Source organism: Erythrolamprus reginae, chromosome 2, assembly GCF_031021105.1.
Source record: "Erythrolamprus reginae isolate rEryReg1 chromosome 2, rEryReg1.hap1, whole genome shotgun sequence".
Lineage (NCBI taxonomy): Eukaryota > Metazoa > Chordata > Lepidosauria > Squamata > Dipsadidae > Erythrolamprus > Erythrolamprus reginae.
Window position 1 is genome coordinate 139,380,217 of NC_091951.1, and position 69,275 is coordinate 139,449,491.

At 40.0% G+C, this 69,275-nt stretch overlaps 2 protein-coding genes across 8 annotated transcripts in view; both read right to left on the reverse strand.

Annotated features, from left to right (window-relative positions):
- Positions 1–19,026, reverse strand: part of AKAP8 (A-kinase anchoring protein 8) — a 31,736-nt gene extending 12,710 nt beyond the window's left edge. For 3 of the 5 annotated variants that reach the window (XR_011558057.1, XM_070739648.1, XM_070739650.1), the window contains exons 1-7: positions 18,336–18,494; positions 14,080–14,118; positions 12,937–12,969; positions 11,287–11,560; positions 8,770–9,286; positions 8,343–8,487; positions 7,957–7,995 (exon numbers count right to left, since the gene is read on the reverse strand). Coding sequence is in view for 3 of the 5 variants with exons in the window: in XM_070739648.1 (XP_070595749.1) it covers positions 7,957–7,995; positions 8,343–8,487; positions 8,770–9,286; positions 11,287–11,560; positions 12,937–12,969; positions 14,080–14,118; positions 18,336–18,411 (1,123 nt within the window). In the remaining 2 variants the exon portion in view is untranslated. Of the gene's footprint in view, positions 1–7,956; positions 7,996–8,342; positions 8,488–8,769; positions 9,287–11,286; positions 11,561–12,936; positions 12,970–14,079; positions 14,119–18,335; positions 18,495–18,918 lie in introns of those variants that run through there. The other 2 variants (XR_011558058.1, XM_070739649.1) reach the window with 1 other exon arrangement.
- Positions 19,027–27,015: 7,989 nt separating this feature from the next.
- Positions 27,016–60,125, reverse strand: AKAP8L (A-kinase anchoring protein 8 like). 3 transcript variants are annotated; one of them, XM_070739654.1, is made up of 13 exons: positions 59,975–60,125; positions 52,034–52,066; positions 47,716–47,773; positions 42,677–43,133; positions 41,853–41,970; positions 41,656–41,699; positions 37,831–37,885; positions 36,422–36,530; positions 35,489–35,630; positions 34,680–34,785; positions 32,072–32,202; positions 28,922–29,017; positions 27,016–28,166 (listed from the first exon to the last, which is right to left on the reverse strand). In XM_070739654.1, exons 1-13 carry the CDS (start codon positions 59,985–59,987, stop codon positions 27,825–27,827), a joined length of 1,704 nt encoding a protein of 567 aa, XP_070595755.1. In that variant the 5' UTR covers positions 59,988–60,125; the 3' UTR covers positions 27,016–27,824. The 3 variants fall into 3 exon arrangements, with proteins under 3 accessions (XP_070595755.1, XP_070595753.1, XP_070595754.1); XM_070739652.1 differs by having other exon boundaries at positions 47,533–47,773; XM_070739653.1 differs by having other exon boundaries at positions 41,656–41,696; positions 47,533–47,773; positions 59,975–60,114.
- Positions 60,126–69,275: the final 9,150 nt, after the last annotated feature.

Sequence of the window (69,275 nt, forward strand, 5' to 3'; positions counted from 1 at the left end):
TGCTCCTCTCCACTCCAATCTCCCTGCAGTCCCCCTACCTGAGCGCTGACTGACTGGAGCGCCTGCTGGCATGCCGGGGAAACCCCTCCACCCCTTCCTCCCACAGGCCCCACTCACTCTTCCCAGGCACCTGGCAGCGAGACCAGGGCAGCCATGCTGAGGGCAGTTCCTACAGATGCAGTTCAGCCAGCCCGGCCACAGCAGTGCTCCCTACCTGCATCTGAGCTTGGCATGCATGGGGCTGGCTGGGGCTTCTGTAGATGGCGGCAGCAGTTGGTGATCAAACCCGAGCTGACAGCCAAACATCTAGCCAGGCACAGCAACAGAAGCAGCTGGCAACAAAACCTCTCAAGCAGGGGTGGGGTGGGGGAAGAGTGTACGTAAGACACAGCGCCAGGACAAGGAGCCATTTGGCTGCATGCAAAGAATCTTTCTTCCCTTTCGCTCCAAGAGGCGCTGCTGAGGTGTCATGAGTCTCACAAAGACTCATTTCTGGTGCAGTTGAGAAGAGAGAAAGATTTTCTGCATGCAGTTGAAAGGTTCCTTGTCCTGGCGCTGTGTCTTACATGCATTCTTCCCGCCCCCTGACGAAAGAGAGAAGGGGGGGGGAGGAGGAAAGGCAGTTGCTTTGCCTCAGGCAGCCTGCGAGAGTTTCTTGCCCCTCCCGCTTTGCTCAAGAGCCGGAGGCAGGGGAGGATCATAGGGCACAACACCAAGGAACGCGATGGAGCTACAAGTGTCAGGTAGGACACGTGTCTCACAGTGGGGTGCAATTTGGGGGTTGCAAGTGAGGCTGGGCGGGGTGAGCCAGGAGACGTGCATCTTACCTGACACTTGTAGCTCCACAATGTTTCTCGGTGTTGTGTCCAAGGAAGGAAACCCCTTGTAAAAGAACACTTCTTGCGAGTTCAATCAAACTTCTTGAACTTGCAAGAAGCTTTCTTTTACAATCGGCTTCCTTCCCTGGACACAACACTGAGGAATGTGACGGAACTACTAGGGTCAGGTAAGATGCGTGTCTCAGTGGGGTGCAGTTTGTGGATGGCAGGTGAAGTGGAGGTGGGTTGCGAGATGCATCCTACCTGGGACTTGTAGCTCTGTTACATTCCTCGGAGAGAGAGAAAGAGCAAGGGGTGCACATACACCTCACAGGACTGGTTTAGAGTCTTGTTTTCCTAACAGTGGTCACCTGTTGCCTCTTGCTTGCTTCCTCTCTCTTTCCCGGCCAAAAGAGTGCTCACTGCAAAAAGAGCATCTCCTGACATTCCCACCCCCCTTCCCCAGAAAGTAGTTGAGGAAAGGGGAGGGTTATTTCAGCACATGTTCTGAAAAGCCTGATTGACCTTATTATGGAGATATATATTATTTTCTGGGAAACATGGTAGTATATTATTACATTATTAACCTTCTAGATTGAGGCTATGACTGTGGTTATAGATAAAAAGGCTATTACTATATTCTAATCAACTAAAATGAAATCTTGATTGAGCAGAGTAATTGAGGGAAAATGAAATTTGTTATTTGGGAATCTCATTGAATTAAACAGAGGGCATTGTGGAGATTTGTATCATTTGTGGATGTTATTATACCAATGACACAAGACACAACAGACATTTGTTTTACTGAATCCAGTTTGTTATATCACGAGCTGATAAATCTGTGCAAGAATTATACAACTTGTATAATTATTATTTTAAAAATCTGCATTCTAAGCAGGAAAGCATGGATACTAGAATGCTATCCCCAAATAAATAATACTACTTCAGTCCAAAGTTAACTTATGTTTCCAAGTGAAAAGAAACATAGGTCTTTCAATTGCATCTATATATCTTACCATACTTTTTCCTTTGAGAGTTTCATTGCCTCCTTTATACTCCTTTAAAAAAATAAGGAAGAAATAACACATTAATTCTACAGTTATAGAGGAATTTATATAAAGTGTGTTAACAATGATTTCTTATATTGAATGAAAAATATATGCCAGAAGTACTACTTCTGAAAATTGAACTTTAAAGGCAGAATTTGTAAACAATTTTCTACAAGGTTGACAAATAGACTGATTTTATCGACTCAAATATAAACAAGTATTGATTCAAATATAAACATATTTCAACTAGAAATTAAATCCTGCATGGTTATTTGAACTATAGCCACTTCTATTTGAAGATGCAATCATTCAGCAAGCATAAATTGTACAAATTCAGTAACAAGATAAGCAGCCCATATTTAAAAATTATGGAAAGCGCAATTGGACTTCTGGGCAGCAGGTAATTCAAAAATAATGGAATGGGCATTGGTCTTACCTGATACTCTCCTTCTGGTTGGGTGGATAGAATCCAGGAATGGGCTGACATCGTCTGCTAGCTGACTGGACTGAGTCTGTCAAAGCTGTGAGGACATGCCTCCTTTACCAATGGCCTCCAGCCTTTGGTGAAGGCAGTGTCCATCCCTGGACTCGGGACCCCACACCAAGGTGGGGCTGGATTCTCTGTCCACCCAATAAGAAGGAGCATATCAGATAAGACCAACGCCTTTTCTCCACTGTGCAGGAGAGAGAATCCAGGACATACCAAAACTGGCTTATCCTACGGGTGGGCTCTATTCGGGACCAGAGTCCAGTGTGGACCCTCTGGAGGACTCACCTGCCAAAGGCTGCTTCAGCTGAAGCGAAGGCATCCAGTTTTTAATATCTAATGAAAGGGAAAGAGAGGACCAAGAAGCTCCTTGATAAACCTCCTCAAGAGAGGCCTGAGTAGCCCCCGCTGCTTTCGTGGCTGTGCTCCTCGTGGAATGGGACGTCATGTCACCCGTTGAAGCAATGGAAGGGCCTGGAGTGCATAAGCCTTGGTGATGCACTCTTGAATCCACTGGCCCATTGTTGATGATGTGATCTTTTTGCCCAGTGTAGAGGGCTGGATGGACACAAAGAAGGATTCTGTTCCCTCCTGACATCCAAGGTATGCCACTTCTTTTCCAGAGTGTGGGTAAGGCCTGGTTGGCAGTATAAGTTCCTAGTCCTCTGGAACTAGGAATTCACCTTGGGGACAAAGGAGGGGTTCAACCACAAAGCCACACTACCCAAGTGGAAAATACATACATAGTCCTTCTGAGAGAGAGGGCTGCAAGTTCTGAAATCCATCTGGCTGGCATAACAGCCACTTTACATGCAAGGAAGTGCAGGCCAACCAATCATAATGGCTCAAAGCCCCTCCCCCCACTCCCCGATGAGAGAGTGCAAAACCTTGGAAAGGTCTCCGGTAAGGTACCTGTACATCACTGGGATTCTCAAGTTGGTTGCTCCCCTTATGAACCTGCACACAGTGGGATGCTGAGCGAGAGACTGCAATATCCTGTATACCAATATGGAGGACAGTGTCGCCACCTGTCTACTGATGGTATTGGGGGATAACCCTTTATCAAGTATATCCAGGAGGAACCCCAGGATCTGAACTACAGACATATCTATGGGATCAATATCTGTCCTGGCACACCAGCCGCAAAAGGCCTCCCATGTGGCACTGTAGATGCGATTGATGGACGACCTCCTGGAGACTTGTATTGTCTGAATGATCCTGGAGGAAAAATTCTTCCCTCTCAGAACGCTCCATTCAAGCACTAGGCAGTCAATTGGAGCCCCTGTGGTTCTGGATGGACCAAGGCCCCCTGACTGAGAAAGATCTTGTTCTGAGGGATCCTTCAAAGCTGAGCTACCAGCACATTGACCAGATCTGCAAACCATGGCCTTCTGAGCCAGTGGGATGCTATGAACAGGATCTCTGCTTTCTCTGCCAGCATTTTCCTGATCACCCTCGGGATTAGGGGAAGAGTAGAAAAGGCTTACAGTAACCCCGGCGGCCACTGACTGTGGAGTGCATCGACCCCCTCCATCCCCGATGCAGCAAACCTGGTATAGAACCTGGGTGGCTGGCTGTTGTCTTGGGTGTCAAACAGGTCCACAACCAGAAGGCAGAATCAGTCCATCATCTCACTATCTCCAGGATCCAGAAGCCTGATGTAATCTCCTCCCTTGATCTGCAAAGAGGGTTAGGCGACCCCTGATAGGAGTGTTGGACCTGTAATCACTTGGGACGATGAAAGGGCCGACTTCCTCCACTCTGAAAAGACTGCCTGGCCTGGAATCATCTGCTCCTGCCCAATGAATCTTGCTGTTGTCGTTGTTTTGGGATGTAGTTCCCTTGAGGACCTGCATGGGAGACCCACACCTGCACCCGTTGTCTGAAAGGAAGTGTGGCACAAATAAGGTGAAAGGCGATAATCACCTTGTCTAGAGAAGGTTGGCATGATTTTTCCCTTGTCTCTTGACTCCACCAAGATGGGATCCAGAGAATTCCCAGGTTTTCCCCTTTGAAAGGGGCCTAAGCCAGTTTCCACTTATGATGGGTATCCGCCTGCCATTGGTGCAGCCAGTACAATCAGCAAGCCACTACCGAAGCAGCTACGGCCTTGGAGGCAACCTGGCTTGTGTTAAGCATAGCATCTGCAGAGAACTGCACTGCTGCCACAAGTTTATTAATATCCTGGCGGGTCCTTATGTCCCCTGTCGGGCTCATCTCTTGCATCTGGCAAAACCAGAGCAAGGAGGTCCTATTGAAAAATGAGGCAGCCGTGGATACTTTGACTGCCCAGGCCTCTTTAAAGTGTTTGGTCCACGCTTTTATCCTCTGCCTTCAAACCCTGCTCGGGGTCGCTAAGTATGGTGGAAGACGTTTGCAAGGCCACCATCACTGCTGGCATCTGGAGCATCCAAGCAAGCTCTGGGCCCACATTATAAAACTTCCGGTCAGAAGCTGATGGATGGGGGCCTTCCCAAGAGAGTCCCACTGGGTGTGGGGATGATCTCTGCCTCTGTGGCTGGCTCAGAGAACAGTGGATCAGTGGGATCTGCTGGGCCCTTAGGTGGGTCTGGATTTGCAGAATGTGTCCCATGATGGGCTGAATTTTTGACTTTAAAGAGGAGTGATTGAACAGGGCAGATTGGAATAGCCCTGTGAAAACCAGCTGGTCCTGTGTCAGTCCCTCATCATCAGAAAGATCCAGTTCCTTTTGCCCTCTATCCTCCGTGAGGGGATTGGCTCTGCTGGGAGGGAGCAGGGGAATAGTGTCCTGGGAAGGATGGAAAGTCCTCTGGGAGATGAGGTGCCTGGCTTTGGTCTGGATCTTGAGAGAATCCAGAGGCCACAGAAGGTGCTCACTTGGACTACTGCATTCCTGCAGCTATGCCTTGCCTGATGGCTTCTGCAATGACAAATTGCATGTTGGCAGGAATTTCTGGTTCTGGCACCACCCTTGGGCAAAAGCCTGCTGCTGATGGGGTAAAGGTCACTTTAGACACAGCTCTGGCCCTGTCACAGGGCTGCTCACAAAATCCTGCAGCTGTAGTCAGGTCTGACATCAAGTCCCAGTAACCTACACTGTTGACAGGCAATTGAGACTCCTGCAGGGAAAACTGCTCTCCAGCTCCTCTGGAGACAAGTCTTGTGAGTTCAGCCTAGTAGTATGGCTTACCATGCCTTGCAATTCTGACAGTTGATTATTGCCATGGCAGGATTTGACAGGTCATCCTTGGGGAGGTGCTTGTAGACTTCTCTTGTCACAGAGTTTGTCAAGGGCTTTCTCCCACCTACGTGCATCACTTTGCTGCCTTGGAGCTCTTACGAGTGACCACAGCCTTTCTGTCTGCCTTTGATGTGCTCTTCAATGGTGAGGGAGTAGGCTCTGCGCTGCCTCCAGCAGCCGTGTCCACCATATTGTGTGCACCCCAACAGGCAAACTCGCTAATTACTTTGCTGCCAGTGACCATGGCTTAAGTGAGTGTGCCCAGGAGGGCAGGAACTCAAATCACTCCTGAAATTTCCCCAGGTCTCTGTGAGAATGGGGAGGGGCCTCAAAAGGGGCTGTAAGCAATTGCTCCATTTTCCAGGAGCCTGTGAGCCCGTTCATACCTTCTTTGAAGGCTGTGATCAATCTTCCTGCTGGGTCAGCTCCTCAAGTTAAGGAGTACCAAAGCTCCTGTGAGTTTTGAACTCCTGGCATTAGCAACATGGAGCCAGGCTCATTCACGCTACCTCAGGATCGATTTTCCCACTGGGTCAGCTTGTAAAGTTAAGGAACCTGAAAGCTTCTATGACAGTTTTGAGCTCCTAGCTTAGCGGCATGGAGCCAGGCTCATTCATGCTACTCCTCAATCGCAAATACCTTACACATCCACTGAAATTGGCCTTCAGAGTTTGAGCCAAAGCTCTTACTGCTGGAAGAAGCCTGACAGCTCCACTGGTCAGATCAAGAGCCAGTCGGTTGTAAGACAATCTCACTGCTCTATCCTGAAAGAATCCAAGAATCTCCCCCCTTGATCTGCAAGGAAACTAGAAATACTATTACGAACAAATAGAGGAATTTTTGACACATTTGTGCTAGTTGTTGGACCGAATCAAAAGCTGGGCCTGTTGGTAAAAGAGGCATGTCCTCAAAACTCTGACAGGCACAGTTCAAACAGTTAGCAGACAATGTCAACCCATTCCTGGATTCTCTTTCACCACAGTGGAGAAGGAAGGAATTTCAGGATTTACATGTGCTCTTTTCAGCATGCTTTGCAGATAATCATAATTAGAAATGACAATGTGGACATGAGATAAAAAAACTCTTTTCAGATAGATAAATGAACTATACTGACAGTGCTGGTTATATGTAGATGACAGTAGGCAACCATGAAATTATCTTCACTCTTACATTTTTTTTCTCAGGAGTCAATAATGCTTACAATGATTTAGCTTTTAGCTGCTAGACCATTCTTTGTTGACCGAATGAGAGGATGGAAGACAAAGTATTTTTCTGAAAATGAATTGATGACTGGATTTATATCCTGCCTTTACTTTGTATCATTTCAGGTACTGTAGATAATGATGCTGCCTCAAGCAGCTGATCCAACTGTTCTTGCACTGGCCCAGAGCAACATGGTTCAACTTCTTAAGACATTTCATCTCTAGAGACAGAATGATTTTGCACAGGACCAATAGCATTCTCAGAATGCACAAGAATTACAATTTATTTATTTATTTATTTATTAGATTTGTATGCCGCCCGTCTCTGGATTCGCAGCAAGCATAATTATAATCATGTTGGAACATAAAAGTTGTAGCCTCAACACATCTGGGAGTTGTGCTTGATCTTACAAGCTTTGAAATTAGAATTCCAGAATAAGAATGAAGAAATTATCCTGTGTGCTATGAAGAGCAAATGTCCTTTTTTTAGTCTGTACTGAATTACAGGTAGCCCTTATTACTGACAGTAACAAGGGCCAGGTATTCCATTACTAAGTGACACATTGTAAAGAACAATGTCATGTAGCCGCACCAACACCGGATGGCAGTTCTGTGTGACCCACCTGCCATCATTAGGTGAATCATGCCCCAATCACGTATGGTCACATTAACACCATTTGCAACCTCTTGCTGGATTCCTCACTGAATTTGTTTGCAAAGGCTGGTGGTGAAGTTTGCAAATAGTGACGACATGATTGTGGAACACTGACATTATTACCAGCCATTTGCCATATCCATGAATTACAATCACATCACTGTAGGGACAGTGCAACAATCACAATGAGGACCAATTGTAAAAAACAAAACCTCATTCAATGCTGGAATCACTTTGAACAATCGCTGAACAAGTGGTTAAATGAGAACTATCTGTATGTTTTTGGGACATTAAATCTCTAAGGAACAAAATCTTTAAAGAAAGAAAAGGAAAATTGCACTGTTATAATTGTAATGTTTTCAAAACTGCATATGGCCCATGATGAACATACTGTATATTATTCATACTTGTTTTATGAATAGAATGACTTATACAATATTTATAATAGTTTTAGCTTCAAAGACATGTCAGAAAACAACAATTTACAATATTTTTTCTCTTATTTGGGAAAGATACTTACACCTTTATCTCCTTCATCTGCTGACTTAGTTTCACCATCATCTGTGAATACACAAGATATAAAACCACTGTAAACGCAGTGTCTCTGTTCTTCACCAGTCCAAACAACAATATCAGTTTAAAGTAATAGTACCATTATTTCTCATTCATTGATTAACAATTACACAAGATCTCTTTTCTGAACTATTTTTCTTCTAGATATGAAAAATTTAAATTATTAAAACATGACTAAATTATAAAAAAAGTGACAGTGATGTGAATTCCTGAGTTTCCGAGAAGGATTTCTACTGAATATAGGTGGTTGCCAAGGTACATTATAATAGAGTAGAAGCTAGGTATTAAGGTCAGCAAATAATGCATCCAGATCTCAAAATAAATAGAATGTTTACCATTGTCAGAGTCATCTCTTTCACTTTCTATCTTTGCCTGCTTGTTGTCAGGTTCCTCTCCACTTTGGGGTCGTTTCCGCTTGTATAACCCGCCTTCATTATCCGAACGCCCACCCAGACGACCACGAAAAGCTCTCCTCTTGGGCTAGGGACAAGTTGAACAAAACATTTTTGGCCCATTTATTGACACCAGCAGTGTATCGGAGAAGATTTTAAGAATGCTTCTTGCTATTCCTTGCTGACCCTATCAACACCATTTCTGCAGAAAAATTTTAAAAATTGCAAGGAAAGATAAAAAACAAGCTGGTATGCATCTGACAATGTAAAAATGATAAGACTATCACAACTTTCTCAGTTACTAAAGTAATCTCATTTATAATGATTAAAATAGTTATGAGAGTACCCAGTGTTAGCATGTTAAACTTACTCTGCCACGTGTTCTGCTGAATCCATAGGGCATGTTCCCAGGAATCCTTCCCATTCCTTGCATTCCCATCATGCCATAATCATAATCCCCATAGTTGCCATACTCTCCATAGTCGCCATAGTCTCCATAATCACCATAATCCCTATACTCAGGGACATGTGATCGAGAAAAGAGTGATGGAAGCCTGTTGGGTCCAGGTCCTCCCATATTCCTCCCGCCCATGTAATTCATTTCATTCCAGTGTGTAGACAGCCGTTCTGTACTTGAGGGCATGAAGTGGTCACGATTGAAAGTGTTTGGACGACCTCGATTTTGGACCCTCCCTCTAACAAAACCATAGTTGTTTCCTCTGTTACCAGGTTGATCTCTGCGGTTACCAGGCCCATCATAGTGACTTCCAAAAGTATCATTCCGATCTATTCCAACTTCATTATAGTCATAGCTGGTTCTGTATAGATCACGTTCAGGAACTGCGGCTCTGGAGTTGTATGATTCAAAAGACTCAAATCTGAAAGAGCTGTAAAGTAAAGAATCCAGTCAGTTGCTAGGAGAGATTTTAAAGAACTATCAATTCCCATGTTGTGAATGTCAGTTTAGTTGTAACAGTAGAATCTATTGAACAGTTGAATATCTGTCATGCATGCCGAAATCTACAGCTATCATTCCTTGACAGGTTGTGAAGTAGTTAGGCTAAGAATGAACTACACATGATCATCTAAGCAGTCAGAACTGATAATATAGGCAAACCAGATCCATCATCTGATGTAATGGATAGCAGTTTTATTTATTTATTTATTTTGATTTTTATGCCGCCCTTCTCCTTAGACTCAGGGCGGCTTACAACATGTTAGCAATAGCAATAGTATACCCTTTATAAGATTTATGAATACTCCATATTTTTATCAGGGGCTCATGGCTGTGAGAGTTTGAGGAGACTCTTTGATAGCCTCATACTGCAATGAATACATTTAATTTCGCAGCTGCAATTACAAAGACAGCCAGGAAAGTGATTGAAGCCTCAAGTGATTGAACCATTGTCAGTCAACAGGAATGCAGTCAACAGGAGTCCTAAGTTTATCAGGTACTTAGGAGCAGAGAGATTGGCAGCCCAAGGAAACAACAGCCAATTGCCAGCCATTAATATACCAATCAATCAATACAACTCATAGAGCAGCTCAAAGTACTAATCTAATAGAGAGACGTTCCCTGAAGATGTTATAGCACAAGTCTCAAAGCTTGGAAGAGTAAACCTCTGGTCCCGGTGACTGACTCAAACTAGATCTTGCTCAAGGACCATACAGAACAATCTATCCCCTCATTTCACCCCACAAGTATCCTGATAGGTTGGACTGAAGATAGTATGTGTCCAATGCACCTCCCCACACCTTTTCCACTATACAATATTGGAAGTTCCATTTCCCCTCCCCCCCCCAATGGATTGCTACCAGTTATCTGAAACATAAGAAAGGAAGGCCTATAACCAAGTAATCTGCTCAAATGGATTATTTCTGCTTTCCTACAGTTTTCTTACTTTAAAACAATATTGTATACTATATACTATTTATATTTAACTTTTTTTTTAAAAATGCCTGGGTAGCAACCTTAATGGGGACCACTATTCTAAAAGGCTGTAATGATTTATCTGGAAAAGCAGGCCACTACTTACTAGCAATGTTCCCTCTAATTTTTTCCCGGTGTGGGTGGAAAAGTATAGTGTCTGAGCAACAGTCCCTGGGCGGCATAGAAGTATGTATGTATGTATGTATGTATGTATGTATGTATGTATGTATGTATGTATAAATAAAAAAATAAATAAATAAAAAAATAAATAAAAAAAATCCCCCTTTTTATTAAAAGAAATTAATAATAAAACAAAACCAAAATCTATTACTATTATTATTATCTTCTCTTTTTCCATCCCTGTCTCCTCCCCCCTTGTGTATGTGTGTGTGTGTGTGAACTCTTGAACCATTTCCAATAAAAGGTTAGCTATTGGAAATGGTTCAAGAGTTCACACACACACACACACGGCTGGGTTTTTTTTTCTCTTATTATTTGGGTGCTTTTTACCATATGCTTTAAATCAAGAGTCATTTCTCTCTCTTTCTCTCTCCTCCTCTTGCTCTCTCTCTATTTTTCTCACTTTCTCTCTCCCTCTCTTGTTTTCTTTCTCTCTTTCTGTTGCTTTCTTTCTTTCTTTCTCTTTCTTTCAATTATTGCTTTCCATAGGACAATCTAGCCTTTCATCAAAATAAATGTTTTGGGTTTTTGGAGGGTGTGTGTGTGAGAGAGAAGGGGGGGGGAGGGAGAGAGACAGACAGAGACAAATCTTCATTCATAGCAATTGCCTGGACAAAATTTAGCTTCCTGGTTTCCAGCCTGATATCTTTAACCACTATATCAAAATGGCTCCCTTTGGACTAATTTATGCAGGCAAAACAACATTATTCCATCATTCTATTATTTTACTGCAAAATTCAAGTCTTAAAAATTGATTAAAAATAAAATTTAAATTACCTTCCCTGATCTTCCATGCCTTCTCCAGCATTGCCACTGTTTTCCTTTGATAGCATATCCAAACGCTGGTTTATTTTTGTTATGATGGAATCAGAGTTTTCTACCTCCATTGTTCCAGTATTGTAATTTACAACTGGCATACTAGTACCCATTGTCATGTCAGAAGCTTTAGAAGTATTCCAGGTAGTTGGGGGAACAGTAGCATCATAGTTATATGTGGGACCCGTGGTAGTATTACTGGCCTGAGCACCATAATAATCATAACCTTCATAACCTGGTTAAAAAAAGGGTAAGTATAGGTTGCACAATTAAAAAAACCCCAGAATTTAAAAGTTCACTCCTAAATTCATGGAAACCAACTCCACATCAAAAATCATACACACTTTCAAATACAACAGACAGAAATATTTATTAGCCTAATGCACTTTGTTGTTTTAAGACCAGGGTCTGTGTTAAACAATATACCCACAGATGTACATTATGAGGTAAAGTTAATACTTTTCAAAATATAACTATCACATAATTGTCATAAATGTTCATAAAAGAAAATGCATAGCTTCTTGGAAGGAATTCAAAAGTAATGTTTGAAAGTATTTTAAAAAAAGACTAGTGGAAGCTTGGAGCCAACTTCCAGTAGATATAGTGAGTCAATTATCAGTAAATGAATTTCAGCATGTTTGGAATAAATATATTTATTTTATTTATTTATTTATTGGATTTGTATGCCGCCCCTCTCCGCAGACTCGGGGCGGCTTATATATTTATCATTCAACAACAACAACAAAACAGTAATAATAAAATAAGTAAAAATAAATTATTAATAATTATTAATAATAAATTAATAAAAAGAAAACAAACATGAACAATTCGAAGGGAAGAATCAATGGATCACTGGATCTTTTTTCATCATCATTCTCCATGTTTATGCAACAAAATAATATTTATTTGGATCAGTATTTATGGTTCCATGTAAGTTTCAATGAGATGGTAAAGGACACCTTAAGGGCATAATGCACCTTTTGTTAAAGCCAGTATACACCTGATGGGTCTGAAACTTTCCTGGAACCCACTGCCACACCTTCTTTCCATATGCCTCCCGCTCCCCCTCCCCCATTCTGGAATGCTTTCCAAATGTTTTCTCTCATTATTCTGCACCAAAAATTGCAATTTTTGAGAAAGGTGCCTCCTTGTTGTAGTTCAGTGTTGGTGAACCTGTAACACACCAGCCATCGCCCATTGCTCTTCCATGCATGCAAGCCAGCTGGTCTTCATGTGCACATATGTGCCAGAAACCCGAGAGCAAGTGACCACTGCACATGCTAGAAACTGGAAGCTCAGTCTCCCTGTGTGTACCTCTGTTTATGTGCACCAAGAAACTGTTTTTCCGGTTTCCAATGCTCCCCCACGCATATGCATGCACTCCCATTTCGGCACTCAATGCCAAAAAGGTTCGCCAACACTCTTGTAATTCATTGATCTTACTTTACTATTAATACTTTGGGACACAGTTCAAAATCAGAAAGACATGGATTTATGTAGCTTATATAAGTAAAGTGGATATCACTTTATTTTTTTTAAAAAAGTGGGGAAATGCCTCAGATTCTCCTTCAGTGAAAGGTAAAACTTTGGAAAAGTAAGCAAAACACATACCTTGCCAACTTCCCATGTTCGTGGCATATGTACCTTAGTAAGACACAGAGACAAAGTTTATTTTTACCTTAAATACATTGTTTTTTATTTAACAAATGTAGCCACTCATATACTTAAAGAACAGAAATAAATATTTCAACCCAAATGTATAAATCAATTAAAAAGAAATGGATAAAATTTCATTATTAACACACTCAACCACAGCCATTCTAGGCCCAAACACCATCAACATTATTTTGACTTTAGAGCCTGGGGAATTATCAGTGGTTTCCTCTGAAAACCAGGTAGCTATCCAAGATAAACACACATAGAGAATCAGCATAAGCTCTATATGGTCTAAGGCAGGGGGCCACAACCTCTGGGCCATAGCCCAACAGAGTTGTGAACTGCTTGCAAACAGAAAATGAGTGTGCGCGCATACACACACACACACACACTCTACTTGCACAAGCAGCAGGTGACAATGTGCACATGTGCTCCAAATGCACAAGTGGCAGATGGGTGTGCACACTACTCGTGAAAATGAAGCAGTGTGTGCGCTTGCCGGCCACTTGCAGAACCATTCCCTTCCCACACTGCTGGTCTATAAAGCCATAAAGGTTGGGGAACTCTGGTCTAAGATGGCTGTTTTCTAATTTCAAGCAATGGCTAAAATCTTGGTGAAACTTTAGGAACTACCCCATATGCCTTCTGAAACCCCTTCAAACAACCTGAATAACTGGGCTTTCTTGTAGTGGGAGTAGCTTGGAAAAGTAACATTAGAATAAGTGTGAAGTTTTTCTTTTTTGTATCCTATGGCAAAAATTTAGCATTAATATTATATGTTAGACAAATCAGAAATTAACACTAGATTGATTAGAATTAGTGAAACAAGTTATTCCACAATTTCCTTATATAAAAGATATTAAATGATTCATGTGAAGAAGCAGCTGAATATTTTTATTTTATATAAAATCAAAGCTCTAATTTATATAAATTCTGATAGACGTTAGTATGATAGAAAACTGATATAAACTATATTTAATCTAATAAGACTGAAAAGAAATTACTCTCAATATATGCCTGTGAAAATATTCTCCTATTGAAAATTCATGCTATTAATATAATTCTAACTTATCAGTGTAGCTATATTTATTTTCTTACCATGACTGTTGGTGTTGTCAGCACCCCAAGAACTATAACCTGTAAAAGAAAAGTGTAATATATTAACAAATTTTAAAACTCTAAATATATTTCTAAAGATTTGCATCTTCTATCCATTCAAAGGTTTGTCTTCAATACATTTTGTGTATCTGATAGGAACAAAACCTTTGTGGAGTTGTGGGTTTTCCATTGCTACCAATAAAATAGGAGAGATATAAATCAGGCCAAATGCCAACGTTATACACACTAACTTACATTTTGTTCCATTCTCTGGAAATAATTCTGAAAGCAACATTATATATGATCTACAAAATCTTCTTATGCAAACTATTATTAACCAATCATGCTTCCCAAATGATTAGTAGGAATTAATGGTTATCTGAATTCAACTCTTTCAAATGTGTAAATTAAGAAATACTGAAGTATGAAAGATTTTGCTTCAAAAAATAATTTAGGTTCATATCATACAATACAGAGAAACAAATCCTTATCTGTGTTCTGCCGGGCTCTATGGTATGAGTCTCGCGAAAATTCAAGGGTACAAATTTCAGACACACACACACTTGAAAGTTCAAAAACAATGTTCTTTATCACAAAAATTCAAAAGAAACAAAGCACCCTTTTTGTATTGCAAAGAGCACTCCTCCCAAAACAACCTGGTAGTCTATACAATCCCCTTAATCAGTTCTTAAGTACTTAGCTAGCAGCTGTGAAGAAACTTCACAGCCCTCCTTCTTCCACGCAGTGAAACACACACACTTTGCTCTGCTTTGGTTTCAAAGTCGTGAAAAATCAATAAACAAAGTCCGGAAACAGCAAGGCACAGTCCTGAAGAACAACGATCAGATAATCTTCCACAACAGCCCAAACCAGCATGCTGCTATTTATATCAGCAGCTCTAATTACTGGAGCCCCACCCAAACACAGATGGCCTCTCTTATCTCCTGTAATATTTCCTCAATTGGTTTCTTCTATGCATAAGTCTGCGCCTGCGTGGGTCTAACACTTCCTCATTCGAATCAACCGAAGATAATGGAGATTGGCTTCCTGGGCTGTGTGCCAAACCCCCCTCTTCCAAGTCACCCCCACCTTCTTCTTCATCTGAGGAAACTGCACTACCTGACTCTGTCGGCAATAAAACAGGCTTATGACATGTTGATGTTTCCCCTGCATCCACCTCCACATTCCTTGGGGCAGGAGCTGGGCCAGAGCCCACCACAATCTGGAACCAAGTTTTTTTATGAAAAGAACAAAAATAACCCTTCTGAAAAGGAACAAAATAAAACATTTATTTTATACTAAATGAATATTTCAGGAAGGAAATATTTGAATATATAAAGCTAACATTAAATACTTTGTGGAGTTCTTGGTTGTTACCTGACTAAGTAATATTTGCAATGTGGGGTGTTCTCTCTGTTCATGTTCAATAGGTTCCCTACCAGCATTGGAAATTCTGTTGTTTTCTCCTTGGTAGTTCCTTCATTAGGCACTGTTTTCTTCCTGGTGTTAATCCCCACTTATCTGAATGTTGGTTGCTAGGAAGGATGGATGGGTTTTGTTTCCTTATTAGTTTTTTTATTTTCTTGTCCATACAAGAATACATTGACATTTTATTGTCAATACCCTAATCAAGGAACTATCAAAGAGAGAACCACATTGCCCCCAACACTGGTAAAACAGGATACTTTACTCATTAGCACTGATGATGTTACTTAATTGGGAAATCAAATGTTTGCAAGCAAAGAACCAAGGATTCCAGAGTTTAACCCTGAGCTAAAGATGTACTCTTCTATTGGATTATGTACTTTATATAACACAAATCAAGGTAATATGCTAAATAAAATTGCAACAAAATTGTGACACTGAAATCTTCTATTAAAAAAATAAATTTCTTCTGAGAAGTTACTGTAATATAATTGATTTCTATGTATACTGCTCAAAAAAATAAAGGGAACACTCACATAACACATCCTAGATATGAATGAATGAAATATTCTCATTGAATACTTTGTTCTGTACAAAGCTGAATGTGCACAACAGCGTGTGAAATTGATTGTGAATCAGTGTTGCTTCCTAAGTGGACAGTTTGATTTCACAGAAGTTTGATTTACTTGGAGTTATATTGTTGTTTAAGTGTTCCCTTTATTTTTTTGAGCAGGGTATATTCAAAATGCAAATAGTTTTAAACATAACTATAAATATTACTACTTTTATAGGTGTACTGTACTCTTTTAACATTTGGTTCTCATTAAAGTACTTCAGAACATTAAAATAGCAAGCAATCGTGTCCTATTCTCAGAAACTGCGGAGACAAATCCCTGCAGTTTTCTTGGTAAAGTATTTCACAAGTGGTTTGACACTGCCCCGTTCCTAGGGTTAAGAAAAAGGGACTAGCCAAAGAACACCTAGCGGGCTTTGCGCTCACAGTAGAACTAGAATTCACTGAGAGAGTGTGTATATGCACACAAATATAAAGGATAGGCAGCAACCCTATCATGGTCTTTTAAAACTAATTTTCAACAGAGTTCAATCATTCTTGCCTGCTTTTATATTTTAAATTCTTATATGCTGTTTTATATTTTAACATTTTATTATATACTATACCTCCTTAAGTACCTCTCTTGAGAGAGACAATTCAAAAATGTGAATTCCATCAAATATAGTGTGCATGCACATACATTTGCTACATTTTCCGATATAACTATTAGTTGTTACAAAATAACATCACTATGTTATTTTATGTTATGTAACAAAGAAATGCAAACAGCAGCAAGATTGAGAGTTCTGATATTTTTGCATTTTTAAACTCTTCCAGTCATTATGTAGTATTACATCGTATCTTGTAACAAAGAATGCCTGTGTTGTATATTGGATTTCAATATTCAGCTAACATCACCTCTGGCAAGAAGATTGTGGAAACTGTAGTACAAGTATTTGGCAAGGTGCCAGATACTTGCTGTTATCTTTGATACTAATCAGGGTTATTAGGGTGTAATGATTTCTACACTAGAACCCATTTTATCAGATGTTAAGATTCAACTTTACAGGGGGATTAACTTTAGCATTCAAACCTACAATGAGTACTGTACTAAAAATTTTATGTTATTCAGTTTCATAGGAAATATAATTGCTTCTATATTCATACTGCACCTATTTTATGTACAGTACTACCTTATCTACAAGATCTGAAAACACTTTTGGCAGAATGAAAGATGACTTAATAAAGCTGAAGTTTATCCTTTGATCTAAGCCTCTGGATACAATTAAAGTAAAGCAATAATGTACCTAGATATTCCTAAAGTACATTAAAAAGCTATTCCCTTAGTGTATTTTCCTCCTCCCTCCCTAAACCGTCATGATGTTTACAAATAAAACATTTTAATATACACCCTGACATTTTAAACCAAACAGGCAATATAGCAACAGCATTTAGACTTATATACAGCTTCATAGTGCTTTTATAGCCCTCTCTAAGCAGTTTACAGAATCAGTATATTACCCCCAACAATCATTTCACCCACCTCAGAAGGATGGAAAGCTGAGTCAACCTTCACAATATTCACTATGAACAATTTTCCAGTTTGACAAAATGCACAGTACCATAACATAGTACTATACAAGTTGAGTTCACTAGGCTACAATGCATCCAGCCAAATTTGAGACTCAGTGTCTGGTACCAGCAACGAAGTCAATATATCACTTGCTACATTTATAAATGTCACAGAGCCGTCAGACTCTGGGTTTCCCCACTGCTCAGATGAAACACTCAATTTATTTATTCATCCTTGAAGTGGCAAACCGTTACACATAAGCATAAAATGTATTGTTCCCCTTCATTCTATTCTGCCTGAATTCCAAAATTAAAAGCAAAAACGATTTTAAAATCCTTGCATTTATTCTTGGGGTGTGGAAAAATAACCTTCTAAACACTACTTTAGCACAGGCCTGAGACAAGATAAAGACATCTGGGCAGTTGATAAGAAAAACGATGTGGTCAGGTAAGTTTGTTCCTCCTGACAGTTAGACAGTGGAATGACTCGCCTCCAGAAGTTGTGAATGCTCCAATACTAGAAGCTTTAAAAAAGAGACCGGACAACTATTTGTCTGAAATGGAACTGCATCTCCTGCCTGAACAGGAGGGATTGGACTAAAAGACCTCTAAGGTCCCTTCCAGATGTTATTCTGTAATCTGAAATAGGTAAGAAAGCAGAGGATGGCCCGTGGACACGCTTCCTCGGCATGTTGGCAATCCATACCCCATTGCGAGAAGGGTTGTTGTGAGGGACATGAAGGGGGGACGTCCCTCGTAATCTGTCTCCGTCTGTCTGTCATTGTTTTTGTTTGGGGGGCTGGCTAGGGAAATACAACGCAGGCCAGGATGAGCTTTTCGACCGAACCGCTTCACTTCTTTTCCAGCCAGAAGCGCCGGCGTCGGCGAAGCGAAGCCCACGAGCCACTGTTTACAAACTGGAAGGCGTCGACCCCCGGCAGGTCGCGAGCAGAAGTCCCCCCCACGCCATTTTGTGTCGTCTTTAGAAATAGGGCTTCGGTCCTCCTGCTCGGTACAGTATAGGGAGGGGTAGGGGGTAAACTTGAACCCTCCGCCTCGCTGGCCAAATAGCACTCCAGTCACCAAGCGGGACATGAGTGAGAGACAAGCGGAAGGTCCAATCACCGCTGCCGGCGCCTCTCCGAGAAAGAAGGTACCGACACCGGGGGACCTCCGCGACTCACAAGTGCTACTACGTCATTGAGAAGAGACACCGCTTCTCTCAAAGCCCGAAGCTCTCCTTAACAGTCGCCGAAGCATCCGCCGGTTCCTTCCCAGACAGGACTCACCGTAACTTTGATCCATGGCTTTGCTCGCCGTCCTTCTCCTCACTACGAACACAAGCCGACTGCGCGAGCGCCATATGCCGCCACAGATTGGCTCATGCCACTATTCCTGAAGTGCGATTGGCCGGGGGTTTAAACTTAACGGTGTCTGTTGTTCCCGCCTCCCGGTAGAAAGGTCGTTCCCATTGGGCAGTTCGTTAAGTTTACCCGTCGCTGGACATCTACGTTCTACGCTTTCCGGTGCCCGGAGAACCTTCCTATTTGCAGATAAAACGGCTTGTGTAGCTAGAGATTTCCGGTTCCCGTTTCTCTCGATTATCTTCCAATAGGAGGGACGGCCGGTTTTTATAAGCGTTCTGAGCAGGAGTCTCCAACCTTGGCTACTTTAAGACCTGTGGACTTCAACTCCCAGAGTTCCTTTGCTGGCTGAGGAACTCTTTGCTCTTTGCAGACACTGCTTTGCTGGCTGAGGAACTCTGGGAGTTGAAGTCCACAAGTCTTAAAGTTGCCAATTTTGGGGACCCCTGCTTTAGAGTCGTGTCTTTTGCTTTGAGGGGGCGGAGGACAAGGCTGACATTTCTCTGCCTGAAATCCACGTGCCTCTTTGTACTGCTGGGAACTCTTACAAAAGGGCTTTCGTTATTTTGCCCGTTAGTGCTTTGCCTTTCCCTAATAGTTTTCTTGTTTGGTGGGACCAACTTGAAATATGGTTTCCCACCCCCACCCGTTTCTATTTACATGCTGGCCTGTAAACTACCTCGCTACATCTGAAAGGAATTCTGCAATGTTTTATGGTTCAGGATGTGGTGCAGAGAAAATAGGCTGAGGAAATGTCAGGCGAGTGAGCCCAGCCCTTTTCTAAGTAATTTTTCTACCTACCTCGACTGTTTTGACACTCCCCACTCACGTTGAAGTGTGGCAATGCCTGGATGCAGGTGCTAATTTTCTGAAACTACTGCATGACTGTTTCCAACCCCATTTAGATGGCTAGGGAAACATTTTATTAACTTTGTTATCCATGGAAGATGCCTTATATCGCATAGGACTATTGGTCAACCCTCCTCTAGTTTTGTTCAAACTGACTGGCATGGCAATGGCTGTCTAAGATTCCGGGCAGGTACCGGTAGTTCTTATGGGAGGCATCAATCTTTGTAAAAATACATATGCAGTATCTACAATACAAAATTCCAAAATAATCTTCTCTACATCAGTCACTAAAAGATAGTTTATCAACTGGTAGTGTAGCTAGTGATTTAATATCTTGAAGGACTGTCACAATATTGGTATAAAGCCCTACAAGGCTTAGGACCAGATTACCTACGGGACTGTGTTCTGCCTCATGCATCCCAGCAGCCAGTTAGGTCCCACAGAGTCAGCCTTCTCTAGGTCCCATCGGTCAATGTCGTCTAGCAGGACCTAGGGGAAGAGCCTTCTCTGTGGCAGCCCCAGCCCTTTGGAACAAACTCCCTCCAGAGTTACGTACCACACCTTCTCTCCTGGTCTTTCACAAAGCTTTGAAGACCTAGCTGGCGGGAATGGGGGACATGAGCATTGAGATTGGCTCCTGCCAATGCTGTGACTGGATTGGATGAAATGTGGATGATTGTGTTGGGACAGATGGGGTTTTAAGAAATTTTTTAGTTCTGTAGTATTTTTTAAATTAGATTTCTACACATTGTATTGTATTTATTATGTTGTATGCTGCCGTGAGTCGGTTGAGAAGGGCAGCATAGAAGTCAATAAATAAATAAATAAATAATAAATAAATAAGTTAATAAATAAATCTTGTTGGACAAGCTAAGGATTGGGAGGCACCATTCTGTTGGCCTTTCTGTGACCAATGCTAGTTATTTAGGGATGCCTTTTTTTCTCTCCTATTTAACATCTCAATGGAGCTGATGGGAGAGGGCATTTGGGGTTAAGTTTGGTAAGCTGATAATATCCCATTTATCTATTTCATGCCAGGTCAAGTGATGCTGTTCAGGTGCTGTAAAGGCTTGGATGAGAAGCTGGTTGTGACTTAAACTGAGCAAGACGGAGTGGTGGTTGTTTTTCTTGTCAAAGAGTAATGAGAGTTGACATCTCTGATTCTGGATGGGGCAACCTCACACAGATCTGGTGTGCAATTTTGGGAGTCCTCCTGGACTCATGGTTCCTACTGGAACAGCAGGTAGCAGCGTGACCAGGGAGGCTTTGCATAAATTCATTTTATGAACCAGTGTCCTTTCCTAATCCAGGGGCCTTGCTCGTGAACACTTACAACATAGGTTTAATGGTGGTCCCCCTCCCCCAGAATAAAATATTTTATAGAAGAGGTAGAATAGACTATTTTCCCTAAAGGAGAATAACAAAGGCAGAAAGTAGCCCCAGTCTCTCTGCTATAGGAAAACAGCTTCAAGCAGAAGCCTGAAGAGGTTAGGCATTATGAATGGGTATTTTTATTCATTCATAAAGCCAGGCCATTCTGTTCATAAACAAAGGGCAGACAGCAACTCCAAATAAGCTGCACAATAGTCAAGTAATGGAAACTGACAAGATGAGCTCAGACAAACAAAACACTTAGAATTTGTTTTTCCCCTTTTGAATGTACAGCCAATCATGACCCCATGGGAATCTGTCTATAGCCATTAAATATTAAAGGACATACTCTTCCACAGGAACAGACATCTCAATCACAAAATCTCCCAATTTATAAAAGCCTACCTACTCTCAATCCCAATTTGTCAGCCCCCCCAGAATCATGCTGTTGTCACTGTTGTTTCTAGCTACCTCCTTTCTAAATGTAGCCTTCCTCTGATTCATTTCTCCCGGCACCTTTCTCCCAGCTTGGAATAAGAACTGGACCAGATTTTACTTATAATAATAGCTCTGAAAGAGTACTACATTTGTATTAGTTTCTAAATAAAACACAAATTTTACTTGAAAGAATAACAGTCCTATGTTGCATTTATGATCAGTTTAAACAAGGTTTTTTGCTATTATTGGTTGTATCACCAATGAATGAATTACAGATTTTCAACTGCTTTTAACAAAAGCTTTTGTATGGGTTTTAATTATTCTTCTTATTATGCGCACGGTTACATTACCTATTAAAGGACTACCTGCAGATGCTGTCAGCCATATCCATTCACACATGCCTGGTTTTTTTGCCGTTTTCAGACCGTTTTCTGGCGCCAGCGATGACCAGCTGGCTGGAAACCAGAAGAGCAGCTGATGACAGTGCACGTGCCCTTAGAGAAGGCTTTGGGTGCCACCTCTGGCATGCATGCCATAGGTTCGCCATCATGGTTCTAGCACCTTGCCCTATAAATGTTGGTGGGGAATGGTCTTAAAGAGATTCTTTAATTGAGCTGTTTGCTGTTGGATTTTTTGGCAGTTTCTTGAGTGGGGTATTGTTTACTTGATAGTTGATCTGATGTTAACCTTGAAGTTAATCTATGCTGATCTGGATGCTGACTGCTGATGGAGAGGTGCTTGGGTCATTTTGTTCCCTTTTTGATTGGTTGATTGTCTCTAGGGAATTTCTAGAAGCCTGACACTGACAAATCAACCACCAATAGACACATAGACATTAACATCTATAGACTATGCAAAAGAGACTATCACCCAGCCCCCAAAGGGTGTTACAGCAAACTGCAGTCTTTACTAGCCTTGATGATGTTATTTAGTTTGGGTAATGAAACCTCTGGAAGAAAACAAGCAAGGTCAAGAGCACCAATAACATCTCAAATTGAGATGACATTAAGTGGGAAGGGAAATAAAGTCAGAAGCAGCCACCAAATGTTTTTCTTAACTTGTCCTAGGTTAAGGCAATAGGGATAGCCTTTGCCAAGATAATTATTGAAGCAGAACAGAGATTGATGACAAGGGGAGCACAAATTGTTGGCAATAAAGGAACTTGTTGCACTATTAAAGCTGTAATGATAAAAAAAATGCTCATAGACTGAAGGAAAGCACTTTATGGTTGTCTGGATGTGCCCTTTATCTTTTTAAACAATAATGAAATCTGAACAAGTGGTCCTATAAACATTTGCCAATTTGAAAAGCAAAGCAGGATTAACCCTGGTTAATATTTGAATGGAGGAATGTTTGATTCTAGGGCACACTGGACTGAGAAGGCATAAAAACATCTTAGAAGGTAGTAGTATCAAGTCACCTATATAATGCTGCCAAGAAAACTGCCAAAATGCAGTCACTATGAGTGAAGTTTAACTTGATTTAAAATGTATATACAGAGAGAACACTGTCATTCATGAAAAATACAATTTTAAAAACAATTGATGTGCAAATGTAGTATTTCATACAGGAATAGTCAATAACATTCAAGCAGAAGAGAAACATTTACTGCAGCAGTGATAGAAGATGAGATGAAATTATTCTGCTATGTAACTACAATGTAAGAATATTTATCTTGTTTGTAAAGAAAAGCATTGATGCTGGCATACTTCTCCTATGCAGAGATAAAAATTATAGTATCGGTTATATGGAAGTAGGAATAAATACAGTACATTTATACAATAAATAATTTTTAAACACTTGGAACTAGAGACAAAAACCTTGGTTATCTGGCCTAGGAGAATACCAGAGCTTCTAGAGAATTGCTGCTCCAACAATCAGGTATGCCTCTATAAAATTTATGCCTATCAATCTATTCCTACAAAAGTAGAACAGCCAAATCTTTCTTCTCACCCTGCAATGTCTTGCTGCTCTACCATGACTTACATTTTGGTCTCCTCTTAAAGAGTTTTTTTAGACCAATTCCAGAGATATATGACCTTTTCCACCTCTTTTTTTCAAAAGATTTAATCCCTCAATTTCTCAAGCGCTTTCCTACAATTGTCAGCCAGATTCAATTAAAAAAAATAAGCAAAGTAATTTTAACATTAATTTCATAATTTTGCAAAAGAATGGGTGCATTCTTTTGCAAATACCATTCTGCTTATGGGTGAAATATCCACAAGCAGAATGGTATTTTTAAAATCACTTTTACCTTGCCTATTTAATAATGAAAAGCAAATCTTTGATTAAATTCACAAAGCTTATTATGTCAATCACTGATTTTTTCCCCTGGTTTTCTTGGAAGATAAAATTTTAAAGTATTTTCCTAAGCCACTTAAGTAATAGGAAAACACTTCCTGAAATAAAAAATGTATGAAACTTGAACTATTTGTTCAGTGACAACTAATTACATTATGTTTTCTGTAATTCATAGGAAAAAGGTATTAGAAATATTTTCCTAATTATTACATTTTTTCATTCAGAATCTAGTTGAAGAACATCAACACAATATATAACAATATGAATTGAAATTCTTTTGTGTGAATATGAAATGTGCATAAAAGAAAATTATTCTACCATTTCAGTTATAGTCAGCAAGCAAAACAAACTGGTTATTGTAATACAGTATCTCCTTTGAAGTTAAAAAAAACCATGGACAAATAAAAGCACATATTAAATTTATAAAGTTGGGCTACTGAATGTTCTCTGCCACCTTTCAGACTTTATATGCCCCCAAATATTGTTAAGGAATATTTCTAACTATCTGGACAAATTAGGTAAACAAGCAAGAGACTTTAGGGTGGGGGAGCAGGTTACATTAATCTTCCATGTGCTCCAACAGAAGAAATTCTGCGAGAAAAATTGAAAGTTTCTTTAGATTACAGAAATGTGGAAACTAACTCCAGAGGCTAGAATAGGGCATACTTTTTCCTTGATTTTATCAACAATGCCAGTACTGCAACAATACATACCTATAATAGCTCAGTAATTTCTTAACTTTGAGTACAACAGCTTTGAAATGTGCTTTTGAATTTTCCAGATTGCAATTTAGAAAACAGAGTTCTAATCTAATAATGGTTCCACAAAACAATTATAGATACCTTAAATTGATACTTCTACATGAAAGAAAAAGGGCTGAACTCAAAAGGCAATGTGGAAACCCATGACCTGACTAATGGTCAGATCCTATACATTCCTAAATCCTATATATTCCTAAATATCTATTTAATTCAAAAGACATCATTGCAGTTATCTGCAATCATCTGCCCATGTAATTTGGAATAAAATCAGTAGTTACAGTAGCATTTTCAAATTTCAAAAGGCAGAAAAACTGAATTATTGCCATTTTATGTTATTATTATGTAGCTGGAGTATCAAAGCATTATTTGCAGATGAGGCTCTACAAAGTAATTAATTAATTCCCAACTTCATTAATTCTATTCAAGACTGCTTCCCGTCCAGTAGTACCTTATTTCAAACGGAGGGGATTCCTCTCCAAGATTTATGTCCCAGCTGGAATATATTGGAAGGGGGGAGAGAGGAAAAGGAGAGAACACGGTCAAAGGAAGAAAGTATCAAATACTGGGGAAAGGTTAGCATCCTTCATGTGTGCAAAGTGCCCTGTACAAATATCCCAATCCAGTGAGAGAAACTGGAAAGCCAGTGTGGTGCAGCAGTGAAGGTGCTGGATCAGCAACCAAGGAGACTTAAGAGTTCCAGGCCTGTTAGGCATGAAAAGTGGCTGGGTGAATCACTCACTCTCTCAGAACAACTCACCTTGCAGAGTGGTTGTTGTGAGGAAAACAGGAGGCAAGATAATTATCTTTCCCCTTGAGTTATATATAAAAAAAGCAGAATAAAAATATAATAATAAAAAGAACATCCCTGGTTTTAAAGTTATATGAAAATATAGATTTATTTTATGTTTATTTCAATATATAGTAAGGCTGAATCCCAAGTATAATTACTCAGACTATGAGTAAATTTGTCTACCAATTTACTAATAGTCCAAGAAATAATGCATTTGAGTTATTCTAAAGCAGTGATAGCAAACCTTTTTTTTTGCTTAGGTGCCAAAAGAGCAGGCAAATGCACAATAGCACATGCCCACATCCATAATGCTCTCCCCAGTACATGCATGCAAACTCCACCCCCCACCCCCTTTCCTGAAGCCTGGGGAGGGCAAAAAAATGGCCCAAAGGCCCTATCAGAAGTTTATTTGTAGGCCCGTTGTGTCAGTTTTTCACCATCCACAGGCTCTGGAGACTTTCCTGAAGTCCGGGGAGGGCGAAATGGCCTCCCCCAACCCTCCGGAAGGCCGAAAATCAGCTGGCCAGCAAACATGCACGCTGGAGTGGACATAGGGCAATGCCTCACGTGCCATCAGATATGGCTCCGCGTGCCACATGTACCATAGGTTCGCCATCACAGTTCTAAGGTAATGGTAAGTGCTATTCATTTGGAATTAACATGTGGCTTGATAAACATTCAGATCGATGTAAAGAAAATTCTCATACCAGTTAATACCATTTTGCAAAAACATACCACTGGCATGTATGTGATCCCAAATGTTGGAAGAAGATGAACTACTTACTTCAATACTATATTAGCAACTTCTGTCTTTGACAATTATTTCCAGAAAATACCTCAAAATTGCTTTGTAAACTTCGTATTCCTTGTTCAGCCCAACCGCTAATACCTTTTACGATACCAACCCATATGTATAAATACAAATTTATTTTGGAATTTCAGTACTCCCAACATTCATAAAATGTGTTATTATCTACAACTTGATTGAGTACAAGACAAAGCTATCACTATGAATACTTGGGTCATTATACATTAAGAATAAGCAATACAGAAACTTTGATAAATGCCTTTTACTCACAAAACCTCTTTTTACATGTTCCACCAATTATTTGGTGTTTGAGTTTTAAGCAAGATGTAGTAGTATATAGCAGAAAGGTCTCCACTCAATATGTAATGATTCCTTCACTCACCCTTGTCTTTGCTAATGTAGCAGATTTCCAGAAAAATATGTCCATTGAATATTTTCAGGTCCATTGCTTGATCTCCACTACAGGAGGAAGGCATGTACATAAAGAGAAATGAGAGGATAATAAATTGAGCATGAACAAGAATATCAGAATCTGTACCGCTATTGCTTGGCAAGCAATTCGGGTAGCAGCAAGAGTTGAAATAAACTTATGGCATTAATGCCTGCAATTCTTAATTAACAAAGGAACAATGAAGCAATACTATATTCTTGACAAATGTAGTAGAGATGATTTGGAGGATTTAAAATGAGACAACTTGAAGAACTGCTTTGAAGGGAATATTTAATGTTTTGTAACACTCTTCATCAGTAGATTTTTGTTGGGCTGCTACAGACTTCATTTTCAGAACATCCATCTAAAATAAGCAGAAACTAAGAAAACCTCCTGATCACAAACAGATAATAACATAAATTGCATTTTTGGAAAGTGCCAGAATGCATTTATTTCTCCTTCAGGCTTTCTGCACAATAACAAGCTTACTGCTTCTGTCAAAAACTTACACATAGAGCCCTAATAATGTTTTATAATTAACTATTGCAAATGTTCCCATTTAAATAAACGCACGGCAAAATTATTGTGCTGACCAAAGTCTTTGTTGAATATTAAAAGTAAAAAGATAGAAGAATGCTACACTTGCATGGAAGATATTCCAATCATGCAGAATTTAAAACCCAGAATTCTGCTACTGACATTTTCAGACAAGACTAGCTATGGAACTAAAACATGGAACTATATACAAAAGTAAATGGGAAAATTTAGAGGTTATTTATCCTTCCAGGTTTTAGCATTGTATAAGCCAATTGACAAAATTTGATTTTGATTATTTACTAAAAAAAGGTATACTTCCTAGTACAAAGCCACTTAAAAATTGTACTGCACAAAATCTAGCTAATACAATGAAAATTTGGTTAAAAAAGCCATTTTCAAAAACACTTTACAAATAAAGGCTGTTAACTAGGTGAAAGTGAGGTCAATGAGAACCAAAAGCCACGTGCCATGGTGTGTCACAAATACAGGTATGGTTTTAGAAGATTTAATGCAGAGTCTCAAAATGATTCAACCTTCTTTGCAAGTTCACTCATCAGGTGGTTCCATCTTCTCTGAAGGTACAATGTTTTGTTTCTCTTGTGCTACTTCTTTTTCTTCTTCATGTTCTGTATTCTGTTCGGTAGCACCTTCTTGAGATGTGGTCAAATTCTGTTCCTCCATTTGTCCTTCTTCTCCGTCACCTTTATTTTCTGCACTTTTATCAGCCACTGGATTTTCCTCCGAAGGATTGTCATCACTTTTACTTTGCTCATCATTTAGGTTTCCTTCATCTTCAGCTGCTTTTTCCTCAATGATCCCACTTGTTCCTGCCTCACTTTCTTCATGTTCCTCTTTCTCTTCAGGATCATCTGTGAAGGGATTCTCACCCTATAAAATACAAAACTGTACTGAGTTTTGGACAGTTTAGTCAGAAATTATCAATCCCCAGAATTATAAAAATATATGCCTTATATAAATATATAACTGGGGGGTAGTAATTTTCATTAATGCCATGGAAATGACACTTGAAAATAATCAAATTGCATAATTCCACTAATGGCCAATGAAACTGTTCTGTTTTAATAGATTAATGATGTTTCTGTTCCAGATTTGGAATGCATATTGGATTGGAAGAAAGGAACAGCTGGAACTGTTGAATATGTACTAACATTTTGCTAGCCATGCTTCAAACCATATCTAAAACTTAACGTGGGCAATCGATGGCAGTCTTATATGTGGTATGAATTTAGTGGAACAGAATGCCTACAATCTATAGCTAACTGCCATGTAAATGGAACTAATTGCCATTTTTCTGGTATGAATTAGTTAGATCCTTGTAATTTCTATTGTTTCTCTAATCATTTTGATAATGTTGGCAGAATGCTGATACTCTCCAGATTTATTTTGTGAAATGGTCTTTGTGGTTGAGGTCTCAACATAAAAAACAATAATTGGTTAAGGATGAAACTGAATAGATCTATTTTGGAAACCATGATGTTCCAACCAAAACATATATTGATAATGCCCCTACATAAAGTTTCCAAAAGGAGAGAATAAGCACAAACATAATGCAAACATTAGCAGTATACTGAAAAAAATATTACCCAACTAAAAGTAGGTATCAGATTTTTTTTGTTACTTACCTTTAGATACCTCTCCAATTTTTTACTGATAAATTTATTGTTAAGAATACTTCTTGCAACTACTAATGACGATTTCTTGGACTGTTCCATCATTGCCTAGAAAACAAAACCAACAACAAAAAGAAATTATGCATATCATTATTTACAACATGAACGTATATCTTTTTCATTTCAAAGCGACATTCACTTAATGTTAATCATTCACTTAAAGGAGGACATGGTAAAGGAAGAGGCTTAGGTTCAGCTATAACAAAAAGCAAGTACCCTGCATGTGTCAATCAATTAAGTTTCATAATTAGTCTTTTTTAATAAGTTACAATGACCATCAGAACAAATGTATCTGAACCACTCACATAAAGATTCTGTTAGCTTCAAGACAAAGAACTCAAAGAAAACAGTTTATTAAGAAGCAAAGATGTCTATAAGTTTTGTATAGTAAGAAATGTACAAAATCAAAAAGGAAACTGCATCTTCAATCACAGAAATTAAAATATGGGAGGCCTTATGTAATAAATAAAATAAATAATAAATAAAAACTAAAATACTAATATATACAATATTATCCAGTTATTTTGAAATGGAACAGACTTTTGCTTAATTTTATTTTGAAATGAACAGGCATTTATTATGAACAATTAATATCACTATTTTAATTTTTTTTGGTCATTTACCTGGATTGGGTTTGACTTTAGACTTGTACTGGACTTCAGTTAGGCTTTTTCAACTTTTGGGGGGAGCTGGTTGAAGACAGATTGTGTTTGCTCTCTGGCTGTAGATATTGCATTGCCATGCCCACACGCATGCGGTGCCTTTTCATGGTGGAGCTGCAGGGAGCAGCAGGCACTTGAACGCGAGAGTGAGACTGAGATTAGTTCCATGTTGGCAAAGGCTTGGCCTTGTACAATAATGATTTAAATAAGGGGAGGCAGAATAAATCCGTAATGGTGGATTTTCCTGGGATGACCCTTTTGTCCTCAGATAACTCTTGATCACCCATCTCCTCATCCTCCCTGATAGATTCCTCACTATGGACCAAAGGACGGAAAGTTGAGTGGCCCCTGCGTGATGCTGGTGCACAGCGGGTTGAAGATTCACACAAGAGGATAGGGTTGAATAAGGGCTTGTTGGTTAAGGTCCGAAGCAATCCCCAGAGCAATAATTTCTCTTAAATCTTGAGGCAAAACGGGTCCTTGGCCCTCTGCAATGCTGAGCCCTGCTGATGTTGGGGTAAATGTTGCTTCTACTACTGTAGAAGGATCCACATCAGAAGTGCATGCCAGGGGTAGAAAATGCTCTTCCCTGTATGGAGGAAGAGAGGCAAGGGCTGCCTGCTCCTCTGGGCCCTCTGCTGGTCATCCTAGGTGCCTTTCCCCAAAAGATTGGGAAGAAAGCTCAGGAAGTGGAGAGCGTGCCCTCTCTGGAAATATCTCCTCAGATTGTGGCCTGCAGCCTCTGCTAGCTTGGAAACCTTGGCAAATTGGCATTCCAAGGCCCCCTGACGCCTCTCTGCACCCTTGTCTGCTACTGAGGAGCCCTCGGCAGTTGTGATTGTCTTGGGCCTACTAAGACTGACTTCACCCATGGAAGACAATATTCCCAGCCACTTTATCTCCACTGGCTCTTCTAGATAAACTGCAATCCACCATCTTGAAGCTGGAGTTTCCCTCCAGATCCTGACCCCCGCAGATGATTAAGGTGTTGATGAGGTTAATCCTGCTCAGTAACTACTTCCAGCTAGCAATGAAAAATGAAAATATGCCCCAAAATGCACTGAAGGAATAAAAATTACCCTGCAGGCACCAATTAAGAAAGCAATGCCAATTGTAAATTCAAAATGGCTGCTCTCAGCTGACAGTTGGCTTTTTAAAGGGATGAGCCCAGAAAATAGACTTCTAGGGGGATCCCATCTGGTGGAAGCCATCGCACCAGAGGCTGGAACAATCACACTGACTCATTGGCAGCTGCAGGTAGCAGAGCTGAAATCCTTGATCCTTGCCTGCTCCTTGTTTTTATTATTTTCTTTCACTAATCTTCAAAACAGATTGTAAAGGCTGGCAAAGAATTCCAGAATTTTTTTTTAATTTTACTTCAATTTGCTGGAGCTGAGTAAAAACATCCTCCTTGTAAAAACAGCCTCAGTTGTAAAAACTGGAGGACTCAGCCGAGCAGAGAGGGCATCACCAGGAAATTATTACAACTCTCTTAGCAAGTGGAAGTCAATACCCAAATTTGTCAGGTGAATGTTTTATCCCTATGCTTCCCTTCAGGGCGAGAACCTGAGAAGGGGATTGGCTGTGGATATCCTACCATGATGTCTGGAGTTTACGAAGGTCTGAACAATAGCTTCAACTAAATCCTGCCAACACTGAGTAGCTTTGAGCTTTGATCCCTTCTGGTTTTAGGACTTTATCATTTTAGTACTAGATGTATGCACAATCTGGGGAGTCATGACTCCTGCTCAAAGATAATAGCAATTGTGACTAAGAAAACATTTTGCACAAGTTAATACTGTGTGCCAGTTGCACCTATTCCTACATCAGGACGACTTAATCATGGTCACTCATTCCTTGGCCACTTCCCAGTTAACTACTGTAATGTACTCTACCTTGGGCTACCTCTGAGGAGTATCTAAAAATTTCAATCAGAGTGAAATACAGCAGTGGTAGCAATGATGTGGGTTTCTTCATGAGCTGTATTGGTTGCCAGTTTGAGCTGGGTTCAATTCAAACTGCTGGTGTTGACCTCCAAAGCTCTTCATGGCATGGCACTGGGTTCTGTGTGGGAGCACCTCTTACTGATTTAATCTACCTATTAGTTCCAGCAGAAAGGGAATAATATGGGTTCCATTACCTAGGAGTTACATTTGGGGGGTTCTAGCAATGGGCCTTTTCTGCTGTGGTGCCCAGCAGAAGTCTTCTCCTTGAAGTGAAGTTGGTCTTGAACTTCCGGATGTCCCCCAGATCTGGGGACAGTAAAGTGGCTCCACTATTTTTAATATTCATTCATTTAATATTCTTTGTTTTGGCTTTATTTTTATACTTTTTAACGTATAAACTGTTTACATTTGTTTTATAACACACACACCTGGGGTTTATCATTTGTGAGATGGGCAGTTATATAAATTGGATGGATAAACAAACAAACACTTACTCTGCGGTTGTGATTATGATCAAGAGATTTCAGATGTTTCTGGATGATTCCATATTGCATTGGGATGAAAAGGTCACAGGCAACACAGTGAGCAGCCTCCACTTTTTTAACAAAATGTTCCATACCTATATCTAAGTAAAATAAAGTCCATCATATATTACAGCTTGTAGGAGAATATGCATTACCACATAATAATACATCTGTTTATCAAGGAACCTAGACACATTGAATCATCTAATAAGATTCCAACAATATCACCAGATTAATTTTAAAAATGAATTTAGCAAATATTGATGGAACTGAATAATAAAAAAAGATGGAAAGCTATCCACAAATTAGAAAATTGAAGCCGGGGAAATAGACCTTCATTTTTTAGGGCAATTGTCACTTATAAATAAAAATATTTTTCTAAGAAACATCCCTATTCTGTAAAATATCCTGAAATTGCTTGTAATAAGATTGTACATCCTTTTCCATGAAGTAGCTATGAAATTATGTGCATATGAAGAGAGCTTCCAAAGCTGTGTATGCCTAGAAAACTTAACTCATTATTATACCAATTTGAAAAAAAAATGTTTCTATATGGTCCTGTATATCATGACTCAAGAGATCTTAGCCAGCAGAATTTAGGATCAACATATAGAGAATAATGAAGCATTTGCTAATCAGCACTCTATGGCATTTTTATAATAGTTATACAAAAAAGGAAAAAAATATACATCACTTTATACCTGAATTTTAAGATACAGTGGAACCTCGACATACGAGCAGCTCTACTTACGAGCTACTCGAGATAAGAGCTGGGAGGGGAGAGACATTTCTGTTCGTCTCCCGAGCTCAAATCCGGGATACGAGCTGAGAAGAGCCGGGCTGGTTTGCTTTCCTTCCTTCCGGCGCTGATGCAGAGCAAAGCGTCAGGCCCCCCTGACGCTTTCGGCGGCTTCCGAAGCAACGCTGGGCTCTTTTGCCGCCAAAAGCGTCAGGGGGGCGTGACACTTTGCTCTACATCAGCGCGGGAAGGAAGGAAAGCAAACCAGCCCGGCTCTTCTCAGCTCGTATCCCGGCACTTGGTGAGTGGAGAGGCGGTCGCCTCCCCTGCTGCCCCACTCTGCGGGTCCTTGGCTTCTGCTGGGGGTGGGGGGATCTGAACGCTTTCCTGAAAGGGACGGAGAAAGCCCTCTCTCGCAGCGAAAGCGCTCCCAGCCAGGGGGCTGCGAGAGAGGGCTTCCTCCGTCCCTTTCGTGAAAGCGCGCCGCGCCCCTCTCACAGCTCGGAACTGACAGGGCGCTGCTCTCTCTCTCTCTCTCCCGTGAGGCGGGGAAAAAAAAAAGCAAAAAACCCCTTCTTGGGGGCTGCGAGAGGGGCGCGGCGCGCTTTCCTGAAAGGGACGGAGAAAGCCCTCTCTCGCAGCCCCCTGGCTGGGAGTGCTTTCGCTGCGAGAGAGGGCTTTCTCCGTCCCTTTCAGGAACTTCCCCGCTTCAGGAGTCAGCGGAGAAGCGGCGCGGCTGTTTTAAAAGATCGGAGCCGGCCTGGGGGGGCTTTCCAGCAACCCCCGAGCCCGGGTTGGGGGCTCGGGGGTTGCCGGAAAGCCCCCCCAGGCCGGCTCCGATCTTTTAAAACAGCCGCGCCGCTTCTCCGCTGACTCCTGGCGAACTTCCCCGCTTTAGGAGTCAGCGGACAAGCCGCGCGCCTGTTTTAAAAGATCGGAGCCGGCCTGGGGGGGCTTTCCAGCAACCCCCGAGCCCGGGTTGGGGGTTCGGGGGTTGCTGGAAAGCCCCACCAGGCCGGCTGCGATGTTTTAAAACAGGCGCACGGCTTCTCCGCTGACTCCTGAAGCGGGGAAGTTCGCCAGGAGTCAGCGGAGAAGCGGCACGCCAGTTTTAAAAGATCGCAGCCGGTCTGGGGGGGCTTTCCAGCAACCCCCGAGCCCCCAACCCGGGCTCGGGGGTTGCTGGAAAGCCCCTCCAGGCCAGCTGCGATGTTTTAAAACAGGCGCACCGCTTCTCCGCTGACTCCTAAAGCGGGGAAGTTCGCCAGGAGTCAGCGGAGAAGCGGCGCGCCTGTTTTAAAATATCGCAGCCGGCCTGGAGGGGCTTTCCAGCAACCCCCGAGCCCGGGTTGGGGGTTGCTGGAAAGCCCCTCCAGGCCGGCTGCGATGTTTTAAAACAGGCGCACCGCTTCTCCGCTGACTCCTAAAGCGGGGAAGTTCGCCAGGAGTCAGTGGAGAAGCGGCGCGCCTGTTTTAAAAGATCGCAGCCGGTCTGGGGGGGCTTTCCAGCAACCCCCGAGCCCCCAACCCGGGTTCGGGGGTTGCTGGAAAGCCCCTCCAGGCCGGCTGCGATCTTTTAAAACAGGTGCGCCTCTTCTCTGCTGACTCCTGGCGAACTTCCAGCTCCTCCTCCTCCTCGCCGGGAAGCACCGGGCACCCCTCAGCCGATATCTTTTCCCCTCAGCCCTCGGGCTTTCAGGCATTAATCGCTTTTCCATTATTTCCTATGGGAAACAATGTTTCAACATACGAACTTTTCGACGTACGAGGCTCCTTCCGGAACCAATTAATTTCGTATGTCGGGGTTCCACTGTACTTTCAGATCAAAAACATATATACCTTGTGTAAGATCTTGGTCTTTGTAAATCTGTTGTATAACTGCATTAATATCTTCAATTGCTTTACGACGTTCTTCTGTCTTCTTTGTTTTGTTAGCTACATATTCCTGCATTGAAGAAAAGTAAAGTTAATCTTAAACTGAATGCTAATAAAATTCAGAGTAGGCCTTTTAATCAAACTCCATTCTCAATTTCTATCCCAATTTCTCTGAAGCTACATTTTCATTTCTTTCTAAGTATTAAAAAGAAAGAGCAAAGCAATCAAATTTTACTTTATGGTAAAAAAAACACAAGTAAACAATTATTTTCTGATATATATAGGTAGTCCACAGTTAATTATTGTAATTGGGACTGCAAACTGTCACTGAGCACTGTGATTGTAATGTAAAGGGGGGAGTCACATGACTGCTGAGATATGCAGGTAGTTCTTATTGTATTCCTAAGTACCATATCATGTGACCATTACTGTACTTGCAAATTATTGGAAGTTTCTCTATTGATTTTGCTTATTGGAAGCAGGATGCATAGGCTGTAAGTAGGATCATGTAATAATGGGATACTGCAACTGTTGTAATTAGGTCCTGGTTGCCAAGTGCTCGGGTTAAGATCATGTTACTGCAAGAGTGTTATAATGGCTGCAACTTTGAGAAATGGCCACAAATCTCTTAGTTCACTACTGTTATAACTTCAAATGATCACTGAACAAGGGATTATTAAGCAAGGGCTACCATCCCTTGATTTCTTTCATAGGAAAGTATCACTAGTTCGTTTGGAAATATGAGTAGAAAGCAAGTTTAAGAGAAAACTCACCTGCAGGAAATCAGCAGTTTGTTTAGGTAGCTTGGTTCCAACAAATGTAAAATGTTCGTTATGAAATTTGCTTTCCAAATGATTGGTCATCTCATCTTCATAGAAAGTGCGATACTTGCACAATGAACATACAAACTGAATTCTGTAGAAATAGCAAATAAAACAATTATCTGACAATTTGCTTTTTTGGTGCAGTATAATCATTGGGAACTTCTCTTGAATTTAGAAAGAGAAGCTGATATATTTTGGATAGGAATCATCTTTTCCAGTATAGAAAGGATCTCCATATGTTGTGCTTTGTAAAACCATCCAGAAGTTTTATCATTCTACTCTCTGCAAATCATCTGTCCCTAAACATAACTTGGGAATTGCTGGGACCATCAGTGCCCTAATCTTAAATCTGCTTATTTTCCCTCTGTATAATTGATCAAAATTCCAGTTTAAAAAAACCCTCACTGCAAGGCAGAATTATGAAAAATATCAGTTTCTTTCCTCTGTAAATTGTTTCTCTTTTACAGTTATTCCTAATCCTACATTAAAAATAAGACATCAAGTCAACTTTCATTAAGTCAGCTTTCCTTATGTTAACAGAGTTTGGATATATTGTTTTACAAATCAAAACATGTAAATGCAATGAAATAATCAAATCTGAAAGAGAAAAGACTACCATACAAAAATAGACAATCTAAATACTAACAAAGAGCCCTGGTGGCATGGTAGTTAGAATGCAGTATTAAAGTCTAACACTGCCCACAGCCTGGAGTTCGATCATGATACAGCTCAAGGCTGACACAGCCTCTTATCTTTCTGAGGTCCATAAAATGAGGACCCAGATTGTTGGAGGAAATATGTTAACAATCATAAACTGTGGAGCAGTATATTAGTCTAAGTGCTATTGCTATTGAGTCAAGATTTCTCAAAGAAACAGCTTACCTTTCTACCATACGATCACGGTATCGTTTTTTTTGTCTCTCTTGAGTTTTCTTCCCAGCCTGCAATTTGCGCTTAATTTGGCTGATTTCTTCTTGAATTGTCAGAGCACCTAAATATATATATACACACAATATACAATTGCTTATAACAACTTTAAAGAAGCATATGAACATATTTACTCATGCCACCTTTTCATGCTATTACTAATTAGCACTAGGTGGGTTTAGAAACTATGAAACTAATTTCTTTTGGTTGTAAAAGATTGGTTACAAGTGCATTGTTCAATGTGCTGATCAGGAGTTAGACATTTCCTTAAAGGGAATACCCTTGTTCTATCACCATCGAATTTTGGGCTCACATCCCTTGATGCCTTTAGACATTATGACTCATATGAAGGATGCAAAATGATTTTATAGTTACATCTATAACCTCAGTTTTGAAATGTAGTAAGGTTTCAAGAATTAGAATTTCTATGTGGCAGGTGACCAAGAGTTATTAACACAGAAAATATGAATCTGATTGCAATAGTAAATTACCAATAATTTACTTATTTTCAAGATTTTAAATTTCATATCATATATGGTCAAATGACTTCAATCAATCAAATAAATAAATAAATTGACTTAGGTGGAAAGTTCCTCAGAATGCTCGTGAAGAAATCTGGAATCTGCAACTTCCTGTTAAAACGGACCAATCCAGTCCACATCTTCACATATAGTTTGATAACAGTAACTATCATTCTTAAAAAGAATCCTATTCAATTATACCATTATTATTCTCATGATACATTATTTATCATTAGAATTAAAATAAATAACATTAATTTAGCTAATTAAAAGAATCTAACCTAATTAAAGAATATTAACTAATTAAAATGATAAGATACATAGGCCTTTAAAGGTCAAAGATTAACACACACACACTCCAAGACAATTATTTATTTATTTATTAGATTTGTATGCCGCCCCTCTGCAAAGACTCAGGGCAGCTCACAGCATATAATTGTAAAAGGAAGGAGGTTTGGAATGTAATTAATTTGTTAATTACCAGTAATTAATTTATTGCTGAAATTGCACTGATCTTGGAAATCAAAAGTTCAAAACAATATATTTACATTAAGAAAGAATAAAATTAGTTCTACGGAAATGTAAGATTTACCATTTTCCAATATACAGTATTTTGCAACTCTATTAATTTACCAGTAAGCATTTTGATTATGATGAATTTAAATTCACAAATATTGAGACAACAATATAGTTTTCTTAAGATAGATTATGGCCTAACCTGTAAAGAAACTTTGCATTAAGGAAGAATGAAATACTTCCATTTAAAATAAAACAAGTATTTATTAATTTTCATAATCTCAGTTTTTGCTAAGAAAACAGAAATCTACACATATTTATACTTGCCTTTCTCTGATTCTTCTTTTCTTTCTTCATCTTCAGCACCATCTCCCTCTCCCTCCTGAAATTATAATTAAGAACAATGAAGAATGGGGCTTACAATCAAGATCACAACAGATCAAGTAATCAGAAAATCTCTTAGCTATCAAGGTGATTTAGAGTGAGACAAAATGCTAGTAGGCTAATTAATATAATAAAGTTTAAACATACAATACATAATTGTATGATTAATATTAGCAATAATTAATACTTTCTTCTTTGCAGACAATGAACCCTCAGAAATATATAATGTTCAAATTTCAAAATTCTATACAATCCTTATGATTTCAAGTTTAGGAAATTATAATTATTCTGAGACAATGATTATTTAAAATAAATTCAATTAGTCTTAGAATTAGAATTAGCTCTGAATTTGGGGATGAATAAACTTAGTATATGTCTGATCTTAAATCTGTTCAGTTTCAGAAAATTGCTATGTTAAGGAACCTCTTAAAATACTGTATATGCAGACTCAAGTATATGATGGGAAAATGAAAATGTGCCAGATGTCCTTTCCCTATTGATGTATACCATCCAACTCTATCTCTGACAGAAATCTATGTTAATAGTATCCTAGAGTTTTGACACACAATGTAAAACAGTGATACTGCAAATCTGTAAACAGAATTACACAAATAAAGTGCATGTGAATTGGTTATATACCAACAATTATACATAATGTATGAACATCAGAGCAAAGAGCAGGGGCAGCTGACTTAATCACAATCCTCTTTGCACAGAACCCAATATAATGAAAGGCCTATGATGAGCTAGCCATTCTATTTAATCATAAATACAAATTGGCAATGCTTTTTCTTTTCACTCTAGGCCAGGGGTGTCAAACTCAATGCCTGGAGGCCGGATTCTGCCCGCAGGGTACTTAGATTTGGCCTGCGAGGCTGCCTTGGAAACAACAAAGGACCAACCCATGAAATAACAAAGGACCAACCCAGCGAAAATGGAGCTTGGGAGGGCTGCGTGTGGAGGGTTGCAGGAGGCCTTGGCAACCAAAACAGAGCTTGGGAGCCTGTTTTCTCTGGCAGAGCACTCGGGCCACCACAGATGCCCTTGACATGAGTGATGTGGAGCTGGCCATTCCCACCCTGGGCCCTGGAGGTTAAATACAATTCTGATGTGGCCATCAATGAAATCGAGTTTGACACCCTTGCACTAGGCTAACGCTTATCAGTATCAGTAAAATGCAGTTTATACTAATGCCCACATGATAACAGCAAAAATATAGATGAATATATAATGCATCATTCTCTATTACTATTTAATTATTCAGTTCTTCATCAAGTGTTTTAATTTTAACTCACTAATAGCAATGCAGTCCTTCAATGTAGTTTCAGTTTTTTCATTTCCCAAGTCATTAGATTGAGAATACTATTATTATGAGAATATCTTAGACTTCTATGCCCCACTGAGTCCTTCGGGATTGGGTGGCATAGAAGTCGAATGAATGAATGAATGAATGAATGAATGAATGAATGAATGAATGAATGAATGAATGAATGAATGTCTAATATAGCAGAACTACAAAATACATACATAAAATGGAAAAATCCATTATTTTACACTTTTCCTTCAAAACTACGGTATATAGAACTGTGCCATTGCTACATTCAAAGAGAATAAATCTGCACAGCATAGTTATTTTTATCATATCAATTCGATTGTACTATATATGTTTACACGATCCAAACACCCAATATGATGCACTGCTCAAACTATACTGAGTACCCCAGATTGCTGGTTTTCTGTAACCATTTTAATAAGTGTGTTATTCTGTTTAGCAATGGAAATTTTGGGCTGTAGTCTTACACCAATGGCTACTAATACTATATAGAAAGATAAACCAAACCTTTAGAAGTTGACATTATTGGTAGTTGACATGATTAGAGAACTGCAAAAGCAAGTCATAAAAGGCTGCCATCTCTGTTCAAGTCACTAACTCATTTCTGTTACATTTTTTAATTAAGAAATATATCAAGGCAATCACATTGCCAAGAATTCCTATTTAGCACAGCTCAGTAAAGTTCTGTGGGCATTACTTGTGGGTACTTTAAAGCATAATAGTCACATTTCTAAATTATTTTTGGTAACTAGATTTTACTATATAACTAACTTTTTCTACAGAAATGCTCGATTTAATTGTATTAGATTAAGTATGTCTTTAAATTGATCCATCAGACTGGAAAAGTCCTTATCCTATATCCCTGGAAATTTGTTGTTTTCAAATGGTAGATTCCAATTATTTGCTCATTATCCCTATACTCGACTTACAATCATTCCTTTAATGACCGCTCAGTTACAACAGTGCTGAAAAAAGTTATTTATGAGTGGTTTTCACACTTACAGCAATTCCAACATTCCTTATTGTCACATGATCAAAATTTGGGCAATGCCAATTGACATGTACTTATGACTGTTGCACTGTCACAGAATCATATGATCACCAACTGTAACCTTCCCAACCAGTTTCTGGCCAGCAAAGTCAATGGCGGAAGCCATATTTGCTTAATGACTGCATAATTCATTTAACAACTTGTGGCAAAAAGTCATAAAATGGTTCAAAATTCATGTAACAACTTTCTTGCTTAGAACTGGAAATTTTAAGCTGAATTGTGGTTGTAACTATAGTACTACCTGTACTGTGTAGAGAGAGAGAGAGAGAGAAAGAATATATATATATAGACGCTAGCTCTCTCCATCTAATTATTTAACCACATTTAAATGTAATATAAATAAAGAAGAGCAGAGCCCAATCTTTTTAAAAATTTTGCCCTTTAGGGCTCTTCTCATTTTTTCAGTTTTGGTATTCTTACTAGAACATCTCCAAAGTCCTAAGAAGATTGTATATTGCAAATCCATTTGAAGGGAATTCAGACAAAATGTATGTTTTAGGTATGTACAATAAGCCCAATTTCTCATCTTGTGTAATCTTTTTTTGCAAGTGATATCTCATTCACAGATTAGATGAAGTACAGGACACCAATTATACACAGGCCCCTCAGCAATATATTATGTAATAGCCCTATTCTACCATTCAACACTAACTTTATTTCACACTTCTGCTGACCTCTACTCTATATTTCAATTTTTCTAGCCATTTCATTTAATGTTCTGCTAGGTGTTTCCAACTGCAGTCCAACTCTTCGAATGTCCAGCAAGTTTCACTTATTTACTTACTCCCTGCACATTAATTCCTCAAAGCAATTTGGTATACGTTTTTATTCTGAAGGACCAAAAAACCCACAAAATAGCTTGTCAAAGCTATCATTCCACAGATTAGGTCTCCAAAGATTTAACCAATTATTTCTCTTTTACAACCACCACTATTGTTTAATAAATCTTCATATAAGTGGGATTTTGGTTATAGTTATGGTATATTCTATGTACTTCAGAAGCCTAATAAGATGTAGAAACCATCAAAGTAAAATTGACTGAATAAACTAGGAAAAAAATCAGTTATACCAGCTGTATCATTGTAGCATATAGAGTATACTATTGAACAACTGCCCCCTTAGAAACCTCTTTTCATATACACCCTACTGTAAAGTAGATGTTTCCAGCTCAGGGATTAAACTGCCTTGAGAGAGTTGAGTTCTTTAGGCATTCTTTCAAAACTGCCCTAGCCTCTGCTCTTTGTTCTTTGTCCAACAAAAGAAGGAACAATACATCATTCATCACTACACAGGGTTAGCTTGCCAAAGGATCCTTTCCAACCTTTGTCTCTATTATATAAAATGAGAATGATAATCTTTGTAGTAAGACTAAATTCAAACTCACATTTTTAGAACCCTTCTCAGCAGCTTCTCCTTCAGGCCCTTCTTCTAAAAAGAGCAGCATATCAGGTGACTATGCATAATACAAAATAGCTGAAACATTTAGTAAAAAATACTGGTTTTTATATTGTCACTCTAGGTATGCAATTAAAGTAAAACAGGATTTCTCAGTCTAAGTAAACCTTAGAGGCAAGTTCTTACCATTATCAGAGTCTGAGTTATCTGAATTATCTGTTTTTGCTGCTTTGCTATCAGGTTCATCAGAACTGTTAGCTTGTTTACGTTTATTACCAGTTGGCTCATTCTTTATTCTTTTCTTCTATGAAGAGAAACAAAGGAGTATATTTAGCCTTAGGTAATAGCTAATTATTTTCTTATTATCAATAAAAATGTATATTGAGACATACTTTTTTGTACTCAAATTACCTCAAACAGCTAAAAACATGCTCAGATTTAATTTGGTCTATTTCATACAAAGCTGAAATATTTTTTCTCCAAGGACTTTTCTCCAAATTATTGGTTCACATATGGGATGCAATGAGAGTATCCAGGAATAGTTTTTTTTTAAAAAAAGCAAACATCTGAAACAAGGAAACTGTTTCCTATAATTAAAATAATAAATAAATCACTTAACAGATACCTTTGCATTCTATTTATTTATTAAATGTATATGCCCCCGTCGCTATCCAATTAACATTGATGAACAACCAGTGCAGCTTCCATAACAGTGGTGTTACATGTGCCACCCTAGAGGCTTCAGAACTGTCTGTGCCACTGCATTCTGAAGCAATTGTAGCTTCCAAATACTCTTCAAGAGTAGGCCAATGTAGAGTGCACTGCAGTAATCCTGATGAGACCTGAGCAGGGCATGAGTGACTGAGCACAGGGCCTCAAGATCCAGAAAATAACTTGTACACAACACAAAGTTGCACAAAGCCATTTCTAGCCACAATTACCACCCACTCTTTGAGGAGAGTTTGACACTGGGCATTAAAAAATATGTAGAAAATTGCATAGGTACTTACTTTAAAATCTGCATCCCACATTTTCCAGTTTTTTCTCATTCGTTGTTTCATGCTGCCTCCTCCAAAACGCATATTGCCAGAGAAACCTCGCATACCCCGGAACATGTTGTAATCAGGAAATACTTTGTGGGAAAAAAGTGATGGTGGTCTATTGGGGCCATGACCCCGTCCTCTCATTGGTACTGGTGGGTCATTCCATTGTCCACCCATACGCCCATAGGAAGATGCCATGCCTCTGTTATTTCTTCCATCTCTGGCCCAATTTTGACCCCGATGGCCAAAGTTGTCACGTGCTCTGTTGCGGTACTGGTTCCTGCGGTTGCCATAGGAGCTATCATAGTGACCTTCATAGGCATTGTCAGTTTCATGTTTGGCCTCACTGTAATCATAGCCAGATCTGTACGGATCACGGTCATTCATTGCAGACCTTGAATCATAGGGTTCATATGTATCATACCTACAAGAGTTGCAGAGCAAGGTGAGAATCAAGGTCAGTTGTATACAGAGCACCATATTTAAGAAGCTGTGGTAGAAGCAGGTTATATAAAAATAAAAGCAAAAAAAGTGAGAATTATTCTAAATTCAGTAAGTCCCCATTGTGCATTACAGTGAAAAATAAATACTTCAGCTTCAGACATAAGGGCTGAATAAATGAATAATTCTCAAGTTTAATCTCAATAAATATTATAATAATAATTTGATTAAATATACAAAAATGTTTCAGCTGTGAGTTATGCAAAATAATTTTATTTTATCTATTCCTGATTCATACACCAATTTCTATACATATTTGACTATGTTAAACAGATGAAATCCCTGGGAATAATTTTACAAAATAAATTTCTACCAATTTATTGTATGTTGTCAAGTAGTTTTTGAAAGAAACAAAAATCATTAGCTCTGTAAAACAATATATTTCATGTATAACACCTAGCCAGTAATCTCTTCATTGTAGAAAAAACAGAAACAACATCTAAGAAAATAATCCTTTGTGCTTCTTATAATGGATGGCTAAGACAATCTAACTTGGATATTTTTTCAACTTGAAATAGCTTAGTTACCACTATTTCATGATAGCATTCCAAAAGTTCCAAAGATTCAAGTTACGTTTATTAAATTGTAATAAAGTATCTGCATTGTCATCCAAACATGATGACATGTTTGAAGCTAAACCACTTCTCTTTCTGTAGCATGTTGTTTTGACTGCTATGGAAAAGGAAAAGTAATGCTGTGTAAATAAACCAGTACATAAATTGTGTTTGGTATCGAGGATCTGAAAGCAAGGATAGGGAAAGGAAAGAATGGCTGAGGAGGAGACTTTAAAAGCTAACTCAGAATAGAAAAGAAGGCAAAGTGAACTGGATCACCGATCTTATAAATCTCATACCAAAGTACAGCACAGTATGGCTCACCACTGCAATTTTCTGCGGTGTTTTCTTGTAAATTTATTTCAAGTATTTAGCCACAGTGTACCGTTAGCCCACTAAGATCAAATAAAAATGCCCACTGTATGATAAAACTGAAATCTGGAAGATGCTGAGGAGAAAATTTCATTGATTTAAGTGTGCACAAAATTTCCACTTTAGCCATTTTCAACTTGGAAAAGTTATTTTGTTGATGTAATGCTTAAGAATTCTTATAAACCTTTTAAAGCTTTATGTGTAGAAACCATTCCAGCCTGTAAGGAATGAGTCATAAAAACAGAAACATCTATTAGAGTGTGGCATAGTTATCTACAACAATTCTTCTTCTCAAGGCAAGAGACATTATTTAAATGAATAGAAAAAGTAATAATGTATCACAAAAATATGTTTCATGCCAATTAAATTCTAAATGATTTGTTAATTTCCCGAAAATACTTTTCTAGCAATGAAAAACTGTTAGGTGGAACAATACAATCAGCTATTCAGTAGCATTTTAAAAATAAAAATTGTATTAAATGGCTGCACAAAACCAAAAGCTAGTTTGGAAAGCTAATGCTATACAGCAGGGGTCCCCAAACTTTTTACACAGGGGGCCAGTTCACTGTCCCTCAGACTGTTGGAGGGCCGGACTATTAAAAAAAATCCTGTGGTTTTCTTAACGCCGCCCTGGGGGAGGAGGAGGAGGCGAAGTGCAGCAAGTCCCCAACTCCTTGCTGAGTTTTCTCTCTCTCTCTTCCTTCCTCTCTCTCTCTTTCTATCTCTCCATCTTTCTTTCTCTCTATCTCTCCCTTTCTTTCTTTCTCTTTCTCTGTCCTCTTTCTCTCTTGCTTTCTCTCTCTCTCTCTCTCTGTTGCTTTCTCTCACCTACTCTCTTTCTATCTCTCCCTCTTCCTTTCTCTCTCCCTCTCTATCTCTCCCTCTTGCTTTATTTCTGTCCCTCTCTCTTTCTCTCTCTCTCTTGCTTTCTTTCTGTTTCTCTCTCTCTTTCTTTCTCTCTTGTTCTCTCTCTCTTGCTTTCTCTTGCTTTCTCTCTTGTTCTCTCTCTCTTGCTATCTCTTTCTTTCTCTCTTGTTCTCTCTCTCTTGCTATCTCTTTCTTTCTCTGTCCCTCTCTTGTTCTCTCTCTTGCTATCTCTTTCTCTCTCCCCCTCTTGCTCTCTCTCTTTTTCTCACTTTCTCTCTCCCTCTCTCTTTCTTGCGATTTCGCTGTCTGTTGCTCTCTCTCTCTCTCTCTTGTTTTCTCTTTCTCTCTCTTCTTTTTTTCTCTGTGGAGGCCGGCGAAGGTTTTTCTTATTTTGAATGTAGCACACACATGCGCGTACGCTTCCCATTCCTCTACCAGCCCACCTGAGGGAGGCTCGGCACCAGCACATCCGCAGCGGGCAGGGGCAGCCTTGGCTCCCTTTCCTTCTCCCACCTCCTATGTCTACCGCCCGTGGCCGTCACCATGGGTTCCTCGGGTGGGAGCTGCTACTTCCCTCCGGGCAGCCCAGCTAGGCGGCCGTAGAAAGTTCAATCATCTCTGCACTTTCTATGGCTGCCTGACTGGGCTGCCCAGAGTGAAGTAGCAGCTCCCGCCCACGGAACCCGCAACGACGGCTGCCGGTGGTAGACATAGGTGGTGGGAGAAGGAAAGGAAGGTGCAGCCGTCCCCGCCCCGCCTGCTGCGGATGGCCGGGTGCCAAGCGTCTCGATTTTGGCCTCCCCAACCCCCCACTGGTGAACTGGCAGGAGGATGGGGAGCGCGCGCACACGCACACCATTCAAAATAAGAAAAACCTTTGCCGGCCTCCACACTTTCGTCACTCCCCGCCCCCAATTCCATTGCGCGGCTTTAGAATAGGCCGCACGGGGGTTGTTTTTGCGCACACGCACGCGCCCCTTAGAGAGAACATTGCTCTCCAACTACTACTCCTCACCGATGCCAGACGCACAGCAGCAGACTGCAGTGAATGGATGGGAGATTCGGGAGGTTATTATATCTAGGTGTAAAATCTCGTGCGCTGCCGCTGGCCTGATAAATGGCCTCAGCAGGCCGCATGCGTCCCACGAGCCATAGTTTGGGGACTGCTGCTATACAGTATATGTCAATGTATGTCACGACAATGAGAAGACAATACAAAATATATCTAATTCAGTCACTATATTTCAAGTACTCAGCTATTATTCAACAAAGGAATATATAATTAAGAAAAAGTTGGAATATAGTAATCATTTGATTTAATGATATTTAAACATTTGTAGCTCTAGAAATAAATAGTAGGTACATACTATTTAGACCAACCTCTATATCAGTGATGGCAAACCTATGACATGTTGAAGCCACAACATTTTGTGTGATGACAACTATTCTCAAAAACAGTTCTTGCTCTTATGTGATTTTGGGAGGTTGTGTGAGAATGGAACCCTGTGGAGGTGATGCAAGAGGTTTATGCTCTTGCATGGTGTCTGGAGTCTCTAAAAATCACATGAAAATGGGCCGTGTTTTCAGAGGCTGTAGAGGCCATGGAAGTGCATTCTCTGAAGCCATTTCAAGAATGAAAAACCTGTGCAATTTGGAGTTGCCTCAGATAGCCCACAGTGACCTATCCACAGAAAGAGAATATCACTTTCGAGAGGCATATGGCATTCTGAGGATCATACACAAAAATGGAAAGGATTTTTTAAAAAAATAAAAGAATGTTTACAAAATTGATCTTGTTCCAGGTCTTGTTCCAGGGATGCAGTGATATGTCAGCAAAGTCAACTTAAGCATTTTCCCAACTTTTGACAAGCTGAGCCTTAAGCTTCATTATCACAGCTCTAGATATACATTTAAAATACAGAAGTACTGCCCAACTACTAATTCTATTGTAAATTATCAAATATTTAAAATAAATTACTTTGTATTTAGATATGAAATGTAATTATTACAATATACTATAATCTATTTAAAGACTATGATGTAGAGGAATGTCAAAAGCAAAAATATATATACTTCAAATCTATGCATTTTCTTTAAATTAAATATATATACATTTATATTAATAATGACACAAACTGTGGATTAAGGAGATATTCTCTTTTTATGTATTTTTAATTAAACTGAGAAGCTCTGCCTAATGGACGTGCTATTTCAATGGGATGTAAAAGTGCAGTCTTTGGATGGATCACTATTTCAGAAACAGATCAAACTACTCAAACCTGCATTCATTTCGGAACATTTTATTACAATTCAGCTACTATATTTTCATCATTCAAAGACATATTTAAGCACCTTACTTGCAAAGTTCAATTAAAAATACAAACTTAGCTAAGTGTATATTCCACATAGGTTTTCTGTAGTAGCACAGAGCAATGTTTAGGCAGTAATACAAGGTTAGATCAGCATGCCTTCCAGAAGCAGAAACTAACCTGTTCTAAACTATCACTGAACCTTTGGGTCTACACTCACCTGTCTCCACCTGAGCCATAATGTCCTCCTTGCATGGTTTCAGTGTCTAGATGAGATACCATATCTAAGCGCTGGTTAAAATTTGAAATTACATCATCAGCGCTGGTGCCAGTGGATGCGTTAAAGTTCATGTCTGTATTTGAATTAGGCATTTCCCAAGAGTTTGAAGTGCCCATACCATACCCATAATTGCCAGAGTTATCCTGACCGTATCCATATCCATAATTATAATCTTCGTAACCTGAAATGAAAAACAGTTATTGAGTTTTTGTTTCAGATGTTTAGAATGCTATTGTCGTATACAAGATTGGCAGCACCAAGAACATCTTTTTCATGTTACAGTGGCTACACTTAGAAAAATAAATTTCTGTATCTACTTCCAATTCAGCATATAAAATTAAATCTCATTTCTATGACAGCAGCATTTGATATATGTTCTAAGAAACGTTCATTCCCATCATACCTAAAACTAGGTGTTGCTAAGTCCTTATCTATACCTTTAGATCACTTTTAGGACAAAGCCATATGATACAAAAACAGAAATAACATTATTTCCAGTCTATTCAGTTTATTAGGAAGCTGCCCACAACAAAATATTTATTGCTTTAGGTAACAATACTACCTGATGAAAATTGTAAGACAACTATAGTTTAGAAGATTGATAATCCTTTTCTTCACTGAATAAGGAGATATTCTGTAAAACGTACTCAGGTCTTGTACATTTAAAAAAATATGAATTAACAAAATTGCATAACTGGGCAAATATACAGGGATATTCTTCTCAGGTGGGGAAAAGAATACTGAATATATATGGAAGAAAAGATGAAGAACACCTATTTCAACTTAATACGATTTTGTGAGCAAAGAACACTATTTATTTATATTTCATATTTCTTAATAGCCTATCTCTCTCAGGGAAGGGGTACAATATAATCAATAAAGTTAAACATTAAATTAAACATAAATTAAAAATAAGGATCAATATATGTAACAAGAAACATATGTATTGAAACAATTATGGGGTGGGACCCAGGGGAAGAGTCTTCTCTGTGGCGGCCCCGACCCTCTGGAACCAACTCCCCCCAGAGATCAGAGTTGCCCCCACCCTCCTTGCCTTTCGTAAGCTCTTTAAAACCCACCTCTGTCATCAGGCATGGGGGAATTGAGATATTCCCTTGCCCCTAGGCTTATAAAATTTATGCTTGGTATGTCTGTATGTATGATTGGTTTCTCAAATTAGGGTTTCTTAATTTAACTTAAACTTAAATATTAGATTTGTTTATATTGTCTTATTATTGTTGTTAGCTGCCCCGAGTCTACGGAGAGGGGCGGCATACAAATCTAATAAATAAATAAACAAACAAACTAACTAACTAACTAACTTCCAGGATGTCAATTAAAGAAAACTACTTCACGAGTAAAGACAAAATATATACTGACATATTTATATACATTTATGAATATGGATACATCATGTAGCTGAAGAGTCTACAAAAGCAATCAGTTCAGTCTCTGAAAACCATTCAAATAAAGTTATTCTGGTTAGGGTTTCAAATACTTCAGTGACTTGAATGAAGAATATTCTGCATTTGTTCTGAATTTCATTTAAAATGGTATTTATAACCCTCCAACAAACTGGACACCTAAATCATCAATATAACTTCCATATTATGAAAGTCTCCACTTGCTCAAGATATTGTTTCTTAAAGATATAGAGCAGTGGTTCTCAACTTTTTTGTTCATTACAGGCTATCTTTAAATACTTTTTGTGGCCCACGGACCAGGGCCATTGTTCCCTGTAAGCTGCGCGCATGAGTATGCGCCCCCCCCAAAATACCCCCCCGCGCACCCTTTTCCAGGGGGGCGGGGGCGGGGAGGCGTCGGCAGTAGAAGGCGCTGCCCCCCACCTGCCCGATCCGCCCCCTCTCCTCCTCTTCCGCTGAAAGAAAAACGCGGAGGCTGCCTGCTTGAGCCTCCCGTAGCTCCACCCCGCTTCGCCCTGCCTGTCATCCTCCGTTGTGTTTTCGGGGGGGAGCGGCAGGAAAGCCCTGTGCCGGCCAGGAAAGCCAGCGCGCCTTTTAAACACGCTGCTTTCCTGCACCTCTTTCCTAGGGGGGTGGGAAGTGGCCTCCTCCCTCCCCCCTGCCCAGGAAAGAGTTGCAAGAAAGCAGCACATTTGAAAAGCCCTGGCCGGCACAGGGCTTTCCTGCCGCTCCCGCCCCCCCCCCCCCCGAAAACACAACGGAGGTCCAGGATGACAGCCAAAGAGGGGTGGAGCAACGGGAGGCTCAAGCTGGTGGCGGCAGACCTCCGTTGTGTTTTCGGCTGGGGGGAGGCAGGAGGACTTTCCTGGCTTTCCCGGGCAGCTGGCTTGAGCCATGTTTGTGCCGGTCAGCAAAGCCAGCTGCTTGCCAGAGACGTGGAGAGAAAGAAGGGAAAGAGAGGGAGGGAAAGAGGAGAGGAAGGAAGGGAGAGAGGGAGAAAGAGAGGGAGAGGGAGGGGAAGAGGGGAAGGAAGGAAAAGAGAGAGACAAAGAGAAAAAAGTGGAAGGAAGAGAGAAGGAAAGAAAGGAAGGGAGAGAGAGAAAGAGAGAAGATAGGAAGGAAGAGAGAGTGAGAGAGAGAGAGCAAGAAAGAGTGAGAGAGGAGAGAAGAAGGAAGAGAGTGAGAGAGAGTGAGAGAGAGGAATAAAGCAAGAGAGAGAAGAGTGGAAGGAAGAGAGAGGGAGAGAGAAATGATAGAAAAAAAGGGGGGAAAGAGAAATGAGAAAATGATTGAGGCAGAGAATGACAGGAAAGAGAGAGAAACAGAGAGAGAAGTGACTCTTGATTTAAAGCATATGGTAAAAGCACTTAAATAATAACAGAGAAAAAAAAACCCAGCCCTCACCTGTTTTTATTAATATGTTTTTGGATTTGCTGGTTGTTTTAGTTTTAATAGTAATAGAGTTTGGTTTTGTTTTATTATTAATTTCTTTTAATAAAAAAGAAGGCATTTATTATATTTATTTATTTGTTTGTTTGTTTGTTTATTTGTACTTTTATGCCGCCCAGTCCCAAGGGGACTGCCGCTCAGACACTATACTTTTCCGCCCACCCCGAAAAAAAATGAGAAGGAACATTGACCAGGGCTATGGACCCCAAGACAATTTAAGATTTAAATTTTAACATTTCTTCAAGCCTTCATGGACCCTGTAATGACATCATGGATTCTCAGGGGTCTGTGGACCACAGGTTGAGAACCACTGATATAGAGGATGATATTTATTTATTTATTTATTCATTCATTCATTCAATAATTCATTCAATCATTCATTCATTCGATTTTTATGCCGCCCTTCTCCTTAGACTCAGGGTGGCTTACAACATGTTAGCAATAGCACTTTTTAACAGAGCCAACATATTGCCCCCACAATCTGGGTCCTCATTTTACCCACCTCGGAATGATGGAAGGCTGAGTCAACCTTGAGCCAGTGATGAGATTTGAATCGCTGACCTTCAGATCTACAAGTCAGCTTCAGTGGCCTGCAGTACAGCACTCTACCTGCTGCAATCTTTAGCATACAAATATTCAATTTATCTATTTGAAATGAAGCCCTACTGTGTTTCCTGAGGTTAATTGCAAGGTATGGCTGATGTAAAAATGTGAATTTCCATGGATGCATGAAAATACTTCGTTCTACCTTATATATTTAGAGAAATGGTAGGCAAGGAAGCCAGTTTAGGTGAATTGTTGCAAATACTTTTTCATATAAATACCTTTTAGGATACATTTAAGTAACTATAGATGGAACTATAAATATTATAAAATCTGCTACTATAGCTCAGGGGTCCCGAGTCCACGACATACCGGAAACTGGGCCTCACAAACAAGTGAAGCTCCATCCAAGTAATTCAGGCAGCACATGAAACCACACCCCTTGGGTCCTCAGAAAAACCTATCTCAATGGAACCGGTCCCTGGTCCCCAAAAGGTTGGGGGCAGCTGGTATAGCTCAGAGGACAGTGATGGTGAACCTTTTTTGGGTTGGATGCCAAAAGGGTGCACACGTGTGCGATATCACACATGCCCACACCCATAATGCAATGACTTCCTCCCCCATGCATGCGCACAACCCCTGCACTGATCCCACATATGTGCACAATCCTCCTGCACTGACCTCTCTGCGAATATGCACACAGGCTTTATTGAAGACTTCAGATTTCTGGTAGACCTGTTGGACTATTTTTCACCATCCCCAGGCTTCAGGAGGCTTTCTTGAAGCATGGGAAGAGCGAAAATGGCTGAAAAGAAGTCTGAAAATCACCTAGCTAACACACGCATGTGCACTAGAGCTGACATAAGGGAATGCTTCACGTGCCCTCAAATATGAAAAGACAACATTACAAAGATCATATATTAAATTAACAAAAATGTGATACTTTGAAATTTTTTTCTGGTTAAATTAGTGTGATTGACTTATCTATAAAACAAATGCTAGCATTCCATTAAAACTGTACTTACCTCTATTTGTTCCAGAATTCCAATTTCCATAACCTAGAAAGAAATTTCTAAATGAGTATTTCTCAAAATGATTCAGATTTGTTTATATGTAAATTGATAGTATTCCACACTATATGCCATATTTCATTCAGTAAGCAGTAGTTTGCAACTCTTGCTTTAAAGCAACGATGGCGAACCTTTTTTTCCTCAGGTGCTGAAAGAGCGTGGGTGAGCTATCGAGGATGCGCGAGTGCCGACACCCATAATTCAATGCCTGGGGAGGGCGAAAACAGCTTCCCCTGCCCCCCAGAGGCCATCTGGAGCCTGGAAATGGCCTGTTTCCCAACTTCTGGTGGAGCCAGTAGGCAAGTGTTTCACCCTCCCGAGGCTCCAAAGGCTTTCCTGGAGCCGGGGGAGGGTAAAAACACCCTCCCCCATCCCCCTAGAATCTCTCTTGAAGCCAAAAATGCCCTTCCAGAGCCTCTGTGTGATCTGGCACACACATACATGTTTATTTATTTATTTATTATTTATTTATTATTTGGATTTGTATGCCGCCCCTCTCCGAAAACTCGGGGCGGCTCACAACATGTTGGAGCTGAGCTAAGGCAACAACAGCAGACATGGTTCTGCATGCCACCTGTGGTTCCATGGGCCATCTGTGGCACCAGCGCCATAGGTTTGCCATCACTCCTCTAGAGTTTTAATCTCATTTATGAGTTTTTCTTCGTTAAAATCTTAAATTTGTGATTATTTCTCATGTTCTGCAGTAGTGTACTGTGAAATAGCACTGTACACATCCTTTTCTAGATTTTATTGTAGAAATATGATGGTGTGATCTACTGCTGAAAATATTGAAGCAATACTCTAATACAAATATCGACAAACCCAGGCGCCTGGTCGCCAGTGGCGCCTAGAAAATGTTGTCTGGCGCCTAGAAAATGTTGCCTGCTGTACTGTATGTATACAGTATATTTTTCCCGCCTTGTGTTTACGCCCAGAAATGGTACATCTTGGCTTCCGTAGCTCCGCCCATCAACCTCGGAGCGAGCTGCTTTCCCAGCGTCCCCTGCGCTTGCGTGCGTCTCTCCCTCCCCCCCTTGCCTCCATTCCGCCTCCTACTCGAACCCCTTCACTCCCCCCCACCGCACACAGACGCTCCGATCTTGGCCGCTCACCCGCCTTCGGAGAGAAGCGGAAGCCCCTCCCCTCCCGGCGTGAGGTTTTGTTCATTCCTCCTCCGGCCGCGTGCGCGGTGACTTCCGACCAGTAACCCCTCCTCCCCCCTCCCCCCCTCACCCGCGTCCCCGGCCCGGTCTCCCTTTCCTTCTTCTCTGTTTCGGTTTCTGACTAACGGTCTCCCCTCGGATCCCGACGGGAGTACAGCAGAGCCGGCTCGGCGGAGCCAGGCCTGCGCCGGGGGGGAGGGGGTGAAAGCGATGTCAGGTGGAGACTCGGCAGCTGCCGCGGCCTCCCCTCAGCCGTTGCCCTTCTCGCTGCCCAAGCCTCCCCCCCTGATGCAACTGAACCCCGGCGAAGGCGTGCGTCCTGTGGGACCTCCCGGGCCGGAACAGTCGCCGAAAAGCGCTCGCATGGGTGGCCGGCCGGACTGGCCTGCCGGGAAACCCGTCAGTCTTCTGGCGCCTCTCCTTCCGCCGTGCGGGGAACCCGAACCGCTCCTTCCCTTCGGGCCAGTAATCTCAACCACACCGGACTACGGTGTGGTTGAGATTACTGCATTGGCTCATCATTTTCGTAAACAGCTATCTCCACCTGAAAGTGATGACCAATGCATTCACTCACTCCTCAATGAGTGGTATGAGTTTAAGGTCCTTGGAAAAGGAAAGAAACTGTGTGAGCTTCTGGATTTGGCACTCTCCAACACCGAGAGATTTCCAGTTCTGGGAAACCTGTTGTCGATTGTAGCGGTGCTCCCTGTCTCAACCTCATGTTGTGAAAGAGGATTTAGTTTGATGAACATGGTCAAAAATAAATTCAGATCAAGGATGCAAGAAGAAAGTTTAAGTGACTTGTTTATGATCACCATGAATGGGCCATCTGTGAAGGCGTTTGATCCTGCCAAGGCTGTGGACCACTGGTACTTCAGCTCTAAAATCACAAGGCATGTTCATGGCCACAAAACGCAAAGTGAAAAACACTAGAATGTTGCCTAAAATCTAAAATATCAAAATATAATATTTATTATCTTTAAAAGTAAAATGTTGTTTATAACGTTTGTAATGTTTTTTTTGTTAAATTAAAAACCAAGTTTGCTTAAAAAAAATTCTGGCTCCTAAATTTTTTGGCTGGCTCCTAGATTCTGAACAACTTTGTCGACCCCTGCTCTAATATACACTGGTCAAAAAAATAAAGGGAACACTTAAAGAACACATCCTAGATCTGAATGAATGAAATATTCTCACTGAATACCAGCACTTTGTTCTGTACAAAGTTGAATGTGCTGACAAAATGTGAAATTGATTGTCAATCAGTGTTGCTTCCTAAGTGGACAGTTTGATTTCACAGAAATTTAAATTACAGGGTGTGGACAAAACAATGGAAACACTTGACTTTTTGGCATCAATGTTTGAACATGTTCAAATCAATCAAAACTTGACATATTTTAATGTTTTTTAAAAATTCTGTTATTTGATATGCTTCTTTAAACTACCTTTTTTTCTTACAGAAGTTTAAGGAAATTGGTTATATCCTTCTAGAAATGGCAGACCTCTCAGACTTTCAAAGAGGCCAAGTTGTTGGTGCTCAAATGGCAGGCGCTAGTGTTAACAGAAAGTGCCCGAATATTTGGCGTTTCAAGAGGTAATGTCTCAAAAGTAATGACTGCTTTTGAAAGAGAAGGGAAAACATCCTCAGCACAGGTCTGGTCGAAAGTCGAAGTTGTCTGAGAGAGAGACCGTCGGACTCTAAAGCGAATTGTTAGAGCGGCTCGCAAGACCACAGCTCCTAAAATCACTGCAGAGCTCAATAGACACGTACAGAACCCAGTTTCCACAAAAACTGTTTGAAGGGAGCTTCACAAATCTGGATTCCATATAAGAGCTGCAATTAGAAAACGTCTGCTCTCAAAGACAAATGTTTCAAAACGTTTAGAGTGGTGTAGAAACTACCAGAAATAGTCCCTCGAGCAGTGGCAAAATGTGATTTTCTCTGACGAATCGTTTACCATTTCTCTGACTTCTGGCTGTGTTTATGTTTGGAGACAGCCAAAAGAATCATTTCATCCAGACTGTCTTCTCCCAACCGTCAAACATGGCGGGGGTTCAGTGATGATCTGGGGTGCTATTTCTTGGAAATCCGCCGGGCCAATGATTTCCCTTCATGGAAGAATTAACAGCCATCACTATTTAGGAATTTTGACTGACCAAATTCATCCTATGGTTCAAGAACTGTTCCCAGAGGGGAATGCCATCTTTCAATATGATAATGCACCAATCCATAGAGGAAGAATTGTTAAAGAATGGCACGAGGAACATTCTAATGAAGTTCAGCATCTCATCTGGCCACCACAATCACCAGACCTCAACATTATTGAGCATTTATGGTCAATTTTAGAGATTCAAGTAAGAAGTCAATTTCCACCACCATCGTCTCTAAAAGAACTGGAGAGTGCTTTAACTGAAGAATGGGCTAAAATTCAGACAGTTCTTTTAATGGGAGTACAGTAGTCCCTCACCTATCGCTGGTGTTACGTTCCAGACCTGGCCTTGATAGGTGAAATCCGCAATGGGGAATTTACTGACTGATAGTACTTATTTAAGTATTTATATTGTAATTGTTTGGTAAGCTTTCATTGTTTTAAGTGTTTATAAACCCTTCCCACACAGTATTTATTTTAAGTACAGTATTTAAATACAGTATTTACAATTTTAGATATATTTTTTTTGTTGAAAAACCTGCTGATCGAGTTCGGCGGGCTGTTTAAATCTGCCGATCGACTTCCTCAGAAACCTGCGATGAAGTGAAGCCGCAGTAGGTGAAGCGCGATATAGCGAGGGACTACTGTACTATCATTACTGAGACATACAAAAGCAGGTCACTAAATGATTGTCTACCCACATGAGAATATTTAAATCTTATATCTTTCTACCTTTATTCATGACCACATATTACCAGTTGTTGGTTATTTAACAAAATACCTAAATACAATTTTTAAATACTCCTAACAAATCTATCAAAGTTGAGAACAGTATTATTTCTATAAACCCATTATCCATTAACCACCAATAATCTGTATTAAATCATACTTATATATTATACAACTCCAGAGTTAAAAAGGATAAAATCCTGATTACACAAATAAAATTTACAATGATGAAAAAATTCAAGCTATTTATTATGCTATCATATTTGATTTTAAGCTTATTTGAAGATAATTGCACTCATTTTAAGACTCTGGAGCACAAGTGCTAAAAAAGATTATATGTACAATCTGACAACGATCACTTTGGAAGAAATTGAGGAGGCATATTTAGCTAAACATAACACAGACCTCGCCAAAGCATTAGAATAGAATAGAATAGAATTTTATTGTGAACGAAAGTGTGGTTGGACACACAAGGAATTTGTCTTGGTGCATATGCTCTCAGCATACATAAAATAAATATACATTTGTCAAGAATCATGTGGTACGACACTTAATGATTGTCATAGGGGTCAAATAAGCAATGAAGAAGCAATATTAATAAAAATCTTAGGATATAAGCAACAAGTTACAGTCATACAGTCAACATGGGAAGAAATGGGTGATAGAAATGATGAGAAAAACTAGTAGAATAGAAGTGCAGATTTAGTAGAAATTCTGACAGTGTTGAGGGAATTATTTGTTTAGTAGAGTGATGGCGTTCGGAAAAAAACCTGTTCTTGTGTCTAGTTGTCTTGGTGTGCAGTGCTCTGTAGCATTACAGAAAAAATGTTGCACCATTTTTATGAAGATGCAGAAAATATCTAAGAAAACCATAAAGATTCTGAACCTCTCACCCAGTTTTGGGGGGGAAAGGCTAATAGTTTCTAACACAGGTAGTCCTCAATTTACGACCACAATTGAGTCCAAAAATTCTGAGACATTTGTTAAGCAAATTTTGCAACCTTTCTCGCCTCAATTGTTAAGTGAATCACTGCAGTTGATAAGTGAGTAACCTGGTATTTAAGTGAATGTGGCTTTCTCATTGACTTTACTGGTCAGAAAGTAACAAAATGTGATCAAATGATCTTGGGACACGGGATGGTCATCAACATGAACAAGCTGCCAAGCATCTGAGTTTTGGTCACGTGATCATGGGGATACTGGAAATGTGATAATTGTGAAAAACGGTCATGAATTTTCAGTGCTGCTGTAACTATGAATGGTCACTAAACAATGTATGTATGTGTGTGTATATATGTATATGTGCATATATGTGCATATGTAGTTATGAAAACCTTTGAAAGGCTAGTGATGTTCCACTTGAAAACCATCACGGATCCACTGTTAGACCCCCTGCAATTTGCATACCGAGCAAATACGGTAGATCAACAGATGATGCTGTTAATATGGCTCTACACTACATCCTTCAACATCTTGAATATCCAATGACCTAAGCTAGGGTCCTCTTTGTGGACTTCAGTTCAGCATTCAATACCATCGTACCGGACAGTCTCTTAACCAAACTAAATCAGCTAGCGGTACCTGAACACACTTGTAAGTGGATCACAAGCTTCCTAACAGACAGGAAGCAGCAGGTGAAGCTAGGAAAAATCACATCAGATACATGTACAATTAGCACAGGTGCCCCCCAAGGTTGTGTACTCTCACCACTTCTCTTCTCTCTATACACTAATGACTGCATCTCATACGATCCATCTGTTAAACTACTGAAGTTTACAGATGATACAACAGTGATCGGACTCATTCGAGACAATGATGAATCCGCATACAGACGGGAAGTTGGACAACTATCCTTGTGGTGTGACCAGAACAATCTAGAACTGAACACACTCAAAACCATAGAAATGGTGGTAGACTTTAGGAGAAACCCTTCTACCCTTCCACCTCTCACAATACTAGACAACACAGTATCAACAGTAAAGATCTTCAAATTTCTAGGTTCTATCATATCTCAAGACCTAAAATGGTCACCTAACATCAAAAACATCATCAAAAAAGCACAACAAAGAATGTTCTTTCTGCGCCAGCTCAGGAAACTCAAACTGCCCAAGGAGCTGCTGATACAGTTCTATAGAGGAATCATTGAGTCTGCACCTCTATAACTGTCTGGTTTGGTGCTGCAACCCAACAGGACCGACACAGACTTCAGAGGACAATCGGAACTGCAGAAAAAGCAATTGCTGCCAACCTGCCTTCCATTGAGGACCTGCTGTATACTGCATGAGTCAAAAAGAGGGCGGGGAAAATATTTACTGACCCCTCACATCCTGGACACAAACTGTTTCAACTCCTACCCTCAAAACGTCACTACAGAGCACTGCACACCAAGACAACTAGACACAAGAACAGTTTTTTTCCGAACGCCATCACTCTACTAAACAAATAATTCCCTCAACACTGTCAGACTTTCTACTAAATCTGCACTTCTATTCTACTAGTTTTTCTCATTGTTGCTTATATCCTAAGATTTTTATTAATATTGCTTCTTCGTTGCTTATTTGACCCCTATGACAATCATTAAGTGTCGTACCACATGATTCTTGACAAATGTATATTTTATTTTATGTACGCTGAAAGCATATGCACCAAGACAAATTCCTTGTGTGTCCAATCACACTTGGCCAATAAAATTCTATTCTATTCTATTCTATGTATATACACTGCTCAAAAAAATAAAGGGAACACTCAAATAACACATCCTAGATCTGAATGAATGAAATATTCTGTACAAAGTTGAATGTGCACAAGCATGTGGAATTGATTGTCAATCAGTAGTTTGATTTACTTGGAGTTATATTGTGTTATTTAAGTGTTCTTTTTATTTTTTTGAGCAGTATACTGTATATTGCAATATATATATATTTCAAGTTTGGAAAATATGTATATATGTATACTGGTCTATTTAAAAGGAACCACTGCCAATGTAAGTTCTGTGCATCTTCCCCCATCCTCACTATTAATTAATTTAATAGGACTAATTAATTAATAGGACTGCCGGCTAAGGGTCAGAAAGCAACAACCCTAGCTTAGTGTATGTGTGGGTATGTACACACACACACAGATCCATTGAAAAGGAACCACTGCCGATGTGGGTTCTGTGCATCTTCCCTCATCCTCACTCCTATTAATTAATTAATTTAATTTTAACTTGATTGTCCTTACACCTCACACAATGAAATTAAATGCCATCTTCAGTAGACATTAAACCCCTCCCCCCAAGAAACCCTTCACATTCTATATAACTGTATTGAAAACCCCTGATACGACTGTTATAACTACTGGCAAGAATGGGGGGCGGGGAGGTCCAGGCGTGCAGACGACAGGTTATAGTATATACAGTATATCATATGTCGAAAATGCCCAGCTTCCTTTCCCTCACGCCGCTGCCCCAGAGGGTCGATAACCGCTCTTCGTTTCTCGCGCCTTCCACAAATGGGGGCGGGGGGAGAAGGGGGAGGTTGAGCTCCGGTGACCAGAATGAGGCGAGGCCCCTCACGACCCCTCCTTTCCGAAGGGCCAAAGCTCCCGCAAGGTTTCACAAGGACGGTGAACGAAAGGAGGCTGGGGCCGAGGCTTCTGCTTAAGACCACGGACGTTGGCGAGGAGCAGGAGCCAGCAATGCCTGAACACAGGGCGGGTGGGTGGGCGGGGGTGGCAACGCTCGTGACCCCACCCCCGGAACGCTGCCATGGGCTGGGCCCGGCGCTCCTCTCGGTCCCCTCCCGCAGAGCCAAAGCCTCCCCCTCCCGTTAACCGCCCTCCGCTCGAGAGCCCGTCTCCTCTTCCACTCCCCTCACCTGAATAGCTCATGATGGCGGCGGCGGTCCCAACGCCGCTCCTCCTCACCCGTTACCTCCTGCGCCAGACGGCAACCGTAGCTGGCTTTAGCCCCGCCTCTCGACACCGTCCGCCGTGGTCACTTTCCCCAGCCTCAGTCTTCTCATTGGTGACGGGGAATCCTCCGTCCCGCCCCTTTTCCGGTTCTATTGGTCCGTGAGGGTCCAAAGCGCCGCGGCTCACTCGATAAGGGAAACGTCCGTCAGATCTATTGGGTAAGCGGTAGGGTAAAGAGGGATGCCAGTTTTAGCCCACCAAGCGAACAGTGTGTTGTTGCTCGAGATTATTGGGTCTGACTGAACCCTTACAGCACGTTAACGGGCGAATAAACGTCGGATACTTAATTTGTGCACGCTGTTTTCTATAGCTTGCGGGCGGGCAATGGGCTTTCAATGAGAGGCACGCTGAATTCTTGCCTTTGGCTAGGAGGAGCGCGCCTTCTATCGGGAGCTGCCCATCGGAATGTAACCTGTTGTCGCTCACAACGCGAGTGTGCCCGATAAGGGGGTACTCTCCTATACATCAGTGTTTCCCAACCTTGACAACTTGAAGATATCTGGACTTCAACTCCCAGAATTCCCCAGCCAGCGAATCCTGGCTGGGGAATTCTGGGAGTTGAAGTCCAAATATCTTCAAGTTGCCAAAGTTGGGAAACACGGCTATACATGTTTGACAAATAAAGAAAATAAATTTCTGGGAGTTGAAGTCCCTAAGCTTTGATGGCTGAGGGATCCTGGGAATTGAAGTCCCTAAGCTTTGATGGCTGAGGAATTCTGGGAGTTGAAGTCCATAAGTCTTAAAAGTTTCCGAGGTTGGAGACCCTTGCTGTAAAGGGCTTCTAGCGACGTGCTTTGTGTAGGTTGGGCCTATCTTCATTGGCTACTTGTGGAAATCGTTTGAGCCGCACCCTCATGCAGAACATGAGAATACTGTATAAACTTGGGTTTTAGATTAGCTAGTTTTAAATTTAATTGGATTTAGGATATTTTGTATTGTTTTTATATGTTGTAAACCGCCCCGAGTCTAATAAATAAACAAACAAACACCGGTGTAATAAACTCATGGAGGATATCGGTCGTTAGAAGTCAAAATTGGTGACACTTAACCAGTGTAAAATATCAATAAATTGGCTGTTTGATAAGGGGGGGAAAGTTTCCACTTAAGGTACCTCAGGAACCCTCGTTCATTCTTAGGTTGGATTCAATTGAAGCCATTTGAGGGGTCACTAAGGTAAGATTTATCCTAGGTTATATGCAAATTGAGGTTGACACTCGTTAAAACTTTTGAGTCAACTGGTGGACATAACCCACACATTGTTTTCTTGACAGTTATATACAGTAACTGATCAGTCATTGTCTTCTAGGTCCAGTTTCTGATTTGTTTTATTGTGCTATAGCACAGATCTGCAAATAGTACTTTCTTTTTTGTATTTTGTATTTTTGAAAAATAAATTATTGAATTAATTTAAAACAAACCAACATACAAAATACTGTACTATCTGTCTGTTTATCTATCTACACATGTGTGCGCGCGCGTGCGCGCAACATACAAAAAAACAAGAAGAAAAAGGGAAAATACACTAACATAAACAACATAACATAACCTAAAAAGAAATAAAAAGAAAAAATTGTATATGTATACTACAGCATTACATATTGCTATCGTAAGTCTATTATGTTCTTTACTTTTGATTTATTTATTCTTATTATCTTTCTTCACCCATAGTATCTTGTATCATATTTATTATGTCAATTTTTTGGGTGTGTGTTCCAACCATTTATACCAGTTCCCCCCAATTCTATAAAATTCTGTGTCCTCTTTATCATGTAATTGCACTGTCATTTTACACATCTCTGCACATTCCAGTATTTTGGTTATCATGAGGTTGGTAGGGAAATAGCAAATAGTACTTTTGAGCCAAAGAGTCTGCAAATTTGGTCTCCAAATTTTAGCCTGCTAGCTATGGTGAATATATAAAATCAAGGCTGCCTGATAAGAGAAAATGGTTCTTGGCAGTGAGATAAAGGCTACTGCCTTTTCCTTAAACGGGACTCTGCAATGTAGTCTACTGCAATGCAGCATCGTTCTCTAATAATGAAACACCCCTTGAAAGAGTCTAGCTAAAAAAATCTTGCTAAATCTGATTCAGACTGTAAGTAGGGGCTCTGACAGCCTTCAAATATTGGCTGTTTTTTTAAATTTCTAGCATTGCTTCCTATTGAAGCCCTCTGTTTTCAATATAAGACTACAGTACTACCACAGAATGACACCCAAACAAAACCTCGGAACTACATGGGGGGGGGGGGGAGCATCAGGTAGCCCATGGCTAGCCTCAGATAGTTTTTATCTAATTATATTACCTGTCCCAGGATTGCAGTGTAGTACCCCTTGGGGCTCAGATCAGCCTGCCTCAAAGAAGACACAAAATTGTTACTTCACTCCTGCATCTTTGGAGGAGCCAGGACGGGGAAAGGACTAAACATATAAGTAAGTAAGTAAGTAAGTAAGTAAGTAAGTAAGTAAGTAAGTAAGTAAGTAAGTAAGTAAGTAAGTAAGTAAGTAAAACTAACTAACTAACTAACTAACTAACTAACTAACTAACTAACTAACTAACAACAGGGACTAAATGGCCATGGCCATGCTTTGTCAAAAAAAAATTTTAAATCCCCCCCTCCCAAAAACCTGAAAACAAGATTGTGACACACACAGAGTGCCAGAAATTCTGCTTCTACACATGTGCAGAAAAAACAACCCTGGAATTAAAATAAAAAATAAAAAAGATGTGGCAGCGTTCACGGACCAGCACTGACAGAACCAGTTCCATGACATCACCAGCAGTTTGCTACTGGTTCTATGGGCCTGATGCAAACCAGGAGGAACCCATCTCTATTACTAAAGGCAATCACTTATCAGGCTGCTAAAGGGAGCAGATTGCTGAAGAATCTTGTGTTGCTCAGTCTTTGCATCTGTTCTGTCTGGTATTGCTTATGAGACGTTTCTTTCAGTTTGGATGAGATGAACTAATTGCCCAGCAGTTTCTAGAAGCAGCAAAGTGAGCTCTGGAAGGCAGCAATGGTAGAAATCAGGATTCTGAGTTAACTAGATTTATTTTTATTTTTATTTATTTATTCATTTGTCCAATACACAAATACATAGGAAGAAAAATAGACATGTGGTAATATAAATGAGGGTGAAAGTGAACTTAGAGGAGAGGATATAAGAAAGGAAGAGAATATATAAGATAGGAGAAAGAAAGGAAAGACAATTGGACAGGGGACGAAAGGCATACCAGTGCACTTATGTACGCCCCTTACTGGCCTCTTAGGAACCTGGAGAGGTCATCGTGGAGAGTTAAAGGGAGAAGTGTTGGGGATTAGGGGTTGACACAATTGAGTCCGGTAATGACTTCCATGCTTTGATAACTTGATTGTTGAAATCATATTTTTTACAGTCAAGTTTTACAGTCAAGTCAAGATCCATCCATTCTAGCGGGTAGATTTCATTGTGGCTTAGAGTGCCTGGTTTCATAACAGATGGGAAAATGAACTGTTGCTGCCTTTGACAGACTCTTGGGACTTGCCTGATGAACTTTTATTTTCAGTCTTATTTTTAAGCAGCCATGACTTTTATTGGCCTTTGTTTCTTTTGCAATCTTTTTATGCAGCAAATGGATTTGAGATAGGCTAGGACAGTGATGGTTAACCTATGGCATGGGTGCCACAGGTGGCATGCGGAGGCATAACTGACGGCCCGAGAGCCATTGCCCTAGCTTAGCTCCAGCCAGCTGATTTTCGGTTCACACAGAAGCTCTGGGAGGGCATTTTCGGCTTCTGGAGAGCCTCGGGGGGATGGAGGGGGATGTTTTTGACCTCCCCAGGCTCCAGGGAAGCCTCTGGAACCTGGGGAGGGTGAAAAACAGGCCTACCGGGCCCGCCACAGGTTGGGAAATGGGCTGTTTCTGACCTTCAGAGGGTCTCCGGGAGCAGAGGAGGCAATTTTTACCCTCCCAGGCAATCAATTATGGGTGTGGGCATTTGTGCAGGCATGATAGTGCATGTGCACATGATTTCGGCATGATAAAAAATGTTGGCCTGCAAATTAAACTTGTAGGTTTTTCTTCTTGTCAACTGCCCCCCCCCCCCAATGTTGGTAAGGGGTATCCTCTTTTTCCTATGCCCCCAAGTATTAATTGGTGAGTAAATCTGATTGCTTATTTGTATCCCATGACAATCATTAAGTGTTGTACCTCATGATTCTTGACAAATGTATCTTTTCTTTTTTCTACACTGAGAGATATGCACCAAAGACAAATTCCTTTTATGTCCAATCACATTTGGCCAACAAAGAATTCTATTCTGTTCTGTTCTGTTCTATTCTATTCTTGCATTTCCCTTATTTTGTAGCCAGGATTTTACTATTCAGCTGAATTTGTTGCAAAATAGGTATTTTGTTTTTGAAATCTTTCTTAATGATAGCTCAAACAGCTATAAGCAATTTCCTGCTGAATTAACTTCTCAAAAAGATGCGATATTGAAAACGAACCTGGCCTTAGAGTAGTTATTAGTGTCTATATGTAATTTATTCAAAGCTTCTGAATTTTCCATGAAAGTTTAACAGAATGTAACAGAAATTAAGATAATTTCTCCCTGTCAAGAAACAGGGAAACCTTTTAAAGAGGTCAAAACGCTTGAGACTTGGATGACAGATTGCAGTGGGTGATACTCCACTGTTTATATGGTTATATTGTTTCATATTGTTTATGGAAATTGCTATGATTGCCCTTCTCCTGCTTGGATGTTTAGTCTTCTTCAGTGTTTCCTTTCAATATCTAAAACCCAACATTGCCATTATTTTTAGTTTTGTCCCACAGAACACTCCCACCATAGATCCCATGCAATGTCAAATGTTAACTCTTTACTTAATTATTTAAAGGGCGAGTTAACAAATTAATACTTTGCGAAACAAATAGGGAATTTTTAACCTGGAAATTTATGCTTCATTATTAGCATTTTAATAAAGGCGATATGAAACACTTTAGTGTAACATTGTCTTCTTTTGAAGTTTAGGAAACCATGTTTTTTCTTTGAGCCAAAACTTTCCCTGGGTGGGAAAAAAGATGCAATATTTTTTAAAAGATGACTATTTTTTTCTTCATTTCTAATCAACGGCTTCTGTGGTTTGATTTATGCTGATGCATCACATGTATCAAATGTATGTGGCATTTGTTTCTATAGAGAATATAAAGATTTGCCTTCTCCCACTTAGTAAAATGCTTTTTGCTTTGTCTAAAAAACTTATGGTGTTTGAAGGCAGGGGAAACACATAAACCATTTTTCAAAGACATTGAATATTACTCTGATTGAGAAACTATGTTCTCTCTGGTTCTGTGACAATCGTATGGGCAATAAATACATCTTGGGAGACCCCTGGATCTGAATCTAATTTCATGCAATCTCACCATCTTGAGGATTACTGGCTGGTAGATGGAGATATCAGGATTTTTATTTCAATAAATTTGAGAGAACATAACTTTTATTATATTTAATTAGAATGTTTGTAGCCCAATTTTATATCCATCTTAAAGCTGACCGAACAACTCTGTGATTTCAGTTCTATTTTTTCTCCACTCTTTTTTGTTTTTACTATCTCATATGATGAAAAGTTCAGAGAAATTGAAATTAAAGGTATTTCCCTAATATTAATTTTAAAATGGGAATTTTAAAAAATATAAATGTGTAGCGATAATAGTGTCAATTTTAAAAAATGACATACTAAGAGTAATGCATTCTTGAAAAACGTAGTCAAACAATGGGACTTAAATGTAGTTTGCTTAGTAAAACATAATCTGTGAATTCAACTGTTGTGGACTGATGAGTAAATTAATCCATGCTGTAGTATACTTCTGTAAAGCAAATCTCACTTTTTAAAAGTAATGCGTTTTCACTAGTGTGTTAAAGGTTTTTTCCTTACTCTAATTCCAGATTATCATTTAATATATGCTAAAATTACTTATTTATTCAAGTTATTAAGACATTAAATTGGAAACCCTCAAGGAGATTAATGTTTTAAAAATATCATTATACACCATTCAGTGTGATCACACATCGGCTCATGGCCTATTTGCAAAGCCCAATTTTTCACAAGTAGGAATAATAGGGCTGAGCAGAGCAGGAATTATAACATTCCAAGCCATTTCTGTGGAATCCAGATGGCATTGTTTAACAGAAAGGACCCAAAACATATCCACCTGGTCAGGCATTGAAGACCAGAAAAAGGTGGTACTGAGACATGTACGGTTTTATAGATGACAACCAGTACCTTGAATTACACCTGGAAACACAAGTATCTGAGGCTGTAAATCTGACGTGCAAAAATGCGAAAGACCACAAAATGACAGAAGACAGTTTGCACTGCCTAATAGTCATATTCTGTCTTAGTGCCGAGCCCAATAATCAGATGCACACCAATTGTCTAACTAATAAAAAGATTTAATATTTACAAAAGTCTCAGTGTTGTAAGAGTCTTAAAAGAGTCTTTTCAAAGGAAGAAGCAAATCTAGCAAAGTGTTATCAGTTGGCCAAAATCCCAGAGCGAAGATAAACCCAGTAATAATTACCAGCTGTAGAAGAGTTCCAAAGCGTACTTCAGAAATTAGCTGGAAGACCGAAGCTCATTAACAAAGCTAAGAATGTTCTCTTTTGAAATCCAAACTGAATGTAGGAGTCAAGATGATTTCTAAATTAACTTTGGTTTTCTGTAACAAGGCTGGGCATGCCTTACCCTTAGAGTGAGGGCATGTAGTACTACTCGTGCCTCTCCTCTTAGCCAACCATTCTTAAATGTCCTTCGTGCCCTAGCATCCCGAAGAGGCTCCTCCTCTTCCCCTGAGTCACTCAAGACAGGAAATGCTAATTCATTCCTGGCAGGAAGTACTGACTCACTCATCTCAGGAAGTGCAGCAGGCCCTGGCTGTTGCTCTGACCTTGACCCTTCATCTTCACTGTCCATCTCAGGTGCCAGAAACACAGGACATCTGTTCCACACTTTCCTAGTCTCGGCGTCCTCCGAGTCCGTGATTATTTGTGCAGGACGCGAGCAAACCACAAGTCATCTAGAGGTTTGTATCCCAAATCTGGCAGTGCTACTGCCTGCTATATTCTGATAACTGTCTCATGGTGTTTCCTGCTCACCAATCCCCATCATGTAAGCTAATATTTGTAGCTACACCTATGTATATTGGGTATCCAATCTTCTAAAAAAGCAGTCTCATCCAGTTAAATATTCCTGAGGCAAATGTTTAAGATGAAACAAATGTTTCTGTGGATTAAACTGCATCTCAATCATGTTGTACTGTTTTTAATACATATTATTCCCATCTTTTGATCCATTAATTTGAATGTACTATTTGAATTAATTTTTTATTCTGCTGATTAGCCTGACCCATTCGAATAGATTGTTTCTTTAATTATGCTTAACTTCTTAATGGTATATTAATATATCATTAACCAAATTTTACAGAAATATATGCAGCATTGGGTATAGTAAATTCATGTCATCAAATGTATTATGACATTTTTGTATAAGTGAAAAACTCTATTCACAATCAGCTTTGTGGTTTTTGACTCTCTTCGTGGTATATTTGTTCCTTTAATAAAGATCTTTGTTCTATCAGTACATGTGAAGAGATTTTCTGGTTTTGAAAAAGGTTGAGCTTAGCTTAACCAAATCAATCTATTTTTGCCTCTGTCTGGCTACCTAAGTTAATATGAAATAAAACAATCATATTTTTGACCCATACATGCATTATAGAAAGCAACTACTGCAGCAAGTCAATGCAACTGATTTTACAGTAAGATATGAGCACATAACCTATGTAGGATCATGGTAAAATTCTTTCAGATTCTCAGATTCCTTCTGAGTTTCAGAAACAATGGACAGTTCAGTCAATTCTTGTGATTTGTATTTTTCTTTTGAAAAGCTTCAATAGCATTTTTCAATATTACAGAATACTGTATATAGTGATTCTGAATGTTTCTTCCTATCCAATTCCCATTCCAAAAGAAGGAATCCAGCTAGACTTCTGCCCCAATCAGGTAGCAGGCAGGAAGAAAAGGGTTTGGGGAAGCTTGTTCTGGAGCTGCCACTTTTGCATGCAATGAGCTGGCTTCCTGAAAGCCTAGCAAGAACAAGGACAGGCCTACAGGCTCCCAACTGCCAGATGATTGGGGCAGAAAGCTTCAGAAGTAGCTGCCATTTCTGCAAGGAATTGTTGGTGCACTGAAAATAGTGGCCACTTCTGGGTGGCAACCTTTGTGGTCCAGGGATGATTGGCCTTTCCTAAAATGAGGTCCACAGATCTTCAAAAGGTAAGTGTGCAATGAGTGAGTGAGGAGAACAGCGCCAAGATTTGTGGGTACAGAGTGGGGTGGGATGTTGGGACAGAGGCAATAGGTGTGTTTTGCAAGATTTCTGTGGTCAATCATAAAGGCAAATTACCTTGCGGGCATTGCAGTGGTCATAAATTCAAAACCCGTTTATAAGTAGTGTTTGGATTCTGCGTAACTTTAGCCGGCCAGTTGTATCTTGAATTTAAGTAATCAGTTGTATCTTGAGGACTACATGTATGAGAGTCTGTTTGGAATTGGGTGGCTTATAAATCTAATTTAAAAAATTAATAAAAATAAAATATTGCATGTATATTATAGAGGAGTGGGGCTGACCTCTTGATTTGTTTACCATTTTTCTGGTTATGACCTCACTAATATTACTAATGTTTACAAGCTTTTGAACTGCCAACCTAGCAGTCTGAAGGCATGGGAAGGTAACAGCGTTCTGTGCGCCTTCAACATTTAGTCATGCTGGCCACATGACCACAGAGATACCTTCCGACAGCGCTGGCTCTTCAGCTTTGAAGCAGAGATAAGCACTGCCCCCTAGAATCAGGAATGACTAGCACGTATGTGCGAAGGGAACCTTTACCTTTACTTATTAGTGATTTTCACTATTCTATTTGCAATTGAACTGAAATCAATAATTAATTTTGCAAAGAAATGTACAGTGGTACCTCGAGATACGAGTTTAATTCGTTCCGGACCTGGGCTCTTAAGTCGAGCAGCTCTTATCTCGAACGACTTTTCCCCATAGGAATTAATGTAAATAATTTTAATTGGTTCCAGCCCTCAAAAAACTCACAAAGTTAGTCTAAATTATGCAGAAAGACATGTTTTTAATGAAGAAATGTACATGTACATATAAATGAAT

Bases quoted from the DNA above. Each gene is read 5' to 3' on its own strand.
- AKAP8L (XM_070739652.1), bottom strand. The intron at 41,971-42,676 runs GTAAGTACCTAT...TTCTCTTCATAG, and splicing joins TGTGGGATGCAGATTTTAAA to AAGAAAAGAATAAAGAATGA. The intron at 36,531-37,830 runs GCAAGTATAAAT...ATATATATTTAG, and splicing joins AAAAGAAGAATCAGAGAAAG to GTGCTCTGACAATTCAAGAA.